Source organism: Triticum urartu, chromosome 5A (genome assembly GCF_056163025.1).
Source record: "Triticum urartu cultivar PI428250 chromosome 5A, HENAU_Tu73, whole genome shotgun sequence".
In the NCBI taxonomy this organism is placed as follows: domain Eukaryota; kingdom Viridiplantae; phylum Streptophyta; class Magnoliopsida; order Poales; family Poaceae; genus Triticum; species Triticum urartu.
This window is the reverse complement of record NC_141877.1, coordinates 98,745,504-98,817,592: the sequence shown is the minus strand read 5'-3', so window position 1 is coordinate 98,817,592 and position 72,089 is coordinate 98,745,504.

Genomic DNA, 72,089 nt, shown 5'->3' with positions numbered 1-72,089 from the left:
GTAAACTCCAAACTTCTCTGTTTTTTTAATTTGAACTTCGTCTTTTTATATTTTGAGTAAAGAATTGTATTCGGTTTTTATACAGAAAAAACCAAAGATGGAAATACAAGGTGAACCTCTCGCAAAATTTTTGAACTTCTCTGGACATAGCACTTGAACTTCTTTCAACAAATCTTTTAAGCTTTTATTTTCTATACTTTTATTCTCCCCTGAAATGCATTCCTTGTAGTACTTGAACTTATCGTTGTTTTCACTATGAACTTCTTTCAACAGGTAATAATTTTTTGAATACATCAAAAAGTGTGTTAAATGGTATACATGAAAATTTTAAACCGTTCATCGAAATGTGGCACATAATATACCCAGTGGAAAGCTTATGAATCGCAACAAGTTTTTCATGTAGACATGTGTTACAAATTCGTTGCCATTTGAGAGCAGTTTTTAAAATGTCAAAACAACGTTGTTTTTTGCTTTTTAAAACAACATGTAAATGAGCGACGGATGTCTCGTAAATATAATTTTTGAACCGTGCAGGGTGGAGCACGTAAACTTCTTGCAACAAACCTTTTAGGCTTTTCATTTTGTATTCTTTTATTCTCTTCTGAAACGAAGTAGTTGAACTTCCCGCTATTTTCACCTTGAACTTTTGCCACGTATTTTTTTTCAACCTATCTCACAATAATTTTTGAACTTTCTCGGGTAGAGCACTTGAACTTCTAGCAAAAAAAATTTAGCATTTTCTTTTTCATTCTTTTTAATACAAAATTCACATAGTGTAGTACGTGAACTTCTGGCTCTTATCAATTTGAACTTCTCTCTGCTTCTCTTTAGTAACGTAAAAAAATATGAGTTTTTATAGACATCGAACAACTCTAACTTTTTTATTCTCATTTGAAACCCATTTCGTGTAATAGTTGAACTTCTCACTGTTTTGGACGTCTCTATGTCTTAGTTTTTGAAGTTGTTCGGGGCTTCACATTTTTTTGTTTTTTTTACATTAAGCCAACATACTAAAAGCACATTTTTTGGTATCAATGCATACTATTGAACTTCAGGAAACACTACAAAAAAAAGAAATTAGACAACCCGATGTACAAATGGGGGCCAAATAAAAAAACGATCTTATTCCCTTTCATACGGCTCACTAAATTTCACATGTCCAAATGGACTTCACTTAGTTGTCTCACCTTCATCATACACCTTGTACATCCAAGTCCAAAATCAAAATCAAAATCGTGCCTCTCCAAACACAACATGTGCCACAAAGAGAGTTATAGTTGTTCCTTCCCAGCTATATGTGAACTTCTACGGTCGATGTATTTTTTCTGTAGTAGATGCATAACAACTACGGGGAGGAGAATCTTTTTGTTAGTAAAGGGAAAAATTTGAGTTTTTGTAATAAATATCAAACCGCTCCACTTTTTGAAATTGAACTTCTTAGTTTATTATTTACTAATGAGGAAAATCTGGGTTTTTCATATACATTAAACTATTCTATTTTAAAATTGAACTTCTTGGTTTTTCAATTTGGACTTGGTGTTATTTCTTATAGTAACGGAAAAAATCCTAGTTTCTTAATAAACATGAACCTATTCCGTATTTTAAAAATAAACTTTTAAGTTTTTTTATTGGAGATAAGCCCTTTTATATGAAATTGTTTGATATGCTTTTTCTAATTTGATCTTCTTACGCTTTCTAATAAACATTGAACTTCTTCGTATTTTAAAATTTGAACCTCTAGGCTTTAAATCCATAAAAATATTCTTGGTTTTAGTTTTTAAACACGAGAAAAATCTTATTGTTATATTAACATTGAACTGCTCGCCTTTTTTAATTTGAGGCTCCTTTTTATATTTAAAAAATGGAACATCCTTCTTTTTGTAAATATGAGTTCTTATCTATTATTTTAATTTAAACTTATTTGAACTTCATGGATTTTTTAGCGCTAACTTTCAAAATAAGGAGGGGGAGTTTTTTCAACAAACTTTTTTTGAAGGTTTCCTTAGTGTTGATGTTTGTTCTAATTTTACCAATTCTGGACTTGTGTGCACTTGTTCTTTCAGACACAAACAATTGTAGTTTAAAAATTTCAACCTCGGGATTTATGTGTACTTTCTCCTGTGAATGAGGTTAAGGAACCTTTTTTGCACAAGTGAACTTCTGACATTTGAAAAGGAAAAATTCCTATGAAGCTTCTACTATGTCGAGAACATACATATGTGAGGAACACCCCCACCCAGATTTGCACTATCTTTCAAACATATAACAAACATTAGACAACATATATTTTACAACCAAAATGAAGCAACATTACATGAACCAAGGAGATGCTGGGAAGAAACAAGCAGCGCAGACGCAGTTATAACAAATAATATGCCACAAGTACCAAAGTTTATGTGTTAATGGCCAAGGGGCATCTAAGAAAATTACAAACCACGCATAGAACAGAAACTATGGCCGCATTATTTGTCATCGTAGTCATGACTTTTCAAAAGAAGATGTAGTCCCAAACTGAAGAGGCCATATGTGTCGACACAAGTTAAACCGAAGAGCCAGACTAGTGAGAGCTTCTCGCAATCTGTAATGCATATCTTCGACTGAAGTTGCACTCTTGAGCTTAGCTTTGTCGACAATGGCCTTTGATCTCGCGAGCTATGGAAGAAGAAGCGAGAATTCCTAAAATATTGTAGAGATGTTGTTAGGAATCCAGAATGGTTCTTACAAATGAAGTCCAAAAGTTGAAAGAATGGCTACTATCTTGGTATTAAGTTCAGTACAAGTTGCAAGAAGATATTGCCATGTCAAAGGTGTTGTCTGTATTTTATTACCTCTCAGGTTACACTCTCAAGGAAACCACCCTTCAATCGACTATCTGTAAGATATAACAAGGTAAAAGATTGTCAAAGAGGTCAAGAAAGATTGTTGCGGCTAAATAACAGGAAAATTTGTTAGCCACATGATTTTTTGTGCCCCTTGCACACACACAACAATCATCAACTTCCATATACCTGGACTTCATCTGACAACATGAACTTTGTTGTTGCCGCTGTACATGAACTTCTCTTGTAACCAACTGTTTGACTGTATAGAGCACCTAGTGCAAGAAAAGAAAAACAACCTCCTTATCTACTAAAAGGTGATGGTTCGTTGGGTCATCTCTACAAAAACTTTATATATCCAGGGCAGAGTGTGCGGAAACACTAGCTTACAGGCTCCGTTGTTAACTTGAGCAACCAGTCATGCCATCATATGGTACACAATTTATTCAAGCTAGCAATTTCACTTTCAGCCACTTGCTTGGTGGTATTGCATGGTAGTACGTCGCTCCCACTTCTCACAACTGTCTAGTTGTAGATCTTTTGTAACAACCTGGATTTTGGCCCTTTTCTTTTTCTTTTGATTTATTTGGGTTTTGCTCTGTTTTCTTTTTGGAGTGGTTCTGTGGCCTTGCCACCTTGGAAATTGTAACGCCCTCGATGCGGCTATATCTCCCACGTGTCGAAGCACGACTTAGAGGCATAACCGCATTGAAAGCAATGTCGCAAGTGAGGTAATCTTCACACAACCCATGTAATACATAAGGGAAAGAGATACATAGTTGGCTTACAAGCGCCACTTCACACAATTACACGAATAAAGCATTACATCATCCAGATACAAGCAAGGTCCGGCTACGGAACCAAAATAGAAGAAGACTACCCCAAATACTACACAGATCCCTGATCGACCGCAACTAGGCTCCACTACTGATCAACTAGAACGAAACAACATAAAGGACAAGATCTTCATCGAGCTCCTCCTTGAGCTTGGTTGAGTCACCTGCACGGTATCATCGGCACCTGCAAACTGGTTTTGGAAGTATCTGTGAGTCACGGGGACTCAGCAATCTCACACCCTCGCGATCAAGACAATTTAAGCTTATAGGTAGGGTAAAAGGTATGAGGTGGAGCTGCAGCAAGCGACTAGCATATTTGGAGGCTAACAACGCAAATGAGAGCGAGAAGAGAAGGCAAAGCACGGTCGAACAACTATGATCAAGAAGTGATCCTAGAACAACCTACGTCAAGCGTAACTCCAACACCGTGTTCACTTCCTGGACCCCGCCGAGAAGAGACCATCACGGTAACACACGCGGGTGATGTATTTTAATTAAGGTCAACTTTAGGTTTTCTACAACCAGACATTAACAAATTCCCATCTGCCCATAACCGTGGGCACGGCTTTCGAAAGTTCAAATCCCTGCAGGGGTGTCCCAACTTAGCCCATCACAAGCTCTCACGGTCAACGAAGGATAGCCCTTCTAGCGGGAAGACCCGATCAGACTCGGAATCCCGGTTACAAGACATCCTCGACAATGGTAAAACAAGTCTAGCAACACCGCCCGAATGTGCCGACAAATCTCGATAGGAGCTGCACATATCTCATTCTCAGGGCACACTCAGATAGGTGAAGCTATGAGTAAAACTAACCCTCAAGTTGCCCCGAGGTGGCCCCGCAGGCTGCCCAGTTCGGACCAACACTCAGAGGAGCACTGGCCCGGGGGGGGGGGGGTTAAAATAAAGATGACCCTTGGGTCCGCGAAACCCAAGGGAAAAAGGCTAGGTGGCGAATGGTAAAACCAATGTTGGGCATTGCTGGAGGAGTTTTATTCAAGGCGAACTGTCAAGGGGTTCCCATTATAACCCAACCGCGTAAGGAACGCAAAATCCAGGAACATAACACTTGGGTCGAGCCAGGCATAAGGCCGAGCCTCCCACCCTTTACCAAGTATATAGATGCATTAATTAAATAAGATATATTGTGATATCCCAACAAGTAAACATGTTCCCCCAAGGAACAACATCTCCATGTTCCAACAAGGAACAAACTTCAATCTTCACCTGCAACTAACAACGTTATAAGAGGGGCTGAGCAAAGCGGTAACATAGCCAAACAACGGTTTGCTTGGACAAGGTTGGTTAGAGGCTTGGTTCAACAATATGGGAGGCATGATAAGCAAGTGGTAGGTATCGCAGCATAGGCATAGCAAAAGAGCGAGCAACTAAGCAAGCAAAGATAGAAGTGATTTCGAGGGTATGGTCATCTTGCCTGAGATCCTGCAAGGAAGAAGAACAAGTCCATGAAGAAGTAAAACGGTCGTAGTCGAACGGTTCCTCACAACGCGACGTTATCGGAACCAACCCGAAGAAACAACACCGGAAAGGAGCAAACAACATAGTAAACAACCAACACATGACCATGGCATGATGCACAACCAAGTATGATGCATGTCCGGTTTAATGAAGCATGGCATGGCAAAGTGCACAAGCAATCCTACAAATTAAGTGAAGCTCAATATGCAACGAGTTGCATATTGACGGAACACCACATCAATTATTTAGTTCACTCTCGGTTAGGTACTCAACAAATTTAAATGTTGTTAAACATGGCAAGAGGTGAGGCAAAAGAAGCCTACACATCTAGTCAAGGTTAAATGAGGCCGGAAGCAACGAACAACAAATCCAGAAACTCCTCACGTGCATATTTTAGGTTTGGTACTGTTCTGCCCTAAACACAATTTTAGGGTTGTCAAACATGCAAAGAAAGTGAACCATGTTAAACTAGGCATTTTCCACCTCATTTACATATAAAGTTTATTAAATTCGGAGCTACGGTTAAATAGTTATGAATTAAAACATTTTAGCAAGTTAAATAAGCAAGTTTAAACAAATAGCATCATAAGCATTTTAAACATGGATGAAAGTTGCATATTAATAAACTAGATGAAATTCTAAGCAAGTTTCATATATAAATTTTTTTAATCCGATGCATGGTTGAGAAGTTATTAAATGCAGAGGGTTTTTCTGCAAAACTGTTTAACTGGATAAAAGAACAAATTAGCAGACACTGAAAAAAAACACGCGGGCCGAAACTTAGGTAGTCCAACAGTGCAGGGGAGCTCGGGGTGGATCTGCTCTCACCATGGGCCAGGCCCAGTTCGGTGGGAAGTGGGAGGCTGACAGAGGGGGGGGGGGGTGCAGCTGGGCCTCGCGCTAGGCCTGGGTGCGGTCTGTCACTGGCGCTCCAGACAAACAGGGAGGCGGGTCAACGCAGGGGCGCTCGTTCGCTGTTCGTTTTCTGCTCGACATAGACAGAGCAGCGGCGACGACAGGGACTTGATGGACGCAGTGACGAGGAGAAGACTCCGGCGAGGTGGGACTTGGCGCGAAGCTGGAGAGGAGGCCGGCTGGATCCGGGGCAGAGGGGCTTGTTCCCGGCGGCGATGAGCTGTGGACTTGGCGTGGCGGGGCACACGACGGCTGGTCCACGCGGAAGCAGGGGAGGTCAACGCGCGCCATGGGAAGGGGGCGACGCGGTGGAACCGCAGGGCCGGCGAGGATGCTGGGGCGAGCTGCGGCAACGGCGAGCGTCTGCTGCACGCTCCATGGCGGAGACGAATCACTCCGGCGAGGTAGGCAGGGGCTCGGTTACCTGCGAGGATGTCCATGGTGGAATTAGAGAGAGAGAGAGGGAGGAGATGGCACCAGGGAGAAGGGAAAAAGGAGAGGGGCACGAGGGAGAAGGCGCGGGGTCGTCCTGGAACTTGCTGTGGCCGGCGAGGATGCTGTTGGTCTCGAGCGCAAGAGGAGGGAGGAGCTCGGGGAGGCTCATCCCCTGATGAAGACGAGGCCATGGCGACGCTCTCGGGGAGGCGACGAGCGAGGAGCTTGGGCAGGGGATCCAGGGGCGCGGTCCCGTTGGAGCTCGAGGGAGGCAGCGGTTCGATGGATTGGCTGCCTGCGGGTTGAATCTGGCGGCGACGAGGGGGGGGGGTTGGTCCGGTTGTAAAAATCGAGGGGGGATTTTTGGACTTGGAGAGATCCCGAGGTGGGAGATAGTGCGGCGGCGGTGGCAGGGACAAATCCCCTAGATTTTAGGGTTGGCTTGATTGGGTAGGTGGTGGACTATATATATAGGAACAATCGGATTAGGTTTGGACCCTCCGATCAAAATCAGACGGTCTCGGATAAATAGGTTAGGGAGCCCAATTAAGAAAACGGAGACGTTTTGTAGATGTTCGGGGATGATCCGGACACAACGGTGGCGACAGTCCGGGTCGGGTTCGGGACAACTTTTCGATGCGCGCGAGGAGGGCTGTGGGCTGACGAGAGAGGTTAGGTTGGGTCTGGCGGATTGTGAAGAGCGGGTTGGTCTGAGAGAAGAGGGGAGAGATGTAGCCCGGCACGGTTTTTGGAGACCAAAAAGGTCTGATATTAGACCGGCTATACTGCCACTATAGTTATCCGTTGGGGCATCAAACGATCTCCGAATGCGATGAAACTTGACAGGCGGTCTACCTACACTATAATAAGACCACACGTCAACTCTTATCCCATTCCAAGAACATTTTCTGGCCACTTATAAAATACTATTTCGGACATGTCGCGGGCGCGTGCAAGTGTGTCTGGGCTTAGAACGGACAACGGATGGACTGGGGGAACCCGAACGAATACAAGTTTTGAAAACATGATGATGTAATGCACATGATGACATGACAAAGATGCAACACACAAGCGAATGACATGGCAAGGACATCGAATAACTGGAAGACACCTGGCACAACAGTCTCGGGGCATCACAGAAATCATCCTCATTTCCCTTCCCAAGTGCCTTATCATTCTCAAAACCTTGCCAAAATGATGTCACTCCACTGCTTGACCAAACCTAAAATCTTTTTCTAGGGAATATTCATTTTCCTATTAAAGGAATAACCCTATCTGCCCTAGGTTGTGAAGCAACCTATATTTTCTGTCCATCCAAAAATCCCCAAATAATTCTTATAAATTGTTTGGGTCATATCTTCCTCAAATATGGCAAAATATTTCATTGACCATATTTTCCATCATGCTCAATAAATTCATTTCCTATTCTGTCCTAAATGGCACATTGTGAAGCAAGTGCTATTTATCTTTGCCCATTTGCCCCCAAACGTTTTGGGCATGACATATCATCCAAATAATTGACCTTTGCCAAAATTCAAATTTATTTGCCTAGCCAAACTTCCTGAGTGATTTTTCAAAGTTCCTGTCTGTGGGAAGCCTTTGTGAAGGAAGTGCTAGCTAGGTTTATCCAAATGAATTGAAATTTTGCATGAATCTTATTGTGCTCATATTATCTCACTCCTACAAATTTCAGCTCCATCCCTTGTTCTCTGTGAGAACAACATCAAATCTTTGATTCTGTCAATATTTTTCACGTTGTGAAGCAAGTATATTTTATATTGCTTCATTTTTCCTGAAAATTTACCAGAGCATTATCCTACCCAAATAACTTCTCTTCACCAAATTTGGCATCAATTCATATGTCAAATATTTCTCTAGAACTTTTGCAAGTTTCTGGACAAAGGGGATAGCTGTGAAGGAAGTGCCATTTTGGTGAATCCATTTGGTGCAAAAAATTTACAGCACATTTATCTGGCCAAATCACTAAGCCCTGCCAAAGTTTATCTCAAGTGGTTACTTTATGTGAGTGAACCATCTTGATCCTGATTCTGGACCCATAATGTGAGTTACAAAGCAACTATATTAGTTTGTGCTCCATTATGCCCCAAAACCTCTAGGATCATAGTCCTTCCTTAGCTAATCATCTCAGACAAATCCATTTGGCCTAAGCACTTCCCTGTTGATCACCAGTGCACGGTCAAATTTACTGCAGTAAACTTCAGGCGACGATTACCATTTAACCAGACCCCTTTTCACTGATCTACCACCTCAGTTGCATCCTCCCCTGGATGAACTACTTACTAGACAGCATGTTCAAGGCCCTCTCCCCCTCAACATGCCAGTGCATGTGGTGACCGCGCAGCTGGCATGCACATTTACGCGCTCTGTGCGTTGTGGCGTGTCCAGAGTGTCGTTTGTGCTTTGGCACCGCTCCCACTCGTCGTCTTCGCGCGCGTGAGCATGTCCAGTGGCTGCATCTCGTCGTCGCCGTTGCCCTGGACCCCTCTCCCCCTTCGTCCATTTCCTCACCGACGCTCACCGACGCTCGCCGCCGAACGCCCACGAGAGCACAATGCACCGACCGTCGTCTTCCTCCTCGGCCGCTTCCTCCCTGTGCTCCGTTGGCCTCCTCTGCCCCGTGAGAGCCTCCACTGTGCCTCCCTCGCCGCCTGCCTCCGAGCTCATGCGTGTGGGCACGCGTCCGCGGCACCGGACATGCGTCCGTGGCGACGATAGCGCAGCACAGCCCTCTCCCGCCTATGTAAGGCCACCCCGACCCCATCTTGCTTCATCACTAGCCTCCTGCACCCCTTCTAGCTTCCCCTGACCATTGCCCCGAGATCGAGCCGCCCTCCATGACCACCATTGCTGCCACAGCCGCCGCTCCCTCCACCCTAAATTCTTCTGAGTCGAGCCCTCCCTCTCCTCATAGCCACTACCAGAGCACCACCTAGTCCCCCGCGGTCCTCTCCATCTACTTAGTTCGTCGCCGGAGCCCTATTCGTTGCGTGCCCCATCTTGGCCAGAGACTACGCCCGCGGGTGCTCTCTGTTGTCACTGCTACAGTGCTCCCCGGCATGCGTGCAGCCCCTGGATGGGTGCGGGCCTTTGTCTCGAGGCCATCAGTGTTTTTCCCTGGCCGGAGATGGCTGGAATCCTACCGGCGCCGTCAATCCACTCCCTGTCCAGCGAGAAGGCATGGGGAAGAAGAAGAAGGAGGCGGGAGGAGGGAGTTAGACCAGCGCGTGGCCCCCGCGGCCCCACCAATCAGCGACCCAAGCCCCGTCCCTGCACCCTCGCTAACGTGGATAAGTGGACGCGGGATTGGTCCGGGTGCGCTTTCCCCTCACGAAAGCGTACTCTACTCTTCTTCGGGCCATACTACGCTTTCACTTCAGAGAAATCGTACTTCCGTAGAAGGCACTTTCTGTTTTTCCAGCTGAGGTCCTGTTTGTGATGATTTCATTAGAGATAGGTCCCTAGCAGAAAAACATTCATATCTTTTTACCCACAACTCCAACTAAGGTGAATCCAAAGCCCACTTCTTCGTTTCGTCGAGCCCGTTCTGATGGAATCATTTTCACCATGTTTTGACATTCTGAAAATGACCATTTTGCCCCTGCCCTTATTCATCCCCCTCCGAGAGAGAAAGATTTCCGGCGATTCTTTTCGCGAGCTTCTCGCACTTTTGTCCCGGTGATTTCTTCCACCCCAGGCAAGCCACACCCTCTATTTGCATGATTGCAATGCAGTGACATGGTTTATTCATTTGAACTTGTTTAAAATATTGCAGTAGCTATGTATGATGTGTTCATGGCATTTATCGGAGTATTGTTTTGATCTTGATATTGCCATGATATTGCTTGGAGTTCTAGGACTTATATTTTGATGATTATGTGGATGACATGTTGCCTTTGGATTCTTAGTGGCTATTATGATTATTTTCATGATGGTATCTAGTATTATTTTGGAGTATTACTTTGGATATCATGTGCCTTTGGATTCTTAGTGGCTATTATGATGGTGGTATCTAGTATTATTTTGGAGTATTTTTTTAACCTTGAAGACTGCAGGGCTTACACCCCACAACATTTTATTAAATTAAAAACAGGAACAAAACAATGCTTCCTTAAGATGAGGAAAGAAAAAAAGAAAAAACTAGAATCTAAAGAAGGCTATACAAGGGAGGGAATTACTCTACCTATTAATTACATTGTTACATAACCAACTCTCCTCAAGGAGGCAGGAAATCAATCCACTTAAGTAAGGCCTCCCTATACTTCCTTTTGATTCTGTGAGAGAGAAGTGTGAGGTCATGAATGAAGCCATTTCTCCACGCCCTAAAGGAGGGTTTGATGTTCCTGGAAGCTCTGTCATTCCTGACCTTCCAAATATTCCACCAGGCAGTGAATACCACCTCCCCAAAGAAAGGTTTGTTGAAATCCTTTCTAGCATGGCATGCAATCTCCACCATGTCATCACTGTCTTTCCATATAATTTGTAGATAAATCCACACCCGAACACTGAAATTGCACTAGAAAAAGAGGTGGTTTTTGTCCTCCAGTTTCCCAGTTGGATAAAGTACACATTCAGGACCATCATTAATCCTCCAATGTCTCCTCTAGATCATGTCCTTAGTGTTAACCCTGTCCATTATAACAAGCCAAGCAAACATCTTTATTGACATGGTACAGCAACTTTTCCAGACCCACCCTAGGATGGGGTTTGCTACCATTGGATGATAGACAAAGTCATAAAACTTTTTGGCAGTATATTCAGACTTCTTGCCATGCCTCCACCCCCAAGAGTTATGGCAGGCACTGTCTATATGGAATGACCCCATTAAGGACGAGAGCTGCTGTAGATCTTGAAAGGCTTGTTCAAAAAGAGGCAAGTAAAATAGGTCTTGGAAGCTACTGGTCTGAAAGACTTCCCTTACTGAGAGGTTTTTGTGGAGACAGAAGGAATAGAGCCTAGGAAATCGATCTTGAAGCGGGACATCATTGTTTCCAATTTGCCAATGACCAGACCAGAACAGCACAGTATCTCCACTATGAACATCAACCGAGGTAACTGCTCTGAAATTATCCATCAACTTGCAGACATCTCTCCACCAGAAAGAGCCACAAAGAATAGTATCATGTGGGATCCTTTGGAAATAGTAAGAATCCCACACTAACTGAACCCAAGGCACATCCATTTTATTATAAAATTTATTCAGATGTTTCATAAGGAGTGCTTCATTTTGCAAACCAAGATTTAAGATTCCAAGTCCCCCCTTCGATTTAGGCCTGCAAACAAGTGGCCAGGCAGCTAGAGAATGGCCCCTCTCCTGACCATATTTCCTCCATAAACACTTCCTATGAATCCTTTCCAGCTGCTTCAGAATACCTTGAGGAATTGACAAGCTGCAAAGGAAGAAGATATGCAAAGAGGAAATGACAGAGTTTACTAGTTGCAATCTGCTCCCTTGAGGCAAAACCCAGGAACTTGCTGTCAATCATCTCTCCATAGAATCCACTAGGGGAAGTAGATCCACAATCTTAGGCCTGGTAGTCCCCACTGGCAGACCTAGATATGTGAAACGCATTTTTCCTAAATTACATCCAAAAAAGGCAGCAAGATCAGTAGCAACATGATCATTCACATTAATAGGATACATGGAGGATTTATGGAAGTTCATCTGCAGCCCAGTTGCCTCTGAGAAAGAATATAACACTGATTTTAGTGCCTCCAATTGACCCTTGTCAGCATTTAAGAAAAGCAGTGTGTCATCAGCATATTGAACAACTGGGAAATCTTGGGTCATGGGTTGGCAGCAGCCTGCTTATTAAACCCTGCTGAAGAAGACTGTTGATCATAGTCTGCAAGAGGTTAGCAGCAATGACAAAGAGCAAAGGAGACATTGGGCCTCCTTGCTTAACTCCACATTTTCATTTGAAATGGTTACCCGGAACTCCATTAAGCAACACAGAAGAAGTGCCCAATGACAACAAGTGCTTAATCCATGTAATCCATCTGTTGTCAAAACCTTTTGCAACAAGAATCCTTATGATAGCCTCATGCTGGATAGAATCAAAAGCCTTTTCAAAGTCTAACTTAAGCAAAAGGATGGGCCATTTAGATTGATTACATTGATGGATATATTCAAAGGTCCAAGCAAGGAAATCCTGGATTGTTCTTGATTTTATGAAACCATACTGATTTTTATGCACACATTTGATGATCTCCTGTTGAAATCTGTTAGCAGCAAGCTTTGTAAGAAATTTCAGACCAACACTAGTGAGTGAAATAGGCCTAAAGTCTCCCACACTCTCTGGTGTCTGTTTCTTTGGGATCAGAGTGATGTATGCATCATTAAGATTTTCTAGCTGCACTGTTCCAGCATGAAACTCATGAACCAGCCGAATAAAATCAGTAGATATGATGTGCCAACCCTTTTTTAGAAAAAGTCCATTGAAGCCATCAGGTCTGGGTGCCTTATCAGTGGGCATTTCTTTAATAACCTGTTCAATTTCCTTTATATCAAAAGGTTTTGTGAGCACCTCCAAGCCCTGAACCCTAGGTATTAAAGACAAGATGCTCTCATCTAAAGTTATTGGACGAACAATCCCCATTCTGTTTTTGAAGGAAGAGAAGAACTCTTTGGCCATTTCCTCATGATCTGACATGACAGAGCCATCAGACAATAACAGGAAAGCAATAGAATTCTTTTTGTATCTCTTAGTTTCCATTGCCTGAAAGAACTTGGAGTTTTCCTCTCCCACTTTGATATACCTGATGGTACATCTCTTCCTCCAGTATAGATATTGCATGTGCAGCAGATGCTAATGGTGTACTTTAGTAACTTTCCTGAAATTGCTCTCAGGTCTAGAAAGAGACCTCATGTCCTCAAGATTATCCAACCAAAGAATTACCCAGTTGCATTTCTCAATTAACCTTTTAATATGTGATAAACCTTTCTGCCATTTTTTCAATGCAAACCGCAAAGTATTTAATTTATCAACAATGATTGCTGAGATATGTGTCTTATGAGAAGTACGAGTCCAAACCTCCTTCACACAATACATAAAACCAGCCTGATGGACCCAAAAAATTTCAAACCTGAAAATATGCGCCTTAGGAATTGATGTACTAGTGGTAACCAGACAAGGCACATGATCAGACGCAGTCTTAGCCAAAGGAGTCACTTGTGTCATGGGGTATAGATTAACCAACTGGCAGAGGTAAAAATCCAGTCTAGTTGTTCCAAAAGTGGCATGTCCTGCATGTTAGACAACAGTCCCAACAGTCCCAAAATGGACAATAATTTCATTAAAAATAAACATGTCATTGATATCACCACCAGGGAGGTTCCTATTTTCAAATGAACGAATAAAGTTGAAATCCCCCATCAACATCCACTTCTGATCCGGATCAATGTCCAAATTATAGATCCAAGACACAAACTCATCACGCAACTCCCCTGACATGGGCCATAAACATTAACCAGAAACTACTGTTCATTATTATGAGCTGAGGTAAACTGCATAACAATAGCGTAGGGTTTAACTTCTAGCAGAGTGCCATGAAACACGTTTGATCGCCACGCAGTTAACAGACCCCCAGACGCACCTCTAGTGGGGGACTCAACAAATTGATCAAAGCCATAGGGACAGATACTTTTCATAGTTGTACGCGTGCATGAGGAGAGTTTAGTTTCTTGAAGACAAACTGCAGAACACTGACTTTCAGTTACTTTCTCCCTGACAGAATGCTGCCTAGTATCAGAATTTAGACCGCGAACATTCCAACATAAAACTTTCCAGCTACGCGTTGAAACACGATTCATTAATCACCGAGGAATGGAAGAACAAATATGGCATGACACACAATGTCATACCATTTGTTGGGGATATGGTTACTGGAGGTAAACCGGCTAGGTGTGGCCAGGTTGGCTCCATGAAGATTGAATCCCATGAAGATGAGAAGATATTGGCGCTTTACGAAGGCCCAAGGCCCAAAGGTGGGTTAAAGCCTGTAGATGTGAACCGACTTTATCATATAAACTTGTATTATAAGTTAGAGGAATAGAGACCGAGCCGGACACCTCTATGATCCGGCCTCGGGACTCTATAAACCGGCGGGTGTCAACCTATGTATATAAAGGGATGACCTGGTCGGGGTTTGGGACAAGAATCAACAACTCGAGAGCCAGGCAAAGCGGATTCGCTCCCTGGTCATCGAAACCCTAGCAATACCAATCACAACTAGACGTAGGCTTTTACCTTCATCGAAGGGGCCGAACTAGTATAAAACCCCTCATGTCCCCTTGTCCGGTTTAACCCCTTTAAGCTAACCCATTGCGATGGTTCCACGACTAAGTCCTTTCACGAGGACATCTGCCGTGACAAACCCACGATAGTTGGCGCCCACCGTGGGGCTATCGCACGATGGTTTCATGTTCTTGAAGGGCAGCTTTGATGGACTCAAGGGATACCCTGTGGGCCGGATGACGAAGAGTCGTCACGGCAAGCTCTACATCGATGACGCAGGATGGGGCCCCGAGGCCGGTTCAATTGAATACGGGTACCGGGCCCCCTTTGGTGGGATTCACATCTTCATCGACAAGATCGGCGAACCGGGCCCTGAGCCGGACACCTGCACTGACATCATCGAGACGGCTCAGCGTGCAAGCCCTTCCCCAGTTCAGCTCATGGCAAGGCATGTTTTCATAGGTGTCATCCATGCATGGAGCAGAATATGAGGACGGACCGGCATCTGATGGAGAAACCGTTGTCTGCTCCGACGACGAGTCTTCTGGAGAAACCGAATCGCTATATCAGTTGCAGGACGGCCGGATTAGCAGAGGTTCCAAGGGCAACAGTATTCCGGACTCCCTTGATCTGCCAAATCAGGTCGCTATCTTCATGGACGGTACACAATCAGCGCCCCACTCATCAACCGCCGCAACAATGCTCTCCGATTCAGCAACAACCACGCCGGCGGGAGCAGGGGGCTCTGCGCCACCTTTGGCTCAAGTTCTGTCTGACTTGTTCGACGCTTTGGCAACATTGATGGCCGCGGAGGTGGACGCAGCAGCCCGAGATCAGCACAATGGGGAGATCGCAAAGGTGAAAGATTAGATAACTCAGGCTAAAGCGGACCTAGCAGCAGAGAACGCTAGGATGGCTACAGCACGGGCCGAGTTGGAAGCTCAGGCCTACCAGCTTAGGCTGGATCAGAATGCCTCAGAGGAAGTCATGAGAAGAAGATACCGGTCGCATCTGCCGCCGAGTTATGAGCCAAGAAATCTCTTCAACACGCCAGGAGTAGGAACTAGTAACCAGACAGTATTAAACCGGACGGAGGCGCCGGGAACAGGAGTGCCGGTTCAGCTGCGCATGATGGACCTGCCTCGTCAGAATAACATTATGCCACAGTATGTTCCAACGCCCCCAGGGCATTACTCCAACCCGTTGGACAACATTGTGGCCGCCGCTTCACGATTGGCAGCCCTCCCAACCGACGGTGAATCACCAATTGCGATTGAAGCACGACGGGCCAGAGAGGTCCTTCAAACAGCTTTCAACCAGCAGCAGGCTTATTCGCATAGTCGTGAGAGGATTCATTCCACCCCCCGTCCGAGACGGAGCTACAGTAGGCACGTTGAGGACGAACCGGCCGTATCAAGCAGTGCACGTCATCGTAACTCGCCACGAGGGCACAACCCAGTAGGGGGAGGTGCTAATGCGCATGATGTGGTGGATCATGGTCGTGCACGTCGAGAGGGCAAGTTAGCAGCTCTGCATGGAGCCCGTCAACCTACTCTGGTTCACCCTGCCGCTTCAGTGGAGCCAGGTGTGGTATTCAGTTCCTTAGGGGTGTCGTGTCTCACCCCCGCTTTGCGTAATGTGCGACCGCCCAAGGATTTCAAAGGCCCTCGTAAGGTACCCAATTACACCGCCGATCTGCAACAGAGGCATGGGTTGAAAGCTACGAGATGGCAATGGAGATGTTAGATGTGGATGAAGCAATATGTGCTAAATACTTCACCATGATGTTGGAAGGGACAACTCGTACTTGGTTGAAGAGCTTACCAAATAACTCTGTCGGATCATGGGCCGAATTGAAGCACCGGTTTATCCAGAACTTTAAGGATACTTGTAAGCAGCCTATGTCAATTGTGGATCTGGCCGCTTGTGTCCAAGAGGATGGGGAGTCTACAACCCATTGGGTGAAAGGGGTCTCAGCTATTCTACATTCATCGGATCGCATCAATGCAGATACCGCAGTGCTAACGTTGGAGGGCAATTGCCGTTTTCTGCCGCTCAAACAAAAGTTAGGAAGGCTCAAACATCACTGCAACGATATGTCAACGCTTATGGCCGCTTTGGTTAAGTATGCCGATTCAGATAACACCAGAGACCGTGACTCAGAGGAGGACAAACCGGGGAAAGGGAAAAAGAACGGCAACACCAAGGGACATCAGCATAATCTGGCAGGCCATGGGAATAATGGTAAGCGCAAGGCCGACAACAGTTTGGACTTTGTGGCTAACACCAATGCTCAGGAGAACGGTCAGCGCCATAAGGGCAAGCAGCCCAAGAGGGGCGGAGGTTTAGGCCCCAATTTGGAGCGCCTGTTAAATCAACCTTGTCCAAAGCATGGATCAAAGGAGAAGCCAGCGTCGCATCTTTGGAAGGACTGTTATATCGTGCGAGAGTTCAAGAACTCCAATATGTTTCAGTATGATAATGGCCCGCCGGCGGTTCGGGAGGTGGTTTTCACGGGCCGGGTTACGGAGGCGGCAGCTCTGGTTTAGGATTTCAGGGCAATCAAACCGGACACAGCAATCAAGGGAACCAGGGCAACTAGGGAGGTTACAACCATCAGGGGAACCAGCAGCAGCAGTCGGGTTATCAGAGCAATCCAAAGTAGTTAAATAGTGGGCAGTATCAAGTCTTCACCACTAGCTTGGGCAAGCGTGATCAGAAGCTTCACAAGAGGGCTGTGAACTCTGTTGAACCGGCAGTGCCTTATTATTTGCGCTAGTCTGAGCAACCCATTTTATGGAGTAGAGAGGATCACCCGCCCTGGGTTGACAATCCGGGTCATTTGGCCTTAGTGGTGACTCATAAAGTTGGGGGGTATAAGTTCACCAAGGTGCTCATGGATGGGGGAAGTAGTATCAACATTCTATATTATGATACCTTCTGTCGTATGGGGTTGACAGCTAAGAATCTTAAACCGACAAACACCGTTTTCCATGGTATGGTGCCCGATAAGTCTGCATATCCAGTGGGCAAGATAGCCTTAGAGGTGGCTTTTGGAGATGATCATGATTCGAGATCAGAAACATTGACTTTTGAGGTGGTAAAAATCAAAAGTCCGTATCATGCTCTGTTTGGGCGACCGGCTTACGCTAAGTTCATGGCGAGGCCGTGTTATGTTTATCTGCAGCTTAAAATGCCAGGTCATAAGGGGACCATCACAGTACATGGGAGCAGGAAGATCACTTTGGAATGTGAGGAAGGTGATGCGGCTTATGCTGAGTCGGTTTGTGCCATGGAGGAGCTGAAGTTTTACAAAGGCAAGGTTGATCCGGCAGATATGACTTCTTTGAAAAAGCCAACTATGGAACACGATCTGGCGTTGAAATTTAAATCGGCCACAGATACTAAGATGGTTGATTTTGTTCCTGGTGATTCATCCAAGCAGTTCAGCATTAGTGCTAACCTGGATCCCAAATAGGAAAGCGTGCTCATCGAGTTCATCCATGAGAATCGGGACATCTTTGCATGGAAGCCTTCTGACATGCCAGGTGTACCGAGGGAACTCGCTGAGCACACACTTAACATTGATCCTAAGTTTAAACCGGTCTGGCAGTTTCTCCACCGCTTCAATGAAGAAAGGCGCAAGGCTATTGGTGAAAAGGTAGCTCGGTTGTTGGCCGCAGGGTTTATCGTGGAGGTCTTTCACCCGGAGTGGTTGGCTAATCAGGTGCTGGTTCTCAAGAAAAACGGCACTTGGCGTATGTGTGTAGATTACACAGACTTGAACAAGGCTTGCCCAGCGGATCCCTTTGCCCTCCCTCGTATTGATCAGATTATTGATGCTACGGCGGGTTGTGACCGTTTGTGTTTTTGGATGCTTATTCTGGTTATCATCATATCAAAATGGCAGTTAAGGACCAGGAGAAGACAGCTTTTATAACTCCCTTTGGAGCCTTCTGCTATGTCTCCATTCCCTTTGGGCTCAAGAGTGCCTAGGCGACTTATCAACGCTGTGTTCATAATTGTCTTCATAAGCAGATTGGGCGCAATGTTCATGCATATGTGGACGATATTGTGATAAAGTCCAGGAAGGAGGAAACATTGATAGATGATATGAGAGAAACCTTTGACAACCTTCGGGTTTACAAGATGATGCTCAATCCGGACAAATGCGTCTTTGGTGTCCCGATAGGCAAACTCTTGGGTTTTCTAGTGTCCAACAGGGGCATTGAGGCTAATCCAGAAAAAAAATTCAGCAATTACATCTTTGGCTAAACCGGCGTGTATCAATGACGTTCAACGTTTGGCCGGTCGGATTGCGGCTTTGAGCCGGTTTATCAGTCGTCTCGGGGAGAAGGCTATCCCTTTATACCAGATGCTAAAGAAAACAGATGATTTTGTCTGGAGTGAGGCGGCTGATAAAGCATTTGAGGATCTGAAGAGGCAGTTAGTTGAACTGCCTGTGCTTGCAGCTCCGATCGATAAAGAGCCTTTATTGTTGTATGTGGCTGCTAATGCCCGAGCTGTTAGCGTGGCTATTGTGGTGGAGCACAAGGAAGCTGGAAAGGAATATTTGGTTCAACGGCCGGTTTATTATATCAGTGAGGTGCTCATTGAATGAAAGCAGAGGTATCCACATTGGCAGAAGCTGGTGTATGGAGTGTTTATGGCAAGCCGGAAGCTCAAACATTATTTTCAGGGTCATCCTATCACAGTGGTCAGTCTGGCCCCTCTGGGAGATATCATTCAAAACAGAGAAGCAACTGGCCGGATTGCCAAGTGGGCTATTGAGCTTGGACCTCACAGGCTCAAATACACACCTCGCACATCAATTAAATCCCATGCACTCATCGACTTCATCAATGATTGGATAGAGTTGCAGGCACCAGAGGAAAAGCTAAATAACACGTATTGGACTATTCACTTTGATGGATCCAAACAGTTGGAGGGCTTGGGGCTGGAGTCATACTAACTTCCCCACGAGGTGACAAGTTTTGTTATGTCCTCCCTTTAATGTTCCCTTGTACTAACAATGCAGCTGAATACGAGGCCTTACTCCACGGTCTTCAGATGGCGAAGGAGATGAACTTAAGCCGGGTTAAGTGCTTTGGTGACTCGGATCTGGTGGCTCAACGGGTGTCTGGCACTTGGGATTCCAAAGACCCACTCATGGCTGCATACCAACGAGAAGTGGACATGGTGGCTGGCCACTTCAAGGGTTATCAAGTTGACCATATAGACCGACGAAGGAATGAAGCGGCGGACGCTTTAAGCCGCCTTGGCTCTCAGCGTAAAGCGGTCCCACCAAATGTCTTCCTTGATGTACTGGATAATCCGTCGGTCAAGGTACCAACAGAGGAGGAGTTGGCTATTCCTGAGCTGGAGGCTCAATTGGTGGCAGCTTTGCATGTCATACCGGATTGGACAATCCCATACCTGGCTTACATGAAGCGGGGCGAGTTACCGGAGGATGAAACCTTGGCCCGGCAGTTAATCCGGCGTTCCAAGTCCATGCCCATAATCAATGGGGAGTTACATCGTTACAGCGTCACAGGGGCAATTCAGCGTTGTGTCTCTCCTCAAGAGGGTTGTGAGATTTTGCGAGAAATCCATGAAGCGGATTTTGGTCACCACGTCGGTTCAAAGTCTTTGGTAGCTAAAGCTTTTCGCCACGGTTTCTATTGGTTAACAGCTCACGCTGATGCAGAAGATTTAGTCAAAAGATGTGATGGTTGTCAAAAATTCGCATGCCGTGCTCATATTCCGGCTCGGGAGTTGAGGATGATTCCAATAACTTGGCCGTTTGCGACTTGGGGGCTCGATATGGTTGGACCCTTTAAGCGATCCAAGGACAAAAAAACCCACTTGTTAGTGGCAGTTGACAAGTTCACCAAATGGGTGGAAGCAGAGCTAGTCAGTAAGTGTGATGCGGCCACGGCGGTTCAGTTCATCAAAAAGGTGATATTCCGGTTTGGCTTTCCACACAGTATTATAACTGATAATGGTACTGATCTATCAAAGAGAGAGATGGAGGAATTTTGCCAACGTGAGCACATCCGGCTTGATATAGCATCGGTGGCTCACCCCCAATCTAATGGTCAAGCGGAGAGGGCAAATCAAGAAATTTTGAGAGGTATTAAACCCCGGCTTATGGTTCCTTTAAAGCAGACACCGGGTTGTTGGGTGGAGGAGTTACCTTCTGTGTTATGGAGCATCAACACCACGCCTAACATATCTACGGGTTACACGCCTTTCTTCATGGTTTATGGAGCAGAGGCGGTTCTTCCTAGTGACATCCGTCACGACTCGCCCCGTGTGGCAGCTTATGTTGAAGCTGATAATGAGAAGGCACGTCGGGATTCACTGGACCTGTTAGATGAGGAGCGTGATCTCACAGCAGCATGTTCGGCGATCAATCAAGAAGATCTCCGACGTTATCACAGCCACCGGGTTAAGACCAGAACTTTTCAAGAGGGCAATCTGGTGCTTTGGCTCATCCAGGATCAGACTGATATGCACAAGTTGTCCCCACCTTGGGAAGGACCTTTTGTGGTCAGCAAGAATCTGCACAATTGGTCATATTACCTCATTGATGTTCGAGAGCACAAAGACTCACGTAAATCGGAGGAGGAGACCAAGCGGCCGTGGAATATAGCTCTTCTTCGGCCTTACTATACTTGAGCCACAGGCTCCTCTTATGTACATATTTATGACAATGTATATATTATATAATAAACCGGAGCCTCGATAGAGCGGGGTCTCTGTTCTTTTTACATCATGTGTGAGCCTACAAGAGCTTCTATTGTCAAAACGGAGTTTTGTTAAACCGGCCTATACGGCCACACGGAGATAAACAAAATCACTAGGGGGCTTGGTCGTATCCGAACCGTAGCTACACCTCTTGATCGGTTTAAAAACCACAAAGGGATATCACTAGGGGGCTTGGTTGTTTTCACACCATAGCTACACCTCTTGATAGGCTTTAAGCCAAAAGGAAATTATATGGAGCCAAAGAGAGTCTGTTGCATTAAGCACAGCTCAAACATAGGTAACCACCGAGCACAGCTCAGATATTACCTGGGGGCTCTTTTGTAACACCCACGTGTCGGAGCACGACTTAGAGGCATAACCGCATAGTAGGCATGTCGCAAGAGGGGTAATCTTTACACATCCCATGTACTGAATAAGATAGAGATACAGAGTTGGCTTACAATCGCCCCTTCATACAATACATAAATATAGCATTACATCAACCAGATACAATCAAGGTCCGACTACGGAACCAAATAAAGAAAGACCACCCCTAATGCAATGGATCCCCGATCGCCCCGACTGGGCTCCACTGCTGATCAACTGGAAACAAAACAACACAACGAACACGATCTTCATCGAGCTCCTCCTTGAGCTCGGTTGCGTCACCTACACTGGTATCATCGGCCCCTGCAACTGTTTGAAGTAATCTATGAGTCACGAGGACTCAGCAATCTCACACCCTCGCAATCAAGACTATTTAAGCTTATGGGTAGGAAAAGGTAGTGAGGTGGAGCTACAGCAAGCACTAGCATATATGGTGGCTAACTTACGCAAATGAGAGCGAGAAGAGAAGCAAAGCACGGTCGTGAACTAGAAGTGATCTTGAAACTACTTACGTCCAAGCATAACACAAGAACCGTGTTCACTTCTCGGACTCCGCCAGAAAGAGACCATCATGGCTACACACGCGGTTGATGCATTTTAGTTAAGTTAAGTATCAAGTTTTCTACAACCGGACATTAACAAATTCCCATCTGCCCATAACCGTGGGCACGGCTTTCAAAAGTTCAAAACCCTGCAGGGGTGTCCCAACTTAGCCCATCACAAGCTCTCATGGTCAACAAAGGATATTCCTTCTCCCAGGAAGACCCAATCAGGCTCGGAATCCCGGTTACAAGACATTTCGACAATGGTAAAACAAGACCAGCAAAGCCGCCCGGATGTGCCGACAAATCCTGATAGGAGCTGCACATATCTCATTCTCAGGGCACACCGGATTGTCTAAACTTTCGGTAGGCTAGCCTAGAGTTGCCCTTGGTGGCCACCACCGGTTGAAAGGTTGGACCAACACTCAGAGGAGCACTGACCCGGGGGTTTAAAATAAAGATGACCCTTGAGTCTGCAGAACCCAAGGGAAAAAGGCTTAGGTGGCAAATGGTAAAACCAAGGTTGGGCCTTGCTGGAGGAGTTTTATTCAAAGAGAACTATCAAGGGGTTCCCATTATAACCCAACCGCGTAAGGAACGCAAAATCAAGGAACATAACACCGGTATGACGGAAACTAGGGCGGCAAGAGTGGAACAAAACACCAGGCATAAGGCCGAGCCTTCCACCCATTACCAAGTGTCTAGATGCATTAATTAAAATAAATTGATATTGTGATATCCCAACAATATCCATGTTCCAACACGGAACAAACTTCATCTTCACCTGCAACTAGCAACGGTATAAGAGGGGCTGAGCAAAGCGGTAACATAGCCAAACAACGGTTTGCTAGGAAAAGTGGGTTAGAGGCTTGACATGGCAATATGGGAGGCCTGATATAGCAAGTGGTAGGTATCGCGGCATAGCAAAAGAGCGAGCAACTAGCAAGCAAAGATAGAAGTGATTTTGAGGGTGTGGTCATCTTGCCTGAGATCCCGCAAGGAAGAAGAACGAGTCCATGAAGAAGAAAAATGGACGTAGTCGAACGGACCCTCACAAATGCGACGTTATCGGAACCAACCTGAAGAAGCAACACCGTAAAGAAGCACACAGCATAGTAAACAACCAACACATGAACATGGCATGATGCACAATCAAGTATGATGCATGTCCGGTTTAATGATACATGGCATGGCAAAGTGCACAAACAAACCTACAAATCTCCACAACGAAGTTATTTAGTTGGATCTCGTTTAAGTACCCAACAATATTAAATGTTGATTAACATGGCAAGAGGTGAAGCAAAAGAAAACTACCTATCTAGGCAAGTTTAAATGAGGCCGGAAACAACGAACAACAATTCCGGTAAATCCCCATATGCATATTTTTGGTTATGGTACTATTCTGCTCTAAAGCATATTTTAGAGTTGTTTAACATGCAAAGCAAGTACACCATGTTAAACTATGCATTATTCTACCCCATTTACATATAAAGTTTATTAGAAACCGAGCTACGGTTATTAAGTTATGAATTAAAGCATTTTAACATGACATAGGAGAAAATTAATGCAAACAGCAGTTTAAACATTCTAAACATGCATGAAAGTTGGTTATTGTGAAACTAGATGAAAAACTAAGCATCTTTCATATATAAATTATTTTAAACTGATGCATGGTTGAGAAGTTATTAAATGCATGAAGAACAGGGGCTTTACTGCAAAACTGTTCTACACTGGATATTAGACAAAATTGTTCAAGAAAAAAAACAGCATGGGCTAAACCTGACTGGTCCCATATCGCACAGGAGAGGGCTGGGACTGCTCACATCGGGCCTTGGCCCAGCTGGAGGAGACGTAGGCCGGCCTTGGTGGTGCTGGGCTTGGAGGCGGTTGAGGCCTGGGTGGATCCACGCGAGGAGAAGTCAACGTGGGCGCTGCTCCATCGTTCTCGCACACAGAAGCAGGGAAGGCCTGCGAGGAACTTGGGCGCGAGGTCTTGGGGCTCCAGCGAGCTGAGAAGTCCGGCAACAACGGAGATGGCCGGGACCCGACGGATCCGGTGCGAAGGAGATCGAGGAGGGCCGAGGCGAAGCGCTGGCGTTCTCCTCTGCTCGATACAGAGCAAGCAGAGGCCGGCGGGACAAGCTTCAGGTGCAGGGGAGGAGCAGGGGACGGGTTTAGCCGGAGAGGGACCGGCGGCGCGACACGAGGGGACGCGAGCTCCATGGCAGAGGGAGCGATGACGTGTCTGCTCCCCTGCTCGAGATCGAGTGAGGACGAGGGAAGCAAAGGAGGCCGCGGCCTGGACTTGCAGAGCAGGAGGGTCCTGCGGGAGGTGGTTGAGGGGGAAGACGGCGCGCGGTCGAGGTGACTGCAGGCTCCAGAGGGACTTGGCGGGGCGGCGGCTTGCTGCGGTGATGTTCATGGAAGCTCCTGAAGAGAGAGAGGGATCAGCGATCGGAAGGAGAAGTGAGCCAGGGAGGAAGGGAAAAAGGGAGCGCGACGGGGATGGCCTGGCAATGGCTCTGCAGCTGCTGCTCGCCGGTGGCTCGGTGTCAAAGCCGACGGGGACGAGGTGCTCGGGGAGCCCCTCGGGCGCGAGAGGAGGCTGGAGTCTCGGGATCGAGCTCCTCTCGAACGGAGTGAGGTTACTGCGATTGATTTGGGAGGGATCGGGAGGAGACTCGCTGGTTGGGTGGAGAGATCGGGAGGGATCCCGAGGGGAACCAGAAAGAGTGGCGGCGGCGATGGGACAAACCTCCTAGATCTTAGGGTTTGATCTGATTTGGGTAGGGGTTCGTCTATATATAGGGACAAAAGCATTAGTTTTGGACCCTCCGATCAAAATCAGATGGTCTCGGATAAATAGGTTAGGGAGCCCAATTAAGAAAACGGAGACGTTTTATAGACGTTTGGGGATGATCCAGACCCATTGGTAACGACAGCCCGATTCGGGTTCGGGGAAGTTTCGGACACGCACGCGAGGGGGTCTGAGAGAGGTCGACAAAGACAATCGGGCCTAGGAGGGGCTAGTGGGCTGTGGAAAGAAGGCCTCGAGCTGAGAGGAGAGAAGAGAGAGAGAGGCCCGGCGACTGTTTCCAGAGACCGAAAATGTCCGACGTTTGACCGACTATAATGCCGCTATAGTTATCCATTGGGGCGTCAAACGGACCCCGAATGCGATGAAACTTGGCAGACGGTCTACCTACAGCACACAAATACCGCATGCCAACTTTCAACCCATTCCGAGAACATTTTCCGGCCACTTATAAAATAATATTTTGGAGGTGCCGCGGGTGCGTGCAAGTGTGTCTGGGCTCAGAACGGACAACGGAAAGAACGAGGAGACGGGGACAGATGCAAGTTTTGAAAACATGATGATGCAATGCACATGATGACATGATGAAATGCAACACGCAAGCAAATGACATGGCAACGCCGGCGAATAACTGGAAGACACCTGGCGCATCGAACTCGAGGCGTCACATCTTTGTTTCTCAAAGAACAATGAGTTTGAACCCTTGTAATAGGCTACCAAGAAAGGCTTGGAAGCCAGGTGTATTCACCTAAAACCCTGGGTTATCCTACCTCTTTAAGTAAGCCACTCCGTCCAGGTAAACCTGGTATGACCCATCGAACGTTTGATAAGTCAATCCCATGGACCCTGAACTTGTAAAAGTTAAATTGGTGATTGGTTAAAGATTGAGGTCCATCTTAAAAGGCTTTCCAAAATGGTTTAACTTAGCGGCCTGGCAGCCCATGAAAAGCCTCGATTTAGGGCCTGGCAGCCCATGAAAAGCCTTGCATATTTCTTTTGTTTTTGCTATTTTTATGATAAGGGATTTATAAATATTCTTGTGACAAACCGGTGTGCATTACAACCCGGCTTGACTTTCAGCGCTTAGTTGTCAGTACATGATCAGATTCTAAACCGGTAGCGAACTGCTTCGGTCTGGTTTTGACTCGGTGTCACCAGCCTTATACGAACAACTCAATGGCTTTTTAGCCTAATATGATTTCTACATGAAACGACATGAGGGCCAGGAGTTATCAATACTCCGGATTGGTGTTTTCACTTCTACCATACAAGCAGTTGGTCAACCAACGAGGTATGCCACATGTATTATTTATTTTATCTGATTAATACAAACTTTGATTATTCATCCAAGTCCTGTATATTTTTGGGCATGATGACCCGTCCAGTGGTAAACCACTAGGACACTTTCAAGTTCTTCTATCCAGGAACACAAATCATCATGGACTATGCATAAATAGATCCCAAAACTGAAACAAGTTTTCCAAATATCAAGCAACATAAACATGCTCGATGGCATGACAGATAATGGTGTTTTTGCTATCCTATTACAAGAAGCTTCAAAATGGCTCCAATTGAACAATTGTTTCAAGCAGTGGCACACAGTAGCTGGTAAACCGGCTGCTGGTTTAGGATGCTTCGTCGGGACGGCTTGACGATTGAGGGTCATTTGGTGCAATCACCTCTTCTTCATCCCTCCCCAGACGCTGGAAATCAACCGTTGACCAATCGATTCCGGTTAAACTTGAAACACGGCTTCTTCATGGATAAGGCGGGAGGGGTTAATGTCAGGAGCGTAAGTATGCTTATGGATTGGAGGCACAAGTTCTTCGACTTCACGGATTTCTGCAGGCTGTCTCTTCCCTTCAGCATCGTAAGCCGGCTGGAAATGAGATAAGTCTGTATCTTCCGCCAATTTGCTGGCTATTGGCTGTATTTCCTTTGTCAGCCTTCGGAGATCATCATTGTTGAAGTTTGAACCGTCCTCCTTCACACCTGGATATCCTTTAATGATGTCATCCGCTTCAAGATCTGGAATCCATGCCTTGGCCCGGATTAGTGCGGTTAGCGCTCCTGATCTTGCGGCTGCCTTCTTCAGTTCAGTAATCTGGGCTGGTAGCATGCCCAGCTTCTCAAGGGTTTCTTTTATCAGTGATGGTGCCGACTTATTGTAGGCTGCGGTGCATATAATAGGCTGGGATCCAGAGTAAAGTTGTTCTATTAAGGTGTAAGCCGCTTTAAGCTTCATCCGCATATCAATGCCCAGATGAGTAATATGAGTGCCTGTCATGGTTTAATATCAGCCAACTGGTAAATAGTAAGATCTCATGAATTGGACAAATAGCATAAGGAGACAGTTACCAAACACAGCAGACGTCATGGCGTCGATCTGCCACTTCAAGCCAGTTAGTTCGTTTGCAACTGGCTTCAGGGCTGCTTCTACATCCTCGGCTCTTTTGGTTAACCGGCCTTTTCGGTTTCCCAGTCAGCGCGCTCATTGTTAAAAGTCTCCTTTAACTTTTCCATAGCTGTCAGGGCATTGGTCAGCTCCTCCTTGGCTTTCGAAGCCTCTGCTTGTTGGGACTTCACGTTCTCTCGAAGATCAGCGGTTCGAGCATCCCTATTACTTAACTCGACCTGCAACAGCGAAGATATGTCAACAACAGGATATGTATTTTCTAAGTACTAAGCGTATAACAAGTTATGCACTTCGTACTTGGGGGCTAATGCCTATTTGCTCTATTATCAACAAATCTTTTTGTCGGAGTAAATAGCCATGGGTAGCCTAGCCGGCTTCCCCTGGCCCTTCTGAAAAAATTACGAGCCCGTACGGCTCTCAAGAATCCAAGACATGGGGCTGCCTTCCCCTTGCTGGCTGTCAAATAGGCCGGCTTTCATAAGGCGGACCGACTTTAGCCCTCATGAAGAAAGCCATGGGAGGACCGACTTCGAGAAGCCGGCCGCGAGGAGGCCGACTCCAAGAAGCCGGCTCCCATAAAGCGGTCGAGACCGTACCCTCAAAGTTTGCATCCACCTAGCGGCGATGAGACGGGGCGAGGCTGCAGTAAAGCCTGCCACCCCCGAATCCCGGAGCACGCCTGGCACAGTGCGCCGTACGGAGTGGGTATGACCCATCCGGCGCGGCACTGTTGCCATGTTGACCCTGATGTCACCCACGACGGGCCGCCAGCGCGGCCCACGGGCGGTGGGCCCCTTCGGGCAGAGAGACGCCCGAAGGCGGCCAGGCCTCCCCCAGTCGGCCCGAGACGGGGCCGGTTCCCCGCAGCCGGCTCGCTTCCCCCCTCGAAGGAGACGCCCCATTAAGGAGACAAGACGCGGTAAGGCTACAGCGATCGCCCGCCGGACGGCGGCACTGTAGCCACGCTTACCTCGACGAAGCCCTCGTCATCAGGTTGAGGCAACAGTAACCAGCCACCGACGAGACCCTTGGCAGTGGGGCCTGCCTGTTGCCAAGGAGTTGGCAGCCGGCGGGACCCACCAGCCGGCGGGCCCCAGCAGTCGACGCAGAAGCCGGCGAGCGTAGTCACAAACGGCTGGGCCCCACGCCCAGTCGGATTACCATTGTACCCCCAGGGGTAGGCCTATATAAACCCCCCGAGACGCCCATGCAAAGGGTTGGAACCCCCAGCTAGTTTTAGACACCACACAAGGAGAAGAAGCAAGCTAGCCGTGCCCTTCTTCCTCCTACCACCGAATAGCTCAAGGAGCATTGTGTAGCTACTTGTCCATCTAGTGATCATGTGGAGACCCCGCAGAGCAGCAGTAGGGGTGTTATCTCCACGGAGAGCCCCGAAGCTGGGTAAGATTCGCCGGCGTACATGTCTTCGCCTCATCCCGTTTCCAGGCACCGGCGACGTCTTACTGGCTTCCACAATGATAAGCCACCCGTTGGCATATGTCGCACGTACCACCCGACATTTGGCGCCCACCGTGGGGCCAGGTGCACCGTCGTTCGGAGACCTGTTCTGGACGGGAACCCTCTTCCTCCCCAGCGAGCGTAGCCAGCCCGGCACACCCGATGGCGCTTGCCACGACGCGCTGCAGGGCGTCACCAGCATCTGCGCGGCGAGCAGCCTCGCCAATCTCCTCGCCGAAACCCTCATCTCTGACGAGCTCGCCTCCGATGCGGGCACCGACCACCTCGCCAACCTCCTCGGCCAGCTCCATGTCTCCAGCGAGCCCGCTGTGGATCTGGAGTCGGTTGGCTCCACCGACCCGATGCCTGTCGACTCCGACACGGCCTCCTTCGACACCTTCCCCACCAACGTCGTGATCTACAACAACCTGCTTCCTCAGACCGACGGCCGCGATACTGTCACCACCGAAGTGATGGTCGTCGGCCACGGCGGCCCAGCCGACGAGAGCGCCCACGACGCCCCGCATGCGGCGGCCCACGACTTGTCCACCCCCCTCCCGGCTGATGCCGATGATGAAGCACTGGAGGCACGCCGCCTTGCCCTCCTCGCAGAGGGCCGGAGGCTGGCTTCCGTGAGACACCTCACTGAGGCCTACCAGCGTGAAGCTGACCGCGCCGCCTTCGGCATGCCGGCCCCGGGCGAGCCAAGCCGGGCCGGCATTGTCAAGCAACGCGGCGCCGTCATCGCCGACATGCTGGGAGTCGACCGCCCGGTCTATGCCACTCCGCTCGAGAACTTGCGTGCCGCCCAGGCGGCCGTGGACGAGTGGGATGGCTTTGAGGCCGAAGAACTCCCCCACATGACCCGGCATATCCAGCAACTGATTGACGCGGCCGCACGGCGGCACGAAGCTGACGCCCGCGCGGGAAGCCCTCCCCCGCGCCGAGATCACGGCGCGACGTCCCGGACACCGACTACGAGCAACGCCCGCGCGCGGCGCGAGAAAGAGTCGGCGGCCAGCCGAAGCCGGACCCGAATCTCCATCGAGCGAGACGCGGACGGCCATCCCCGAGCCATGGAATGGTGGGGCAACCCGCCTCCGCCTCCACCCCGTGGAGAGAGATATCCCACCCCGCCACCAGTGGTGCACCCGACTCTCAGCGGCCGACTAGGTCGCCGCGAAGGAGTCGGCGAGAACGACGGCCACCATAGGATCGACCGCCTGGCGCGATCCCTGGCGCTGGAAGAAGAAGACGATGTCGGCCCGCCTTGTTTCGGCCCCTGCATCCGCGATGAGCCTTTCCCCAAAGGGTTCTCGCTCCCAAGAGACACGCCCAAGTACAACGGCTCCGTGAAGCCGGAAGATTGGTTGATCGACTACTCCACGGCGGTCAGCATAGCCAACGGCAACCGGCGCGTTGCCGTGAAGTACGTGCCCCTCATGCTGCAAGGCACGGCGCGGACCTGGCTCAACAGCCTCAAGCCTCTCAGCATCAACAGCTGGCTAGATTTCACCGAAGCTTTCATCCGCAACTTCACCAACACCTACAAGCGGGCCCCCAAGCCCAGGCAGCTCTCGTGTGCGTACAGGGCCCAGCCGAGTCCACTCGCGACTACCTCACGCGTTGGGCCAAGCTCCGCAATTCTTGCGAGGGGGTGCACGAGGTGCAAGCCATCGAATACTTCACTGCCGGGTGCCGAGAAGGTACCCTCCTCAAGCACAAGCTCCTCTGCGATGAGCCGACTACCCTCGACGAGCTTCTGGATATAGCAGACAAATATGCCACCACTGACTCTTCGATGAAGACCGAGCTCCGGGTAGACGCGTCCGGGAAAGTACTCAACCCGGCACCCAAGACGCCGGCAGGGGATTCCGGCCGACGCCCACACCCGAACGACCACAAGCGCAAGGGCCCTGCGCCGCCTCCCGCCAGTCGGCAGGTGACCACGGTCGAAGATGCGCTGCCTGAAGGGCGACCCGCGCCCAAGAAGCCCAAGGGCGGCTGGCCGGCTTGGCAGCCGGCTTTCTCCTACGAGCAAACTCTCGATGCCCCGTGCAAATTCCATAGCGGCGCGAAGCCGTCCAACCACACAACCCGGAAGTGCCATTGGCTCACCGAATCTCTAAAGGCGAGGGGCTCGCGCCGCCTCCGCCTGCCGGCCCGCCGCCTCTGGCTCCGCCACCTCCGGCCGCTCGGCCCGCAGTCGGAGCCGTGCATGGCGAATTCCCCGACGAGCAAGCAACCTACATCGTCTTTACAAGCTAGCTCGAACACCGGCGCGGCAAACGCCGAGAGCACCAGGAAGTCAGCGTGGTCGCTGCCAACCACGCCGGACACATGCATTGGTCAGAAAAACCCATCAGCTGGAGCCGGGCCGACCATCCAGAGGTGATGCCGTCTCCCGGCTCTTATGCGTTGGTCCTGGAAGCCACCCTCGCGACGGACAGACGCGCTACCCGCTTCTCCCGCGTGCTGATAGACGGTGGGAGCAGCATCAACATCCTGTACCGTGACACCCTGGAGAAGCTAAATGTCAAGATGAAGCAGCTCATGCCTACTCGGACAGTGTTTCATGGCATTGTACCCGGCTTGTCCTGCGCCCCCATTGGCAAGATCAAGATTGATGTACTCTCTGGGGACAAGGAGCATTTCCGCCGGGAAGCAAACTGGTTTGAAGTGGTGGACCTGGAGAGCCCCTACCACGCGTTGCTTGGTCGACCCGCCTTGGCCAGGTTCATGGCAGTTCCCCACTATGCATACCTCAAGATGAAGATACCAAGTTCCAAGGGCGTCCTCACCGTAGCCGGCGATTACAAGAAGTCTTCCGAGTGCGCTGCCGCCAGCAGCCGGCTGGCCGAGTCCCTTGTGATTGCCGAAGAGAAGAAGATGTTGGACCGGGTCGTGGCCATGGCCAGCAAGCAGCCGAACCAGTCCCCCGACCCCAAGGAGTATGATGCCCAAGGATCTTTCCAGCCGGCCAAAGAAACCAAGAAGATACCCCTTGACCCCGAGCACCCCAAGAGGTTTGCCGTCATCGGGGCAAGCCTGAACAGCAAATAGGAAGGCGAGCTCACCGATTTCCTCCGTGAGAATCGGGACATCTTTGCATGGTCCCCCAAGGACATGCCGGGTGTTCCGAAGGGATTCGCCTAGCACAAACTACACGTCCGAAAAGACGTGAAACCAGTCAAGCAGCCCCTCCGCCGACTATCAGAGGAAAAGAGAAGGATTGTAGGGGAGGAGATAGCCCGGCTTCTGGCAGCTGGCTTCATTATGGAAGTCTTCTTTCCAGAGTGGCTTGCCAACCCGGTCCTCGTGTTAAATAAGAACAACAAGTGGCGCATGTGTATAGACTACACAAGCCTCAACAAGGCCTGCCCTAAAGATCCCTTTACCCTGCCGAGGATTGACCAAGTGATAGACTCCATGGCCGGATGCGAGCTGTTGAGTTTCTTGGATGCTTACTCAGGATATCACCAGATAAAGATAGATCCGGACGACCGCCTGAAGACCGCCTTCATCACGCCATTTGGAGCCTTCTGCTACCTAACTATGACATTCGGCTTAAGAAATGCCGGTGCCACTTTTCAGCGTTGCATGCAGAAGTGCCTCCTCAAGCAACTCGGCAGAAATGCTCACGTCTACATGGACGACATCGTGGTGAAGATGGAGAAGCGCGGCACCTTGCTGGAAGACCTCAAAGATACGTTTGAGAACCTACGCCAGTTCCAAATCAAGCTCAACCCCGAGAAATGCGTGTTCGGAGTGCCAGCCGGCCAGCTCCTAGGCTTCCTGGTCTCCGAACGCGGCATCGAATGCAAGCCGGTGAAGATCAAGGCCATCGAGAGAATGGCGATCCCCACCAAGCTTCGAGACATCCAAAAGTTCACCGGATGCTTGGCCTCCTTGAACCGCTTCATCAGCCGGCTCGGAGAGAAAGCTCTCCCCCTCTACCGCCTCATGAACAAGAGCACTCACTTCGAGTGGAACGACCAGGCCGACCAAGCTTTTCACGAGCTGAAGAAGATGCTGGCCACGCCGCCCGTCCTAGCGGCGCCGACTGAGAAAGAGCCCATGCTCCTTTACATTGCCGCAACCAGCCGGGTGGTCAGCACCGTCATCATAGTCCAACGCCCAGAAGAAGGCCGAGCCCAGCCGGTCCAGAGGCCGGTGTATTATTTGAGCGAGGTGCTGTTCGCTTCAAAGCAGAACTACCCGCACTACCAGAAGATGTGTTACGGCGTGTACTTCACCGCCAAGAAGCTGAAGCCCTACTTTCAAGGGCATCCCGTCACGGTCGTATGCACCGCCCCGCTGGCCGAGATCATAGGCAGCCGGGACGCATCCGGCCGGGTGGCGAAATGGTCCATCGAGCTGGCCCCTTACACAATCTTCTACCAGCCCCGCACCGCCATCAAGTCCCAAGCACTGGCCGACTTCCTCGTCGACTGGGCCAAGACCCAATACCTGCCGCCGGCTCCCGACTCCACCCATTGGCGCATGCACTTTGACGGGTCCAAGATGCGCACCGGCTTGGGAGCCGGCGTCGTCCTTACCTCTCCCAAAGGCGACAAGCTCAGATACACGCTGCAGATTCACTTTGCTGCCTCCAACAATGTAGCCAAGTACGAGGCACTCATACACGGGCTCCGGCTTGCCAAGGAACTCGGCATCCGCCGGATCCTATGTTATGGCGACTCAGACTTGGTGGTTCAGCAATCATCCGGCGACTGGGACGCCAAGGATGCAAATATGGCAAGCTACCGCTTCCTGGTTCAACAACTCAGCGGATACTTTAAAGGATGCGAGTTCCTCCACGTACCGCGAGCCGACAACGAGCCAGCCGATGCCCTAGCTCGAATAGGCTCCACTCGGCAAGCAATACCAACCGGCGTCGCTCTACAACGCCTCCTCAAGCCATCCATCAAGCCGTCTCCAGAGTCCGATTCCATCTTCGTACCGCCTGACCCCGACGCGACCGGGTCCGGCTCGAAGAACCAAGCAGGCGACCCCGGGACATCAGTAGTCGGCCCGGGGACTTTGGCAACCGGCTCGTGGACTGCCACACCCGGCTCGGGGACTGCAGTAGCCGGCCTGGGGACTGCACCAACACAACAGCCGACGGCCGACTCCAGCCTTTCACCACCCAGCCCGCCCACCCTGGTGGCAGTAGCCACATTGGCAGTAGGAGAAGTCGCGGCTCCGTCATGGGCTCAGTCCATCCTCAACTTCCTAGTAAACCAAGATCTGCCGGCTGACGAAACAGAGGCAAGACAAGTCCAACGTTGAGCCGTAGCATACACAATCGTCAATAGAGAGCTCGTCAAGCGCAGTGTCACTGGAGTCCTCCAACGGTGCGTCGAGCAAGAGAAGGGCATTGCAATCCTCAGAGACATTCACCAAGGAGAATGCGGCCACCATGCGGCTTCAAGATCACTCATTGCCAAAGCTTTCCTCCATGGTTTCTTCTGGCCGACTGCTTTGGATGACGCCAAAGAATTAGTTAAATATTGCAAAGGGTGCCAACTCTTCAGCTCCAAGCAACACATGCCGGCCTCGGCACTCAAGACCATTCCCCTCACCTGGCCCTTCGCCGTTTGGGGACTGGACATGGTGGGTCCATTCAAGACGGCGCGCGGCGGCATGACGCATTTGCTCGTCGCCGTGGACAAATTCACCAAGTGGATTGAGGCAAAGCCGATCAAGAAGCTGAATGGGCCGACTGCTGTGACATTCATCGCAGACATAACAACTCGGTACGGCGTGCCACACAGCATCATCACCGACAATGGCACGAATTTTGCCAAAGGAGCCTTGGCACGTTTCTGCGCAGCCCAAAGTATCCGGCTGGACTTAGCGTCCGTCGCCCACCCGCAGTAAAACGGCCAGGTCAAGCGAGCCAACGGCCTCATCCTCTCCGACATCAAGCCCCGACTGGTCGTTCCACTAGAGCGTTCAGCCGGCTGTTGGCTCGATGAGCTGCCGGCTGTTCTCTGGAGTCTGCGCACTACCCCAAACAAGTCAACCGGCTTCACTCCTTTCTTCCTCGTGTATGGTGCCGAGGCGATCATCCCAACCGACATCGAGTTTGACTCGCCTCGGGTAACCATGTACACGGAGGCGGAGGCCAAGGAAGAATGAGAAGACGGCGTCGACCTGCTGGAAGAAGGCCGGCCGTTAGCCCTCAGCCGGTCTGCCATCTACCAGCAGGGTTTGCGCCGCTACCACAGTCGGAAGGTCAGGCCAAGATCTTTCCAAGAGGGCGATCTTGTGCTCCGGCTGATCCAGCGAACAGCCGACCAGCACAAGCTCTCGGCCCCTTGGGAGGGCCCCTTCGTCATCAGCAGAGCCTTAGGCAACGACTCCTACTACCTGATCGACGCGCAGAAGCCGAAGGCACGAAAGAGAGACGACTCCGGCAAGGAGTCGGAACGACCATGGAACACCAACCTCCTTCGAAGATTTTACAGTTGAAATGCAGTATGTATCACGCTAACTTTTGTACTAAATACGAGACAATAGGCCCCCTGAGGAGGGCTCGGGGACTGCCATCTTTTATCTATGAATGAAAATTATCATGCTTATGACCTTGTCATTTCATTTACTTGTTCCGTCCGGCACCGGGTTTGACTAGTCGGCTCGGGGACTGGCCGACTGGAGTTATATTAGAAGTCCTACCCGGGGTCAGACAAGTAGTGTGCCGACACCCAGGCTTAGCTCTTGCCAAAGTCACAGTTCGAAGAACCGGCTGTCCGGCTGGCAAGAGTCAAAAGCAGGAAAGGATGCCCACACGAAAAATGGCCAGGGACCAATGGACTAATATAACGAAAATCGGTTTGCCGCCTACCACCGACCGACTACCAGAGTAGCCGGCCGGCCAGTTTTCCATTCACTTCACTTCAATCCAAGAAAGCTTGAGTACTTGCCTCCCCAAAGAGGGAAGGCAGCAAAGGAAAAAGCCTAAGGATAAAAAGCATACGCGAATGGAAACCAAACATGCACATAATAATATTTACATAAAAGACCTCCAAGAGGCCAGCATTCAACATAGTTTGGATACACCCCCAGTGGGTGGAACTGCGAAAGCCTAATAAAGATAGTTCAAAAGGCAACAAGCAGGAAAAATAAGGACGGCAGGTCAAGCTGGCGGAGCGACCGACGAGCCGGGTTGGTCGGCGGAGACGGTTGTGCCGGCTGAAGGAGTGGCCGGCTGGCGAACCTCGGCTTGATCACCGCCTCCCGCAGAGGGCGCGCTTCCATGCGCCTTGTTGCTGGAGGCACGGTCAGCCTGAGGCCGGCCGGCTGTTCCACTAGCCGGCTCGACGTCTTCACCGTCCTCTTCTTCGTCATCCTCGCCCTCGTCGCTGGAGGCGATCTCCTCTGCCGAGTCCTCGCCCACCGCCGGGTTCAGCCCGAACCACTCCTCCGGCTGGGCAACGCCGTCATCATTGATTTCAGGTGCAAAAACGCTGATGTCGGTGCACTCGACGATCGTCGAAGCATGCTGGGTGATAGCCGGCCGCACCTCCTCCAGCTCCGCGTCGGCCTCCAGCCGCCAAGTGCGCAGCTGGTCCAGGTTCAGCCCTGGGTACCAAGCTCGAACGAACTCCAACGCCCGCCCGGCTCCAAGACGGGCCGCCGACACGTTCCAAGCTTCAAAGCGACCGACTGCGACTTCCAGCCAGTCGGCAGTCCGGCTTGGGGTGCGGGGGATCGTCTCGCCGGGCCAGAGGGCGGCCAACACCTGTGCCCCGGCACGTTGGAGCCGGCAAAGCATCCGATGAGCCGGCTGCAGCCGCGCTTGGACAGCCAAGAGCTGCTCCTCAAGCGTCCGATTCGCGTCCGGCGCGATGTTGACCCCCGCCTGACAGCGCGCCTCGCGATGGGCCTCGATGGTTTGGGCGGCAAAGGCGGAGTAGTCGGGAAAATAGTCTGCACAAGAAAATAGGCAGCAACACAAGTCAGGCCAAAAACCAGGCGGCAAGGGGCAGGAGAGGAGCGAGGAAGGCGGCTTACCGTCGATCAAGTCCTCGATGCGGCCGAAGCCTTCATACAGCGCTCGCCGGGTCTCAGCCCAGCTCGCTGCCTCGGTCTCAAACTCTGCCTTCAGGGCGGCCTCGCTATCCTGCGCTTTCTGCAGGGCTGCCTTGTGGCTCTCCTCTTGGTCAGCCAGCTTCTTGGCCACGCGGTCACGCTCCTGGACCAAGGCAGCGTACTCAGCATCCTTGGTATGAAGGGCGGCTTGCGCTTCGCCGAGCTCCCTCCCCAAGTCGGCGTTGGCCCCTGAAAGCACGAAAAAAAGAACCAATAAGGAAAAAGTCGTCAAGGAAGATCCGACCCGACTGCTCAGCAGTCGGCCCGAATCTCGGGGACTACACCCAGTGGGTGCGCTGACGCGCCCCCACAGGAGACAGGCAAGATCAAGCACTTACTTCGGCTGTTGACCAGGTCATCAGTCTTCCGACCCAACTCCTGAGCCTGGGAGTTGAAGGCGGCAGCACGGGAGTTATGACATTCCTGTAAGTTCAGACAGGAAGCAAAAATAAGATAGTCGTCAAGAAAGATCCGACCCGACTGCTCAGCAGTCGGCCCGAATCTCGGGGACTACACCCAGTGGGTGCGCTGACGCGCCCCCACGGAAGGAATCAAGAGACCAAAGCGGCCAAGAATGAAAGACTCACCCGGATGGCGGCCCGCGTTGACAGGAACTCCTGGGTGTACTGCTGCAGCAGGGCGGCCTGAGCTTGAAGCCGGCTCCGGATCTCTTGAGCCGCCACATTCAGCTCGCCAGTCCCCCCGCTGGGAGTCCACTCGGACGTGGCGGTGCTGGCCACCTCCAGAGCCTCCGCCGACTGGCCGGCGCCCGCAACTCGGCACGACACCGGCGGAGCGGCGCCTCCCCCTGCGCACCGACGCGTCACTGGCTGCACCTCGAAGTCGGCTCCGTCCTCCGGCTCACCCCCGGCCGGCTCCTCTGGCGCCGCTGACGATTGGCCGCCTTGGCCCGCTTCAGTTGGCGCTGCCGGCGGCGCTCTCCCCGCGAAGACCACGAGGTCCTCCCTTCTCTCCATCAGCGGCGGATCTTGGACGATTTCCTCCACCAGGGGCAATGGGGTGTCAGGGGCCACGGCTCAGAGGGGAATGGCGAGCAGCGGAGGCTGGTTATGCGAACCCTCTGCCTCCGTTTCCGCGGTCGCCGCCTCCGCCTGGCCTTGGCTGCCACGTCGGCCTGCTCCCGCGCCGCCTGGGCGGCCGCTTTTTCCGCCGCCTCACGCTCCTCCCGCGCCTCACGGGCGTTCCGCTTTGTGGCCTCCCTGAGGTCGGCGCGGGGGTCCACGCGGCGGGAGCCCGAAGACCCTCTAGTTGGCCCAACTACGGAGCCGCCCGGACCCCGCTCAAGGGAAATCGGCGCCCTGTCCAGCGAGCGGGAAAAGGTTAGGAAGAATGTTCGAACAGGAGAGAACGATGAAAAGCATGCGACCAGGCAATCGACGACTTACACTGAGACCGCCTGAGGCTGCTTCACCGCCTTGCAGAAGCGGGCCGCTTTCGCGGCCGCCTCATCTCGTTTGGTCGCCGCGGTGGAGGCTTTGGACTTCTTCGGCCGACTGCCGAAGAGGATTGACGCGGCCCGGCGCTTCTGTGCGCCACCGCCGGCAGCCGGCGCAGTGGACGAGCCCGCGCCCTGATGGTCGGCCGCCGGCTGGTGACGCGGGGCGACTTCGGCTTCGGCATCATCCGGCCAGTCCTCGAAGCTGGCGGTAAGCCCTGTGCCTCCGGGCTCGGCGTCGTCCCCCACGACGGCGTCTTCCATGGCGGCCGCCCCCAAATCCAGGTCGTCGACGTCGTCCACCGTGCGGTCGGGGACGTACTGGCGTTCTATCCCTGCTGCCCCGGTCGTCGGCGGAAGAAGGGGGTTCTGCTAAGAAGAACCGACCGATCAGAAGCCGGCCATCATAAAGCCGGCTACCAACAAAAAGAAGAAAGAGAGGAAAGGTTACCACGGGCGGAGGGTTGGCGCGAGAATACGGCACCTTGCCGTATCGCCAGTCCTCGGCGAGCTTGCAATTGGAGATATGATTTACCATGTACGACACCTCCGCGTGAGGCATCTCCCTGGTGCTCAGCCGTCTTGGGTCGAAGCGGCCGCTCATCTGACACATCATGTGGGCCGGCTTTGGAGAGGAAGTATCCGGCGCTCCATGAAGGCGGCTACCAAGTCGGCCCCGCTCAGGCCTTCTGACTGGATCATCACCCGAAGCCGGGAGACGGCAGTGTTCCCGGCCTGAGACAGTGACCTGGACCGGAAACTCCATGAGGGCTGCCTCCCAGCCGCCGGCTACGTAAGCCGGCAGGTTGACGTGGTCTCCTTGCTGGGCGACATTCTTCACGTAGAAGTATGACTTCTGCCAGATCTTCACCGACTGGATCAGAGGGATGGACGGGAATGGGTTGTTCTCGCCCGACCTCCTCATGGAGATGAAGGCCCCGCAGGGGGCGGGCACGCCTGCGACGACGGTGCCGAGTTTGCTCTGGAAGAATTCCCCCCAGAGCTCCAGCGTGGGGAGCAGCCCCAAGAAACCTTCGCAGAGAGAGATGAAGGCCGACAGCAGCATCACCGCGTTGGGCGTGAGGTGATGCGGCTGAAGATTGTAGAACTCGAGGAAGGAGCGCAGGAATCCGCTCGCGGGAAGGCCGAAGCCGTGCAGGAAGTGCGAGCGGAAGACGACCCGCTCGCCCTCCTCCGGTGCCGGCGAGATCTCCGTCTCTGGCGCTAGGCGGACCTGCACGAGGTTGGCGTCGGGCAGGCGCCGAGTCTGGCGGAGGAACTCAACATGGTCCTCATGGACGTTGGAGCCATCCCATGAGCTTGACAGCGCCATGGGAGCAAGACGATGTGGCGGCGCGGCGGCGCTGAGACGGGAGGCTGCGGCGGCAACGAGAGGAAGAAAGGAGGACGAGAAGGGCCGGAGCGAGAGAGAGCGTGCGAACCTCTGTCTCTCCCCCTCCTCCCCCTACTTATAAGCTCGCATGGCGGAGCCGAGGAGATGCGGCGTGGGGAAACGTGGGGATCGATCGTGCCCACTCCCCCACGTCCCGCGTTTATTGCGCCCTAACGGCGAAATAAAATCGCCACGGGAAGGCGAGCGGTCCACCTGGGCCGCAGAAGATCAGCGTTCGGGCCGAGGCCTAGGACTGGCGGGCCCGGGCCTGCGGCGGAGTCCCGTCGCGCCTGCGCGCTGGCAGGGTCTCACTGCCAAGTGGCCCGCGGGAGGGCCCGCGGTCAGCACGCGGGTCGACCACTTTCCCGCCTGCAAGACGCAGGGCTCCCCGAAATCGGCATACACCAACAAAGCCGGCTCTTAAGGGTAGGAAGCTGACCAAGCTTCTCGTCCCTTTGTCCACCTCGAAGCTCGATCAGCTTCGGGGACTACTGTCAGAGTAAATAGCCATGGGTAGCCTAGCCGGCTTCCCCTGGCCCTTCTGAAAAATTATGAGCCCGTCCGGCTCTCAAGAATCCAAGACATGGGGCCGCCTTCCCCTTGTTGGCTATCACCCAGGCCGGCTTTCGGAAGGTGGCCCGACTTTAGCCTTCATGAAGAAAGCCATGGGAGGACCGACTTCGAGAAGCCGGCCGTGAGGAGGCCGACTCCAAGAAGCCGGCTCCCATAAAGCGGTCGAGACCATACCCTCAAAGTTTGCATCCACCTAGCGGCGATGAGACGGAGCGAGGCTACAGTAAAGCCTGCCACCCTCGAATCCCGGAGTACGCCTGGCACAGTGCGCCGTACGGAGTGGGTATGACCCGTCCGGCGCAGCACTGTTGCCATGTTGACCCTGATGTCACCCACCACGGGCCGCCAGTGCGGCCCATGGGCGGTGGGCCCCTTCGGGCAGAGAGACGCCCGAAGGCGGCCAGGCCTCCCCCAGTCGGCCCGAGACGGGGCCGGCTCCCCGCAGCCGGCTCGCTTCCCCCCTCGAAGGAGACGCCCCATTAAGGAGACAAGACGTGGTAAGGCTACAACGATCGCCCGCCGAACAGCGGCACTGTAGCCACGCTTACCTCGACGAAGCCCTCGTCATCAGGTTGAGGCAACAGTAACCAGCCACCGACAACACCCTTGGTAGTGGGGCCTGCCTGTTGCCAAGGAGTTGGCAGCCGGCGGGACCCACCAGCCGGCGGGCCCCAGCAGTCGGCGCAGAAGCCGGCGAGCGTAGTCACAGACGGCTGGGCCCCGCGCCCAGTCGGATTACCATTGTACCCCCGGGGGGTAGGCCTATATAAACCCCCCGGGATGCCCATGCAAAGGGTTGGAACCCCCAGCTAGTTTTAGACACCACACAAGGAGAAGAAGCAAGCTAGTCGTGCCCTTCTTCCTCCTACCACCGAATAGCTCAAGGAGCATTGTGTAGCTACTTGTCCATGTAGTGATCATGCGGAGACCCCGCAGAGCAGCAGTAGGGGTGTTATCTCCACGGAGAGCCCCGAAGCTGGGTAAGATTCGCCGGTGTGCATGTCTTCGCCTCATCCCGTTTCCAGGCACCGGCGACGTCTTACTGGCTCCCACAATGATAAGCCACCCGTTGGCATATGTCGCACCTACCACCCAACACTTTTACAAGCCTCAAGTACAATGCAAGCATTATCCTTAACATTTGGGGGCTAATGTACATCTGTTCAAAACTGACGCATGGATTCAAGACCCGGATTACATCTCAAAGCTAAACCAGCCCTTGGGGGCTACACTGATGAAAGCTACATAACTACATTGATAAAGTAATAGTTTTGTTTTTGCTAAGGACCTAACATATTGAGGATCAGCATGTAAGGATTAAGGTATTACAAAGTCCCGGTTTAAGATTAACATCATAAAACGGCCCTTGGGGGCTACTTGGGCTGATGTTTCGACTTTGGAATCAAGAAATAAAGGGAGATGAAAATACCTCATAGCGTTCCTTCATTAGGTTCACAAAACTGGCCTCATAATCATGGTTTGAGTGAAGACGGTTTAAAAAACCGGAGTGGAGTTCTTCAGCGCTGAGATGAGCATAACTTGACAAATCAGTGCTCCATTTACCCTTCTCCATGGCAGCACGCTCTTCTTTGGCGCTATGTTTGGCCAAGATTACAGGATGGCCAGGAGAGCTGTGGCCCATGCCACTAATGATAACGTCATCTCCTTGGCCTCCAGTAGTTTTTATGGGTGATGGTGGAGTGCCAGTAACTCTCACCGGACTAGCCCAGATTGGAGCTGCCGGTTCAGTATCAGGAACATCAGTATCAGATTCTGTTTGTTCGTCGATATTCCGGTCTTGAGGTGGTGGCTCATCAAAGGTAGCTTCAGGATGGGGACCCTCTAGTTCATGAGTTTGGTCCAATTCATCTGTTTGCTCCTGTTCAAGAACCACCTAGTCTTCAGACGGGTTGTTCACTCGAGCTTTTTTGCTAGGTCTGGCTTTGGCTCTGCTAACAAAAATAAAAGAGGTGAAAATTTAGCATATTATTCAGAATATGTGAAACATTCGAAGAAAGGGTTTAAGTACTTACCTAGCTACAGTTTTGAGAGGAGGGAGTTGGGTCGCTGTTGACTCGCCAGAGGATGAGGGAGCTGTCACCTGATAATTTGAATCAGACGGATTAAGAGGTTGTCGGAAATAACCTACCTTGGGATAAGAATTGTCAGAAGTGGGGGAGACCTCAGATCGGCGCTTCCGAACCGGGGTGTCAGGTAAACCGGCCGAAGTGACCTGTTGGCCGCTGTGCCAGGTGTTCCGGCGAGCCTCGTGCTGCTGCGTCTTCAAAATAAATGTTGGACCAAGTAAGCAAGAGGATGAGAAAAGCTTACTTTCCGGACTGCTTGACGGGTTTTTTGTGTTGGCATAGAGTCTGAACCGGAGGAAAGGGTAATTACCTCTACGTCATCAGCCTGGCTGCCTTCCACGTCCTCCTGATAAAGATCATTGTTAATGTGGTGCATGAAAAGGGAGCCAAGTGAGTCAAGTTCTACCTCAACTTCCGGTTTATCTGCATCTTCATCAAGTTCCATGTTGATACGTTCAACTGTTTTCCGCTTTGAGGTTCGCTTGACGACTTTTGTTTTGGGATGGGATGGCTTTGCCGCTTTATCTGTGGATTTCCGCTTCCAGAATGGATCGTCACCCTGTTTATAAACAAACAGAAGAAAGTTTACGTGTTGAACAATTTTTTTAAAAAAGATGTCGAAGATAAAAAGGAAGGATAGTACTTATAGCAGGCGGTTTATTTTGTGTGTAGAAGGGTTTCAAGCCGGTTTGGCGACAGTCAGATTCCAATTCATTCAAAATTTTCTTAACACCTTCAGTGACCTCTTCATCGGTTAACTGAATGTTGATGTGGCGTTGGGGGTCTTCTAATTCACCGGTGTACTCACACATTAAACCGGAGCGACGGCTTAGTGGTAACATGCTCCAAGATATCCAGCAATGCACAAAGTCGACGCCCGATAAACCGTTGGCCATAAAGGCCCGGAGCTTGGCGAGTTGAGGGGCATATGCGGGCTGTTCCGCAGAGCATAAACGTTGCGGCAATGGATGCGTGTTGGAAAGCTGGTGGTCACGATAGCCTGGCAGAGGGTTCTCATTTTTAGGAGAGGTATCCTTGCAGTAGAACCAAGTCTGGTTCCAGTCCATAGGGTGACTGTGTAGCTTGGCATGAGGGAACTCAACTTCTTTCCGCTTTTGAATAGAGATGCCACCGAGTTCAGTGTTGGGACCGTTTACAAATTCTGTGCGCCGGTTCAGATGAAAAAAATCCCGGAACAGCTCAGCAGTTGGTTCTTTTTGTAAGTACACTTCACAGAAGACTTGGAAGTTGCATAGATTGGACACCGAGTTGGGTCCAATATCTTGAGGATGGAGTTGGAAACTGGCAAGAACATCTCGGAAAAACTTCGACCTGGGTGGTTTGAAACCACGGCCTATGTGTTCGACAAAGACCACTACCTCACCCTGCCTTGGGGTAGGAGGATTCTCTGTTCCTAGAAATCACCATCGAATCTCAGTTTTCTTGGGCAAAGTGCCGATATTGACCATTCCGTTCAACTGTTCTTCGGTAACCCGGGAAGGAGCCCAGTTGCAAGCGTAAAACTGTTTGGCCATTGCGAACGAAAAGTTGAAAAGGAAATACCGGTTTACAAATCATTCATGGTGGTATGCAAGAGGCGATAGGATAAAGATATACAGCTATGTGAAATTGCGTAAACCGGAGGCTGATACAATAATGAATGACAAGGTCATATCAGAACAAGGGTATACACATGTTTTTAAACCGGACTATCACAACAGATGTAAAAGGGTTTGCCGGTTTACCAGGGGACTAATGGTATGTGATAGATTGTTTTTACAAAGGTAAACCGCCCGTGTGGTAAAAAAGATACAGATCCAAGGTAAAATGACTAAGTAAGGGGAAACAGGTTCCGCAAGGGGACATGGATATTTTGGATCTACTGAAGGACAGGAAAGCAAAAATATTTTGACCTAAAAAGGGTTGGACCCAAAGCAGTTCGTAATGCTTCAGATCGGTTGTTCGCGTACACAAGGTTTGTTGTGGTAGCGGAAAGTAAGCTATTACGGGCAATATATCAATCTTGAAGTTTTTAATCCATAGATAAGGAGGAACAGAGCCGCACTGGAGCCCTGTTGAACTTTGATAAACTGCGAAGAACGAAGGAACCCTTAACAAATCTACAAAAGGGGAAAGGGAAAGACTTACAGAGGATGAAGCAACAAAGGAGCACCGCAGCTTTCTGGTGCAACCAGGTTGATGCAGCGGCCAACAAAGGAACGGTGGCAAAGCTCGGTGGCGGCGGTGGCACTCAGGGATAGAGATGTCGCAAGGAGGAAGAAGAGGGAAACGGAGACGAAGGGGAAAAAGAGAGGGGCCCGTGGTCCTATTTATAAGGTGAGCCGATAAGTGACAGGTGCGTAAATCGAGGAGCTAGAAATGGATAGTTAATAAGGATGATGCCTCGAGGGTTGAACATTCATTAATGAAGGGTATCTTCGCCTTCAACGGGTAGATGATGTCATAACGATTTACTGCGGATTTAAAGGATGATGTCACAGCGATTTACCAGATTTGTACAAAGGTGCCAGAGCAAGATTTTTTCTAAGTCTTGGAGATTGACATGAATAGGTTCAAATCAATTTGGGGCCTAATGTTGGGCATATGGTTACTGGAGGTAAACCGGCTAGGCGTGGTCGGGTTAGCTCCATGAAGATTGAAGCCCATGAAGATGAGAAGATATTGGCGCTTTACAAAGGCCCAAGGCCCAAAGGTGGGTTAAAGCCTGTAGATGTGAACCGACTTTATCATATAAACTTGTATTGTAAGTTAGAGGAATAGAGACCGAGCCGGACACCTCTATGATCCGGCCTCGGGACTCTGTAAACTGGCGGGTGTCAACCTGTGTATATAAAGGGATGACCCGGCCGGCGTTTGAGGACAAGAAACAACAACTCGAGAGCCAGGCAAAGCGGATTCGTTCCCTGGTCATCAAAACCCTAGCAATACCAATCACAACTAGACGTAGGCTTCTACCTTCATCGAAGGGGCCGAACTAGTATAAAACCCCTCGTGTCCCCTTGTCCGGTTTAACCGCTTTAAGCTAACCCGTTGCGATGGCTCCACGACTAAGTCCTTTCACGAGGACATCTGCCATGACAAACCCACGAAACCATCCAAAAGATAACATAGTTCAGTACCACAACATGCCACTGCCGGGACCGGACGCAGTTCAACAATAATAAAAGCAAACATAACAGGCCCTCTAGGCCTTAACATAGTAGCAAACATAACCATTAAGCTGAAGATGAAGAAGAATCCTCCTGTGGATTAGCCATAAGCGTGTCCATCGATAGAAGGGAAGGGTCAATTTCCAGCTCCGCGCACACAGCGTGAAGAACATGGATTGGAGTATGTGGTGGTGCAGCAGGCTGTGCATCTTCAAGGCCATCCGCGGGAGTGGGATGGGCCTTGTCTTCCATGGGCTTTGCGCGAGGGCGCTTCTTTGATGGCTGTAGCGAGAGCTGCTCAAAAATCAAATTTTTGAAGCCATCCAACTTTGCCGCACTCCGAGTGCAACGTCGCAGTGATGTATCAACAACAGGAGTCTTCTTCTTCTGTCGCCGCTTTCTCCCAGCGGTTATTTTGGAGTATTACTTTGGATATCATGTGCCTTTGGATTCTTAGTGGCTATTATGATGATGGTATCTGGTATTATTTTGGAGTATTAGTTTGGATATCATGTTGCCTTTGGATTATTAGTGGCTAGTGTTATTTTCATCATGATGATAGGTGATATTATGTTTTGGAGTATGATGTTGGAGATGATGCTTGCTGTGGATCATAGTTGGATAGTTAGTTCTTGATATTTGAGTAGTAGTCTTATCATTCTTCGATTCATCATAGTAGTGTTATGCTGTCCTCGGAGTATTTTGATATGACGATATTAAGCTTTGGATTATTTGTTGGATATTGCTATGACTTGGATTATAGGTAGATAGATGATATCGGAGTATCATTCATTACTATTATATTTTGGGGATAAATTCCATCATTAAGTTGGTCAGGTGCCACCGAACCGGGATTTTTCTAGTGCAACCACATTTGCCTTTATGGGAAGGCCCTAATGCGGTCTGTTGTCATGCCTCTCGCCGGTGCCTCCAATGAGGGAAGGTTATGGGCGTGCGGTACCCTGGCCCGGTAAGCAGACATAACCTTGTGTGCCCGTTGTTGTTATTGTTGTTGTTGTTGTTGTTATGTGAACGTGTCCCTGTTTGGGACGGTTTATTGTTTTGGCCACGACGGTGGTCGTTTTGTCTTTCGTAGACACGGAGCCACCCAGGACTAGCCCAGTGGGGAGTGAGTCGGAGTGGCCGGGAGAGTGTCATGGCAGTAGATCGGTTTTGTCGGAACACCGTTGGTCCACCCGAATGGGAATGCGAGGCCATGGGTTCTGTGGTGTGGGTAAAGTGCGCCACCTCTGCAGAGTGTATTTAAATCTATCGATAGCCGCGTCCTCGGTCCTGGGAATGGGTTCGTACTAGGTCACACCATTCGATCAACACTCACATGACGGAATGACTTATAGGTGATTTATATGTTGATATGTTGAGCAGTACAGATTGGCAGGATGTTGATGATGATGTTGGAGACCAAGTGTTGGTCATGGTAGTGATCGCCGGAAAGATCACCATTTGAGACCAAGTGTTGGTCATGGTTGTGATCACCGGAAAGATCACCGTTTGAGACCAAGTGTTGGTCGTGGTAGTGATCGCCGGAAAGATCACTGTTTGAGACCAAGTGTTGGTCATGGTTGTGATTGCCGGAAAGATCACCGTTTGGTTTGGATCACGAGGTGATCGAGATTGTATATTGCTTGGCCGGTTAGCCAAGAGAGATATGGTTATGGAGATCTGAGATGGTGATTTATTAGTATGGCATCAATTTCATACCATGCTTAGTAGTTGTTCATCATAATAGTTGTTAATTTAATTAACCTGTTAAATGCTATGTTATTGTCTTGCCTTGATGTTTATGGTTGTTGTGAGCTTGCAAGTACATTCAATGTACTGACCTGGCGTGTCATGGCAGATTGCAGGTGATACCATGGTTGCTTGATTACTTGTCGTGGTTGCCATTCGTGCGAGCTAGATCGTGTCCCAGCCAGAGTCCCTGCGGAGTGGACTTCACCACCTTCGTCGTTGTTCCACTGCTAGAAGTATTCCGCTGCTAGCATAGAGCAAGTGTAGTATTGCAGGTGTTGTGTTGCCGTGCTGGTGTGCCTCTTTGTAACATCAGACCTTTGTATTATTATTCCTGTAATAAGAGATGATTTGTTCTATGTCAAGCAGTGTCGTATTCCAGAGAATTTTCCTCGATCTCTGGGCTGGAATACAGGGCGTTCTGGTTTCTCTGAGCCGGGGTGCTATAGGCTTGGTATTAGAGCAGGTCTGACTGTAGGATGCCCTAGTCAGTGCGAGTGGTAGAAACCGGTAGAAATCGGTAGTATAGAGTTTGGCTTGTTTATTGCATATGGTTGCTGCATTTGTTTGTTGCACAACATGCATATAGCCTTACTTTTTTGCTACTAACGGTTTAATCTGGTGAGTGTATATGGCATCGGTTCGGATCCACTACAGCTTAGCCCCTGCATTTCTCCAGCCTTCCTTTTCTTGCCTGTTCTTCGGTGATTGGCATTATTTCTGTCCCAGTAGAGTGATGCCAAATGATCCCGACACTGTTTGCAAAAATGGTGCTCAGGTATCGCGCCGGATTCCTTCCTTCAGTCCCATTTTGTTTCGGTGGTAGACATGCTTCTACCCCGGATCGTCCTTTTTTCTTGTCGTGTTGGCAACCCTTAATGGTCTTAGTTATCAAGAAAGGGCAATGTCGGCGGACTCAGTTTCCATGCTATCCTTATTTCTTGGACGAGTACGGATATTTTCCGTCCTCTTGATAATAATGTGGTCGCGACATTCTTGTCCTGCTACATGGTTACCAAGTACGTCCTCGCCTCCGAGCTAGTCCAGGTTGCAACTTGGCTAAGCTAGCACTTGGTGTAGCGTTGTTTACACCAATTCTTCCACACATTTATTCGTCCTCGTGCACATCGTCATAGCATGCTAGATCGTAGAACCAGAGATCCCGCGAGATTTGTGTGCTTAAGTAGGCATGCATATTGTGTGACTAGCAGTAATATGTGACACTGATTGTGTGTGAATTGATTGTTGCTGTGTGCTTTTGTTTAGTTGAGTTTTCTTTTGCTTCTTTATTTTTGGGCCCCGGTGTTACATTATTTTTCCCCTATAAAGAGTTGCTAATCAACCAACATCGGATCCGAAGAATCTGCAAGGGGTTCAAATATTTGGAAACTCAGCTAAACATAATGGAATTCTCAGCCAACTGCAGTGAAATCGGGAATATCTTATTTTGAGGCTGATAATCAAATTTTGGATTAGTGTGCACTCCTCACAACAATACTGATAACTCAAGTCTACATCAGTACAAAATACTCACAACAATAATAGTCAAGTCAGCAGCAAGACAAGTCAAGTACAAGATCAACGGTATATTTTCAGTCAAAGGTATGGAGCATATACAAAATTTTGGCTCGGCAATGCATGATGCTTGAAATATGTTATCATCCGATATTAAGTCAGCTTGTGATATGCTCAAGGAAGCCAATCAAACAAACTTTATCATGCAAATAATTAGCCATAGAATATTATGGGTGTCTATGTGTGTGGATTTCAGTCTGCATATTAGTATGAAGCTTTGGATGTAAGAAACTCAGTCTTCTTCCACACGTTATCGGAAGAAATTTATGATGCAAGGCTCTTAAATTTTTCCTCAGCATGATATGTGAAAAATTTCTGGTCTAAGATACCCGGTCTTACACAGAGAGATACCTCAGTAAAAGCTTCTGACAGACGGAAAATGAATCCTTCTCGACAAGCAACCCGAGGAGAAGCTTCTCAAGTACGGAAACCCGACTTCTCCTGCAAAATACTCATGTCAAGCTTCGTGTGTAAGCTATCGAGGCTTCTTCTGCACGCTACCCAGACAAAGGCTTCGAGCAGAAGCTAACGAGCCTTCGTTGGCAAGCTACATGAATGGCTTTTCGCTGAAGTGCAAGGATCTGATTTGCAATAATTTTTTCAGAGATACAATGCATTCAAAACATATGCCTACTGCAAAGATTGAGTGTTCGGTGGCATATTCTTCTTATACATATGATGAGCATGCATCCCCAATCATATCAGTCACTCATACGAGGTACGGATCCAACAGATATACTTAAAGGAAAGTATGGTCCCACAACCTCACGAGTCAGGCAAAGGAAAATGGGCAGAGATACATCTCATGTAATACAATGATCGACAAGATCTAAAGATGACAATGCAGAGTTAACAGTCTTGACAATGGTCATCAAGGCAATTATTCCTGCGCCTGACAAGGTGATATATGAACTCTTGACACCTTCTTGTATGATTGGACTCAGCAATGAGCTCTGTACAGCTACAAGCTCCGAACATATGTCATATGTGTGTGGACCCAGGTCAGAAAATAAGCAAAAGGAATAATGCCAACAATATCGCGCTAGCCACTGTCATGGTCATACGAAAAATCAAGGACAGGTGTGGTCAAGTTATTTCGGTAAGGTATCCTAACAAAGAAAATCATGACCGTTAAAGGGTGAGATTGAGAGCAAAGGGAGGATGATTTTTGCATGACCATCAGGGTTCGGATACCCAAATCAGTTGTGGGCCATAATTCCATATGGATCCACAAAGGCATACTCTTAGCGGCCTACCCTGTTTTACAAGGATTTCATATCCCGCTCACCCGCTGGGAATGGTTAATATGGAAAATCCAAATAGGTATACTGACAAAATGAGAAAGTCAAAAGCCGAACAATCAGCTCAGACCCGGTATACTCACCGAGGAAATAAAGTACACGGTCAGTCTTTCAGGAAAAAGCAATTGTCCGTCAGCCCCTGTCGGGCCAGTCTTAAGATGTAAATATTTGAGGTATGACACAACTATAACTCCATACACCGTTATATTGCTCCTGACAAAAGGCAGTCAGATCTTTGGTACATATCTCATGCTCGAGCCAAAGAAATAAATCAAAATCAGTGCCACCTTTGAGCAATTAGATCTTGTCAGAAGGTGGCCATGATTAATTCTCAGCATTTATTGAAACCAGAAGGCATGCATTTATTTGAAGCAGCCCCATGACAGAAGTATTAAGGTTTTCATGAAAAAAGGAAATTTATGCTCAGATCCATTGGATATCACCGCAGGTATGAAAGAATCAATGTCAGCAAAAGGATTTGGTGTGTGAGCAAAAACCCGTCAGAATTTGGGGAAAAGGTGAAGCAAACCACCCCGAGCAAACATAATCAAATCATCAAAAATTCTTGGGGAACAATAAATAAAGGAAAAAGGATACCCGAGTTGGAAACAGTGTCCTCAAGTCATACTTGTTCCCTGAGTAACTAAATCTCGAGGACGAGATTTCTTTAAGGGGGTAAGAGTTGTAACAGCCTGGATTTTGGCCCTTTTCTTTTTCTTTTGATCTTTTTGGTTTTTGCTCTGTTTTTCTTTTTGGAGTGGTTTTGTGGACTTGCCACCTGGGAAATCATCCTCAGTTCCCCTCCCAAGTGGCTTATCATTCTCAAAACCTTGCCAAAATGATGTCACTCCACTGCTTGACCAAACCCTAAAATATTTTTCTAGGGAATATTCCTTTTCCTATTAAAAGAATAAACCTATCTGCCCTAGGTTGTGAAGCAACCTATATTTTTTCCCCATCCAAAAATCCCCAAATAATTCTTATAAATTGTTTGGGTCATATCTTCCTCAAATATGGCAAAATATTTCATTGGCCATATTTTCCATCATGCTCAATAAATTCAATTCATATTCTGTCCTAAATGGCACATTGTGAAGCAAGTGATATTTATCTTTGGCCATTTGCCCCCAAACTTTTTGGGCATGATATATCATCCAAATAATTGACCTGTGCCAATATTCAACTTTATTTGCCTAGCCAAGCTTCCTGAATGATTTTTCAAATTTCCTGTCTGAGGGAAGCCTTTGTGAAGGAAGTGCTAGCTAGGGTTATCCAAATGAATTGAAATTTTGCATGCCTCTTCTTTTGCTCATATTATCTCACTCCTACAAATTTCAGCTCCATCCCTTGATCTATGTGAGCACAACATCAAATCTTTGATTCTGTACATATTTTCAGGTTGTGAAGCAAGTATATTTTATATTGCTTCATTTTGCCTGAAAACTTACCATTCTCCTACCCAAATAACTTCTCTCCATCAAATTTGGCATCAATTCATCTATAAAATATTTATCTAGAATTTCTGCAAGTTTCTGGACAGAGGGGATAACTGTGAAGGAAGTACCATTTTGGTGAATCCATTTGGTGCAAAAAATTTACAGCACCTTTATCTGGCCAAATCACTAAGCCCTGCCAAAGTTTATCTCAAGTGGTTACTCTATGTGAGTGAACCATCTTGATCTTGATTTTGGACCCATAATGTGAGTTACAAAGAAACTATATTAGTTTGAGCTCCATTACGCCCCAAAACCTCCAGGATCATAGTCCTTCCTTAGCTAATCATCTCAGACAAATCCATTTGGCCTAAGCACTTCCCTGTTGATCACCAGTGCATGGTCAAATTTACTGCAGTAAACTTCAGGCAACGATTACCATTTAACCAGACCACTTTTCACTGATCTACCAGCTCAGTTGCAACCTCCCCTGGATGAACTACGCAATAGACAACATGTTCCATCCCCTCTCCCCCGCTACATGCCAGTGCATGTGGTGACCGTGCAGCTGGCATGCACATTTACTCGCTCTGTGCGCTGTGGCGTGTCCAGAGCACCGTTTGTGCTTTGGCACCGCTCCCTCGTCGTCTTCGCGCGTGTGAGCATGTCCAGTGGCTGAATCTCGTCGTCGTTGTTGCCCTGGACCCCTCTCCCCCTCTGTATGTTTCCTCACTGACGCTCGCCGCCGAACGCCCACGAGTGCACAGCGCTCCATTGGCCTCCTTTGCCTCGTGAGAGCCTCCACTGTGCCTCCCTCGTCGCCTGCCTCTGAGCTCATGCGCGTGGGCACGCGTCCGCGGCAACGACAGTGCGGCACACCCCTCTCCCGCCTATATAAGGCCACCCGACCCCGTCTTGCTTCATCACTAGACTCCCGCACCTCTTCTAGCCTCCCCTGACCATTGCCCTGAGCTCGAGCCACCCTACACGACCACCATTGCCGCCAGGGCCGCTGCTCCCTCCGCCCTAAATTCTTCTGAGCCGATCCCTCCCTCTCCTCATAGCCACTTCTAGAGCACCACCTAGTCCCCGGCGGTCCTCTCCATCTACTTAGTTCGTCGCCGGAGCCCTCATCGCTGCGTGCCCCATCTTGTCCGGAGACCACGCCCGTGGGTGCTCTCTGTTGTTGCCGCTATAGCACTCCCCGGCATGCGTGCAGCCCCTGGATGGGTGCGGGCCTCTGTCCCGAGGCCATCGGTGTCTTCTCCCTGGCCGGAGATGGCCGGAGCTGGCCGGAATCCTGCCGGCGCCGTCGATCCACTCCCTGTCCAGCGATCAGGCGCGGGGAAGAAGAAGAAGGAGGCGGGAGGAGGGAGTTGACCAGTGCGTGGCCCCCGCGGCCCCACCAGTTAGCAACTCAAGCCCCGGCCCCACACCCTTGCTGACGTGGATAAGTGGACGCGGGATTGGTCCGGGTGCGCTTTCCCCTCACGGAAGCGTACTCTCCTCTTCTTCGGGCCATACTATGCTTTCATTTCAGAGAAAGCGTACTTCCGGAGAAGGCGCTTTCTATTTTTCTGGCTGAGAGCTTGTTTGTGATGATTTCATTACAAATAGGTCCCTGGTAGAAAAACATTCATATCTTTTTACCCACAACTCCAAATGAGGTGAATCCAAAACCCACTTCTTCATTTCGTCGAGACCATTCTGATGGAATCATTTCCACCATATTTTGACATTCTGCAAATTACCATTTTGCCCCTGCCCTTATTCAGTCCCCTCCGACAGAGAAATATTTTTGGCGATTCTTTTCGCGAGCTTCTCGCACTTTTGTCCCGGTGATTTCTTCCACCCCAGGCAAACCACACTCTCCATTTGCATGATTGCAATGTGGTGACATGGTTTATTCATTTGAACTTGTTTAAAATATTGCAGTAGCTATGTATGTTGTGTTCATGGCATTTATCGGAGTATTATTTTGATCTTGATATTGCCATGATATTGCATGGAGTTCTAGGACTTATATTTTGATGATTATGTGGATGAAATGTTGCCTTTGGATTATTAGTGGCTATTATGATTATTTTCATGATGGTATCTAGTATTATTTTGGAGTATTACTTTGGATATCATGTGCCTTTGGATTCTTAGTGGCTATTATGATGATGGTATCTAGTATTATTTTGGAGTATTACTTTGGATATCATGTGCCTTTGGATTCTTAGTGGCTATTATGATGATGGTATCTGGTATTATTTTGGAATATTACTTTGGATATCATGTTGCCTTTGGATTATTAGTGGCTAGTGTTATTTTCATCATGATGATAGGTGATATTATGTTTTGGAGTATGATGTTGGAGATGATGCTTGCTGTGGATCATAGTTGGATAGTTAGTTCTTGATATTTGAGTAGTAGTCTTATCATTCTTGGATTCATCGTAGTAGTGTTATGTTGTCCTCGGAGTATTTTGATATGACGATATTAAGCTTTGGATTATTTTTGGATATTGCTATGACTTGGATTATAGGAAGATAGATGATATCGGAGTATCAGTCATTACTATTATATTTTGGGGATAAATTCTATCATTAAGTTGGTCAGGTGCCACCGAACCGGGCTTTTTCCAGTGCAACCACATTTGCCTTTATGGGAAGGCCCTAATGCGGTCTATTGTCATGCCTCTCGCCGGTGCCTCCAACGAGGGAAGGTTATCGGCGTGCGGTACCTTGGCCCGATAAGTAGACATAACCTTGTGTGCCCGCTGTTGTTGTTATGTGCACGTGTCCCTATTTGAGAGGGTTTATTGTTATGGCCACGCGGTGGTCGTTGTGTCTTTGGTAGACACGGGGTCACCCAGGACTAGCCCAGTGGGGAGTGAGTCGGAGTGGCCGGCAGAGTGTCATGGCAGTAGATTGGTTTTGTCGGAACGCCGTTGGTCCACGCGAATGGGAGTGCGAGGCCATGGGTTCCGTGGTGTGGGTAAAGTGCGCTACCTCTATAGAGTGTATTTAAATCTATCGATAGTCGTGTCATCGGTCATGGGCATGGATTCGTACTAGGTCACACCATTCGATCAACACTCACATGATGGAATGACTTATAGGTGATTTATATGTTGATATGTTGAGCAGTACAAATTGGCAGGATGTTGATGATGATGTTGGAGACCAAGTGTTGGTCATGGTAGTGATCGCTGGAAAGATCACTGTTTGAGACCAAGTGTTGGTCATGGTTGTGATCGCCGGAAAGATCACCCTTTGAGTCCAAGTGTTGGTTGTGGTAGTGATCGCCGGAAAGATCATTGTTTGAGACCAAGTGTTGGTCATGGTTGTGATCGCCGGAAAGATCACCGTTTGGTTTGGATCACGAGGTGATCAAGATGGTATATTGCTCGGCCGGTTAGCCAAGAGAGATATGGTTATGGAGATCTGAGGTGGTGATTTAGTAGTATTGTATCAGTTTCATACCATGCTTAGTAGTTGTTTCATCATAATAGTTGTTAATTTAATTAACATGTTAAATGCTATGTTATTGTCTTGCCTTGATGTTTATGGTTGTTGTGAGCTTGCAAGTACATTCAATGTACTGACCTGGCGTGTCATGCCAGATTGCAGGTGATGCCGTGGTTGCTTGATTGCTTGTTGTGGTTGCCATTCGTGCGAGCTAGATCGTGTCCCAGCCAGAGTCCCCGCGGAGTGAAGTTCACCACCTTCATCATTGTTCTGCTGCTAGAAGTATTCTGCTTCTACGAGTTTTTTTGCTGCTAGCATAGAGCAAGTGTAGTATCGCAGGCGTAGTGTCGCCGTGCTGATGTGCCTCTTTGTAACATCAGACCTTTGTACTGTTATTCTTGTAATAAGAGTTGATTTGTTCTATGTCAAGAAGTGTCGTATTCCAGAGACTTTTCCTCGATTTCTGGGCTGGATATGGGGCGTTCCGGTTTCTCTGAGCCAGGGTGCCACATCTTTACATGCCTCTCAAATGAATGGCAGTTCTACACACAAAATATGAAATTAGTAAAATTCTAGACAACACGCCTGACATTATTGGCACAAGTTGCAACAATGTGCAGTAAGTACCTAGTTAGCATTATGTGCCTTTCTTGGCGTTGTGTCCGGGTGCTCCAGGCCAAGATACTGCTCCCAAGCTCCATACATGTTTCTCTAAACAAGTTTATACAATTGAAATCAAATTAAGCGCTACAAAAGCTGCTTCATGAAGTAGATAACTAGCATCGTAGTACCTGAAATCTCGTAGCTAAAGTGTCAGAATCTTCAAAATAGTCTGGGCAACCAAGGGATATGTACGCAAATTTCCACTATTCAAATAGAACATTTGTTAGCATCGGACAAGTACATTTTAACCAATGTTTGCACTAGGTGTCATCTCCACATACGAAATGCAAGATAAACACACCTCGGAGAAATAAAAAGATAGTATGTATCATGTTTAAAGCAGCCCAACAGCTTCAAATGGACAAAGCCTAATTTTCTAGAGATTACTTCCAAGCTTAGCCAATGCAGTCGATTAATTATATGCATTGTGGATGATGTGTCATGCAGATAAGCAACTCATGTCCTAGCCCACAGGGAGTTGTCGCCAGTTGGGATGGACCCCTGCTATCTTCCAATAAGTATTAATACTTCCTCCATCCCGAAATAAGTGTCTCAATTTTGTACTAACTTTAGTACAAAGTTGTACTAAGGTTAAGACACTTATTTTGGGACGGAAGGAGTACCTTTCCAATTAGGTTAACATCAATTTAGAGAAGCATAATTTAGTTATTTATTTTAGATTGTTAAGCTTCAAAACACAGAGGACCACTTTGATGAAAGTAAGAACCTCCACTATATCCCCCATCACCTAAGCATTCATGAACCAAGGTTCGTGATAGTATGTGTCGGAATATTTAAAGTTCCACATCGAAATATATAGGCGATAAGCCGCTAATGAAAAACCTACCAGAAAAAAGAAAAAGCTTACGCTTTTCATAATCATTTTATGAGCGCCAACCAAAATTTGATAGCTAACTGTGTTTCTTAAGCCCCGAGTGAGACCTTGGGCTATAAATGCCAACTCAGATATTTGATGTTTGACGGGTGTTAAATATTGTAACTAGTAAGCATACACATATCTCAATAACATCACATCTAACGAAGATTGGGCGGCGGACACAGATGCACTATGCCTCTATAGCAAAAAAATAAAACCACATATTTATATACATCGCAATATATGCTGCAGAAACCATGGAAAAATCCTCATTACCTTGGAGAAATCCTCATCTGAGACCTTAAGCTTTTTCTGTAAACGTTCTTTAACAAAAGATAAGGTCTCATCCTCACGAATAACCATAAAGAAAGGTTCTCCAAAATTCTAAACTTGCTGTGGAAATCAGGATAAATATCAAGCATGTGGTTAACTAGAGATGCAAATATGCTATCAGAAGCAGACGAAGGAAATCTTGCTTAGAAATAATTGCCTTGCCCCCAATTCCATCTTTTATGCTAGATGGTGGGCAGAACACAACAATGTCAAATATTGGAGTATTAGAGACACAACTAAGAATTTCTTTCAGTGATTGACAAAGTAACTTAAAACCAAATGTGGTACAATGACTAAAAGTTCGTCCAACTACATTTGAGGAACTACTCACAACCAGGTTGTATTTTTGTGTTTTACAGAACACAACCAATAGCATAATTGGTTTGATGCCAAAAGTTGGCATGCCTAATTTTGGCAATAATATTGGCTAGAGATTGGTTGCTTGCCAATTTTTAGAGATGATTTTTTGTTCAAGGCATATACACAAACAACTTCTGTGCACTGCTAGTAGAAGAGAGGGCAGCTCGACGCGGACACCCTGGGGCATGGGGGCAGAGTCGAAGGTGGCAGTAGCATGGAGGAAGAGGGCGGCGGCAGCATGGAGGAAGAGAGACGGTAGTGATGACTAGGTGGGTGCGCGGCGGCTCTGTTCCGCACAGCGGAGCCGGGAGGCCGGGCGGGAGGAGAAAGGTGGTAGTGTAGGGTGGCGTGTGCGACTCTCACGCCGGAGGCGGAGGTAAGAAAGTGAGTGCAGGGGAGGGCCACTGGAGGGAAGAAGGCCGTGATGGGAGAGGAGGAAGGTCGCAGCGGCTGAGGAAGAAGGTCGCGGCGGCCGAGGAGGATGGATGCGTCCGCCGTCGGTGGTCGAGGAGCGGCGGCGTGGGCGTCATCGGAAGCTGCGACGGGTGGACTGGGAACCTTGGCGGCGACCCGGGATGATGCGGGGGCGGCGGAGGAGGAGGCGGCGGAGCTCGCAAGTGGGGGCGGTGGCTCTGGTGGCCAGCAGCGGGTGGGCGTTGGGGTCGGGTGGCCGGCGGCAGGAGGTGCGTCGGGGTCGGGGGTGGCGGTGGGAGGTGGTCGAGGCATCCGACAATGCGGGAGGTGGGGTGGGGGTCGGGCATGGGCCGATCGGTTTTTGTGTGTGTTTTCAGGAGTTCAGAAACGTCCCATCGGCCCTATACAGGGCCTGACGTGATCCAAATAACTATTCTAATCCTGGGATAAGAATAGTGATGTCCTATATATGTATATATATATATATCAGTGTAAGACCAACTCAACATTGCGAAGATAAACCTTGAAGATAAATCAATGTTGAAGACAAACCAAATGCAAAGATAATTCAATTTTGACGCCTAAAGAAAATCTTCGAGAAAGTTTGGTGGTGGCGTTACCCACTATATAGGAAGTATTAGACCCAGACACGGCGCACAATTATTGTGGCTCTCCAAAGTCAAATTCCGCGTTAATGTATTCACACTTAGAGTGTATGTCTTCATTGACTGAACATATATGTTTCTTCATGTGTTGCACATCTAAGTCATCAACTTGCATAAGCGTTAGGATGTGTGTCCAATTACAGGACATTTGAGGATTCTAAGATATTTAGCTCACACTGCAACTTGCAAAACCTTTTCTCATCCAAGCGCTTTGTGAAGATATCTGCCAGTTGCTCTTTAGTGTTGACGTGAATGATATCAATATCTTCCTTCATGACATGATCTCTGAGAAAGTGATGACGGATCTGAATGTGCTTTGTCTTCGAGTGCTGAACTGGGTTGTTGGCAATCTTGATGGCGCTTTCATTGTCGTAGTAGAGTGGCACATGCTTCAGGTAGATGCCATAGTCCTTGAGAGTTTGCTTCATCCATAGAAGCTGAGCGCAACAAGATCCAGCAGCAATGTATTCGGATTCAGCCGTGGAGAGTGATACACAGTTCTGCTTCTTTGAAGACCAACAGACAAGAGATCATCCTAGAAAGTGACATGTGCCTGATGTGGACTTGCGATCAACCTTGTCACTAGCATAATCAGCATCTGAGAATCCAACTAGATCAAATTATGAGCCCTTTGGATACCATTATCCTAAAGTTGGGGTGTAAGCCAAATATTGAAGAATTCGCTTCACAGCTAAGTGATGTGATTCCTTTGGTTCCGCTTGAAATCGGGCACACATGCAAATGCTAAGCATTATATCTGGCCTAGATGCACATAAATAGAGTAAAGAACCAATCATGGATAGGTATACCTTTTGATCGAACTCTTTACCATTTTCGTCGGGGCCCAGATGACTTTTGGTTGGCATTGGTGTCGTGTACCCTTTGCAGTCTTGCATTCCAAACTTCTTCGGGCAATCTTTGAGGTATTTCTCTTGTGATATGAAGATGTCATTGCTCTGCTGACGGATTTGAAGATCGAGGAAGAATTTCAGCTCACCCATCATGGACATCTGATATTGCTCTTGCATCATATGTCCAAACTCATCACTGTATCTCTTGTTAGTGCATCCGAAGATAATGTCATCCACATAGATTTGGCACAGAAACAGTTCACCATCATATGTCTTTGTGAAGAGTGTGGGATCCAGGGAACCAGGTTTGAAGCCTTTGCTCTTCAGGAAGTCTTTGAGTGTGTCATACCAAGCACGAGGAGCTTGTTTGAGGCCATACAGTGCCTTGTTGAGCTTGTATACCATGTCAGGATGCTTTGGGTCTTCAAAGCTAGGTGGTTGTGCAACATACACTTCTTCTTCAATCTTGCCATTGAGAAAGGCACTCTTTACATCCATTTGATACAGAAGGATGTTGTGATGGTTGGCATATGCTAGCAGTATGTGAATGGCTTCAAGCCTAGCAACCGGAGCAAATGTTTCATTGAAGTCAATCCCTTCTACTTGAGTGTAACCTTGAGCAACGAGACGAGCCTTGTTTCTGACGACTTGACCATGCTCATCTTGTTTGTTGTGATAGATCCATTTGGGGCCTATGATATTGTGCTTGTGAGGATCAAGACGCTTTACTAGTTCCCAAACATTGTTCAACTCGAATTGTTGAAGCTGTTCTTGCATAGCTTGAATCCATTCAGGTTCCATGAAGGCTTCAACAAATTTCTTGGGTTTAGATATAGAGAGAAATGCAAAGTGCCCACAGAACATTGCTAGTTGTGTTGCTCTTGAACGAGTGAGTGGACCAGGTGCATTCATGCTATCGATTATCTTCTCAATCTGTACTTCGTTTGCAACACGAGGATGAACTGGACGAAGATTTTGCTCTTGCTGATCATTGTCTTCAACTTCAGCATTAACTTCAAGATGAGCAGTGTCTTCGGGTTGATTAGGTGCAGAAATGATGATTTCTTCTTCAGCATGTGCCTCTGAAGGTATGATTTCTCCAGTACCCATAAGCTTGATAGATTCAGTTGGTGAGGCTTCATCTAGCACATCTGGTAGGTCCTTTCTTTGCGAGCCATTAGTCTCATCGAACCGCACATCCACAGTTTCAACCACTCATCGAACTCGGTAGGAGTGTGAATCCTTTCCGTAGCCAAGCATAAAATCTTCATGTGCTTTTGGTGCAAATTTTGAATTGTGATGTGGATCCTTGATCCAGCACCTATGTAACACCCCGGATGTAATTTACCTTATATGTACTCCAACTCTCGCCGTTTCCGGCGCTAAGTTATTTTATTTTCCTCAGGTTCGGGTTTTTGTCTCCATGTGTTGTTGCCTTTGTCATGCATCTCATATCATGTCATCATGTGCATTGCATTTGCATGCGTGTTCGTCTCATGCATCCGAGCATTTTCCCCATTGTCCGTTTTGCATTCCGGCGCTCCTATCTCCTCCGGTGCCCCTTTCTACCTATTCTCGTGTGGGGGGGGGGGGTTAAACACTTCCGGATTGGACCGAGACTTGCCAAGCGGCCTTGGTTTACTACCGGTAGACCGCCTGTCAAGTTTCGTGTCATTTGGACTTCGTTTGATACTCAAACGGTTAACCGAGGGACCGAGAAGGCCTCGTGTGTGTTGCAGCCCAACACCCTTCCAATTTGGCCCAAAACCCACCAGAACCCTCTCCATCATCTAGACCGTTCGATCACGATCGCGTGGCCGAAAACCGCACCTCATTTGGAGCTTCCTAGCTCCCTCTATGCCTATATATAGATCCTCTCCCGAAATTCCCGGATCTCTTCCAACCCCAAACCCTAAAATTCTAACCGCCGCCACCGGACATGTCCGTCTCCTAGAAGATGAAATCCCGCCGCCGTCCCGGCCTGTCAGGGAGCGCCATGTGTCCCGCTGGCGCTCCCGCCGCACCGGCCCGCCCGGCCCAGGGAGGGCCCCCGAGAGCTCGCGCCTGCCGCCGCCCTCCTTCCTCGCCGTGTCGCCCGGGGCTTCTTCTTCCTCGCCGCGCCGGCCACTGCCACCATCGCCGTCGACCATCGCTAGACGGTCACACCTCGCTGCCGCCACCTCGTCCTCGCCGCCCGTCGCCTTCCTCGTCGCCGCGCGCCGCCGTAGGAGGCCGGCCCGCCCCGGCCACAGCTCAAGTCCGGCCGCCGTCGCCCTACTTCGGCGAGAAGCCCCGTCGGTTCTCGGTTCGCATGCCCGCGGATCTAGATCCGGTGCTACAGTAACCCTAGGGGTTGACCTCGTTTTTTCTTAAGTCTGCATATTTTTTTAGCATTGTTCATCACGTCGTAACTCCGCATCTGTAGCTCCGATTTGCGCGTGTAGCATATCAAAATGTTCGTCTCAGAGAGTACATCATTTCATCTCATTGATTCATTTTAATTTGAGCTAATCTTGATGCCCGAAATGCTGTTGGAAGAGGGCTATGTGGTATAATTGTCAGATCTGCTGCATCAAATAGCTATTTGTCATTTTTGTCATGATTAATGTGTGCATGATATGCTCCTGAGCTCTACATGTGTTTTGTTATATGCCATGCCATCTTTACAGAGGTGCTTACCATGTATTTTTGTGATATGTGTGGTGACTAGCACACGCTTGCAAAGTAGTGCATTCGTTAATGCTGATTTCAGGGACTTAGAATTTCTCTAAGTCCTTGTCCTGTTTTTGTCAATATGCCATATGTTCATGTTGTTTTCCTAGTGATCCGTGCCTCTTTTGAGGATGCTCAGTAAGGATGATTTGTTAACATTGTGGTTCTCTATCCATCCATGTCTTTGTTTGCATTTATGGAGTACCCTAGCTTGAGTCAATCGAGCTCTACTTTTGCTATTTCGTGAATCCTGGCAGATTGTTGACTTGTTAGCGATTTTGCCGAGGATGTTGCTACGATCCGTGCATGCTATGTTGTTGTTCTTGCCATTTCTAGCTTCTATGCCATGTATTCTCGCTGGGTGTATGCTTAGTTGGTCATGCCATGCTCCGTAGTGAGTGCATCGAGCTCGTGAACATGCCTACTCGTTAACAGATTTGCATGCTCCAGTTTTTCACTAAGTCTGTAATCTTATTATGTTTTTGCCATGTTCACATGCTTGCAATTGTATTTTCTAATCCCTTTTGGCTCAAGGTCACTAAGGGACTTTTGTTTAGTGCTTTCAGTAGCTTCATGCCATGCCTTGCTTTGCCATGTTAAGTTCCTGTAGCTTGTAGTTTTCATGCTCCAAAGTGTGCTACCTGATGTTAAATTCCAGACTTGTATTAATTTCACCAAGTCTGAAACCTGTTATCGTTTGTATTTTTGCCATGCTTGTTTGAACCTGTTAATGGATGAATTAGCCGTAGCTCAGTGTTCATCTTTTGTTAAGTATCATGAGTGCATCCCTGCCATGTATTTTTTTGTCATGTTTGAGTGTTGCAGCATATTTATCTTGGTGCATTTAGATGGCTACTTGTTGTTTATCGCAGACCGGTGCCATATTTGTTTTGCTTGCCATTTCCAAACCGTGCGTCCGTTTCCGGTGATCTTTATATCGATTACAACTGAAATCACCTCACCTTTACAGTGGCACTCTTGGATTTCCAAGTTGAGTCCAGGTTCAATCATTCCTTGTCAAATCTCGCATATGCATCACATATCGCATCCCGCATAGCATACCATGTTTGCATCATGTTGTTGGAGCATTGCACGTGGTTGATTGTGTTCCTTTTGCTTGTTTGTCTTGTTTGGGTAGAGCCGGGAGACGAGTTCGCTAACGAGGAGCCCGTTGAGTTTGCTTACGAGGATCAAGCCAACTCTGACAACTTTGCAGGCAAGATGATCATACCCTCGAAATCACTTCTATCTTTGCTTGCTAGATGCTCGCTCTTTTGCTATGCCTATGCTACGATGCCTACCACTTGCTTATGATGCCTCCCAAATTACCATGTCAAACCTCTAACCCACCATGTCCTAGCAAAGTGTTGATTGGCTATGTTACCGCTTTGCTCAGCCCCTCTTATAGCGTTGCTAGTTGCAGGTGAAGATTGGAGATCATTCCTTGTTGGAACATTGTTTATTGTTGGGATATCACTATATTATCTTATTTATCTGCATGCACCTATATACTTGGTAAAGGGTGGAAGGTTCGGCCTTTTGCCTAGTGTTTTGTTCCACTCTTGCCGCCCTAGTTTCCGTCATATCGGTGTTATGTTCCCGGATTTTGCGTTCCTTACGCGGTTGGGTTATTATGGGAACCCCTTGACAGTTCGCCTTGAATAAAACTCTTCCAGTAATGCCCAACATTGGTTTTACCATTTTCCACCTAGGCCTTTTCCCTTGGGTTCGCGGACTCAAGGGTCATCTTTATTTTAACCCCCCCGGTCCAGTGCTTCTCTAAGTGTTGGTCCAACTAAGCGATGTCCGGGGCTACCAGGGGCAACTCTGGGCTGGCCTACCCGACGTCTAGCTCATCCGGTGTGCCCTGAGAACGAGATATGTGCAGCTCCTAGCAGGATTTGTCGGCACATCTGGGTGGTGTTGCTGGTTTAGTTTTACCCTTGTCGAGGATGTCTTGTAGAACCGGGATGCCGAGTCTGATCGGAATGTCTCGGGAGAAGGAATATCCTTCGTTGACCGTGAGAGCTTGTGATGGGCTAAGTTATGAACTTTCGAAAGCCGTGCCCGCGGTTATGGGCAGATGGGAATTTGTTAATGTCCGGTTGTAGATAACTGAAACTTGACTTAATTAAAATGAATCAACCGCGTGTGTTACCGTGGTGGTCTCTTCTCGGCGGAGTATGGGAAGTGAACACGGTGTTGGAGTAATGTTTGACGTAGGTTGTTCTATAGTTCTTCGTTCATGCTTTGCCTTCTCTTCTCGCTCTCTTTGCGAACAGGTTAGCCACCATATATGCTAGTCGCTTGCTGCAGCTCCACATATTATCTTGCCTTACCTATAAGCTTAAATAGTCTTGATCACGAGGGTGCGAGATTACTGAGTCCCCGTGACTCACAGATGACTTCCAAACCAGATGCAGGGACCGATGATACCGTTCCAGATGATGCGCTTGAGCTCAAGTGGGAGTTCGATGAAGCCTCTCGCCGTTACTATGTGTCTTTCCTAGATGATCAGTAGAGGTGCCCAGTTTGGGGCGATCGGGGACCATGTCGCTTGTTGGGGTTGATCTTTTATTTTGGTACCATAGTCGGACCATGAGTGTATTGGATGATTATAATGTTATTCATGTATTTGTGTGACATGGCGAGTGTAAGCCAACTATGTACCTTTTCCCCTATTATCTATTTACATGGGTTGTTGTGAAGATTACCTTACTTGCGACATTGATTTCAATGCGGTTATGCCTCTAAGTCGTGCTTCGACATGTAGGAGATATAGCCGCATCGAGGGCGTTACAAGTTGGTAATCAGAGCCTTCCCCGACCTTAGGAGCCCCCCCTGCTTGATTGAATTAGCTGGCGTTGTTGAGTCTAGAAAAATGTTTTGAGTCATTTAGGAATTATATATCGGAGAGTTTAGGAATTCTTTTTACTCCCCAGTCCCTTCATCGCTCTGGTAAGGCATCTTGACGTAGAGTTTTGACTCTTCTCTTCTCAAATTTCACTAAAAAAATTTTAGGATCACGCGGGTATCTTGGAATCGTTACGATCGATTTGTGACGAGAACATTGTTCTTGGTGCCTCCTGTCATTCAGGGGTTGTGGCAGTGTCCCAGGGAGTTGAGCTCCGAGGTGTTGTCGTCACAATTTTATCGTTGCAGTTCTGGAATACCTGAGTTTAGTTTCGCCGACATTGAAAATCTCTTATGCTGTTGTTGGTGAGATAATCTCGACGCCACCCAGTACTGGGGTGGGAGTTCGGGAGTATTGCCATAACTTGTATAAAGGATGCTTTTCAAAGGTTGAGGTAGACGATTTCTGAAGTTTTTCTCGGTTATGTGTTGAAGGATGGATACAGCTGGTTGTAGGATTTGCTAGATTTGGGTGAGATATTATGCTTCCCATGTATCCCCAACACCTGATTGCATAACCGGAAAGGTTCGGGAGTTTCATAGGTGGGAATTCTTGTAGCTCTAGTTCTTCTTACACAGATATTTGGTTTGAGATTGGGCGATCCTTACCAAGTATTCGTTCTTGTTCCGTACCTTGTTGTTGTTTTTCTTTTACCTCAATTCTAAGTGGCTTCTCAATTTATGGATATGTGACCATTTCTATTGGAATGCATTCGTTCATTTTGTTCGGATGTGAAGACTATATGTTGCAATTTCAACCCATTTGATTCAGCTTCAATATTTGTCTATCAGTGTGCTAATGGATGTCAACTTCTTCAGGATGGCTCCTCTAACGCGCACGACTCCGAATCCTGATCCGCCACCACCACCACCACCTCCACCTCCGGAGGCATGGCAAGCTGTGATGGCCGCTACCAATGCAAACATGCAGCTGATCATGCAACTTCTTCAACAGCGCAACCAAGGGAACCAGGGCAACAATCAGAATCACTTTGCTACACTCAACCAGTTCCTTGCTAACCAGCCAAAGACCTTCAGCAATTGTGTTGAGGCAAAAGACGCTGATGATTGGCTCGTGGACATAGGCAAGCATTTCGAGTGCAGTAACGTCAGGCCTGAGGACTTTGTCAAGTTCGCTTCCTTCCAACTCAAAGACCAAGCTGAAGAATGGTTTCAACAGTACAAAGATTCCAGAGGAGGCCGTGTGATTACCTGGGATGAATTCTGTCAAGACTTCAAAGCTCATCATATTCCTCAGAGCGTGGTTGAAACCAAGCGTGAGGAATTCCGCAACCTGAAGCAAGGCTCTATGTCTGTCTACGAGTACAACAAGATGTTTCAGAAGCTCGCCCGTTTTTCTAAGCAGGACGTCCCTGACGAGAAGAGCATGATATACCAGTTCAGGGCTGGTCTTAGAGAAGAAATCCAGCTAGCTCTTGTCCTCTTTGAGCCCAGGAGGTACGATGAGTTTTACAACATGGCATTGAAGCAAGAGACTGCTCAACTAAAGTGCGATGCTTCCAAGAAGCGAGTCAGAGATGCTACTCCTTCTTCCTCAACTCAAGTGGCTAAGTAGCAGAAGTATTGGCTTCCTCCTCTTCCGTTCCGTCAGCCTTATCAGCAGAAGAGCAAAGGTGGCAGTGGATCTTCCCACCCACCCAACCCTGGCTTTCAGAACAAGACTTCGTCTCCAGGTCCAAGATCGAGTGCTCCGTATCACCGTCCGCTTTCAGAGGTCACGTGCAACAAGTGCCAACAGAAAGGTCACTATGCCAACAAATGCTTCAATCAGAGGCGTCTCCCTCCTCCTCCTCCTGTGAGATCGGCAAGTACAGCTATGGTCAAGCATAACCCCAAGTCTGCTAAGGTCAACTTGTTGAACGCAGCTCAGGCAGAGGACTCGCTAGATGTGATTATGGGTAACCTTCCTGTTAATGACATTCCCGCAAGAGTTCTTTTTGATACTGGTGCATCTTTGTCATTTTTATCGAAGCCTTTTGCATCCATGCATGATGTGCATACTATTGATTTGCCTAAGCCGATAGCAGTTTCTTCTCCGGGTTTGTTCATGAACACCAAAATGATGGCTTCGGATGTTACTATCATGTTGGGCGATTACAAGTTTCTTTCTTCTCCAATGGTCCTTGGTATCTTGGATATTGATCTTATTCTCGGAATGGATTGGCTTTCTAAGCACAAGGATCATCTTGATTGTGCTGCCAGGCAGATTCAATTGACTCATTCGTCTGAGGATGTAATTGTCTTTGCCGCTCGTGACGATACCATCCGTCTGTTTTCTCTCAATGAGAAGGGTGAACTGGATGCCATCTCTCAAATTCCAGTCGTTTGCGAATATCAAGACGTCTTTCCAGAAGAGCTTCCAGGAATGCCTCCGCACCGGCCAGTTGAATTCGTCATCGATCTTGAGCCTGGCACGGAACCGGTTTGCAAACGTCCTTACAAGCTTGGACCTGAAGAGTTGAAGGAGCTGAAGAAGCAACTCGATATTCAAGAGCATATGGGTCTCATCCGACCAAGTTCCTCTCCGTGGGGTTGTGGAGTTCTTTTTGTGAAGAAGAAGGATGGAACGGACCGACTTTGTGTTGACTACCGTCCATTGAACAAGAAGCCTATAAAGAACAAGTACCCACTTCCCAACATCAATGAGCTGTTCGAACAACTCAAAGGTGCTCAAGTATTCTGCAAGCTTGATCTCCGTATGGGCTATCACCAGATTCGAATCCGTGAGCAAGATATTCCCAAGACGGCTTTCAGAACAAGCTATGGTTCATACGAATACACTGTCATGTCTTTTGGCCTCGTCAACGCTCCTCCGACTTTCTCTCACATGATGAACTTCATCTTCAACGCCTACACAAATGACTTCGTCTTGGTCTATCTCGATGACATTCTGGTCTTTTCGAAGAACAAGGAAGATCATGCCAAGCACTTGCGTTTGGTGCTCGATAAGCTCAGGGAACATCAGTTCTATGCCAAGTTCTCAAAGTGCGAGTTTTGGCTCGATGAGGTTCTCTATCTTGGGCATATCATCTCTGCCAAGGGCATAGCGGTGAATCCTGAGAAGGTGTCTGCAATTATGAATTGGGAACCACCTCAGAACGTGAAGCAACTCCGCAGCTTCCTTGGTCTCGCAAGCTATTGTCGAAGGTTCGTTGAGAACTTTTCAAAGATCGCGAAGGCTCTTTCAAACCTTCTCCAGAAGCACGTCAAGTACGTTTGGTCTCCGGAATGTGACATCGCTTTCAACACTTTGAAAGAGAAATTGGTCACTACTCCAGTTCTGACTCCTCCTAATGAATCCAAACCGTTCAAGGTCTTCTGCGATGCCTCTCTTCAAGGTCTTGGTGCAGTGTTGATGCAAGAGAAGAAAGTTGTGGCTTATACCTCTCATGACCTCGAGTTGGCGGCAGTTGTGCATGCTCTTTTAACTTGGAGACATCTCTTATTGGGAAGAAAAGTGGACATCTTCACTGACCACAAGAGTCTCAAGTACATCTTCACTCAGCCTAATCTCAACCTCAGGCAGACTCGTTGGGTCGAAATGATTCAAGAGTATAATCCAAGCATCGAGTATACTCCAGGCAAGGCCAATGTGATTGCTGACGCTTTGAGCAGGAAGGCTTACTGCAACAGTTCGATTCTCAAGCCTTACCAACCCGAGCTTTGTGAAGCTTTCCGCAAACTCAATTTGCAAGTCATTCCTCAAGGTTTCCTCGCCAACCTTCAAGTCTCTCCTACTTTGGAAGATCAGATTCGCGAGGCTCAACTTCTTGATGCTATGGTGAAGAAGGTGAAGATTGGGATTGCCAAGAGTCAACCCAAGTACAAGTGCTATCGCCTTGATGACAAGGATACTCTCTTCTTCGAGGATCACATTGTTGTGCCTAAAGGTGACCTTCGTAAAGTTATTATGAATCAGGCTCACAATTCACTCCTCTCCATCTACCCTGGGAGTACGAAGATGTATCAGGATCTCAAGCAGGCTTATTGGTGGACTCGAATGAAGCGCGAGATTGCTCAGTTCATGAATGAATGTGATGTCTGCAGAAGAGTGAAGGTAGAACACCAACGACCAGCTGGTCTCCTCCAACCTCTTGCCATTCCAGAATGGAAGTTTGACCACATTGAGATGGACTTCGTGACAGGGTTTCCAAAGTCCAAGCGTGGCAATGATGCTATATTCGTTGTCATCGACAAACTCACTAAAGTGGCTCACTTTCTGCCTATCAAAGAGTCTGTCACTGCAGCTCAATTGGCGGAGCTGTATACCTCTCGGATCATCTCTCTACACGGCATTCCACAGTTGATATCTTCAGACCGTGGCAGCATCTTTACCTCCAAGTTTTAGGATTCTTTTCAGAAGGCCATGGGCACCAACATCCGCTTCAGCACAGCTTTCCATCCTCAAACTAGCGGTCAAGTCGAGCGTGTCAATCAGATTCTTGAAGATATGCTCAGAGCTTGCGTTATCTCCTTCGGTATGAAGTGGGAAGATTGTCTTCCATATGCCAAATTCTCCTACAACAACAGTTTTCAAGCAAGTTCGGGCAAGGCCCCATTTGAAATTCTCTATGGCAGGAAGTGTCGTACTCCTATTAACTGGTCAGAGACCGGTGAACATCAACTTCTTGGAAATGACTTGATCACAGAGGCAAAGGAGATGTGCAAGGTCATTCGTGATAACCTCAAAGCAGCGCAATCACGCCAGAAGAGCTACTATGATAGTAAGCATCGTGATTTGGCTTTCGAGATCGGAGACCATGTTTACCTCTACATCTCTCCAATGAAAGGTACTCGTCGCTTCGGTATCAAAGGGAAGCTTGCCCCTAGATACGTGGGTCCTTTCAAGATCGTCAGGAAGAGAGGCGATCTCGCCTATCAACTCGAGCTTCCTTCAAACTTTGCAAATGTGCACGACGTGTTCCATGTCTCTCAGCTCCGCAAGTGATTCAAGACTCCTGAACGCACCATCAACTTCAAAGACATTGATCTCCAAGAAGACCTTTCTTATCGTGAGCACCCCGTTGCTATTCTTGAAGAGACTGAACGCAAGACTCGCAATAAGTCAATCAAATTCCTCAAAGTCAAGTGGTCACACCATTCCGACTGTGAAGCTACCTGGGAACGCGAGGATCACCTCCGTTCTGAGTATCCCGCGTTTTTCCAGTCCTAGATCTCGGGATGTGATCCTTTCGTAGTGGTGGAGTGTTGTAACACCCTGGATGTAATTTACCTTATATGTACTCCAACTCTTGCCATTTCCGGCACTAAGTTATTTTATTTTCCTCGGGTTCGGGTTTTTGTCTCCGTGTGTTGTTGCCTTTGTCATGCATCTCATATCATGTCATCATGTGCATTGCATTTGCATGCGTGTTCGTCTCATGCATCCGAGCATTTTCCCCGTTGTCCGTTTTGCATTCCGGCGCTCCTATCTCCTCCGGTGCCCCTTTCTACCTATTTTCGTGTGGGGGGGTTAAACACTTCCGGATTGGACTGAGACTTGCCAAGCGGCCTTGGTTTACTACCGGTAGACCGCCTGTCAAGTTTCGTGTCATTTGGACTTTGTTTGATACTCCAACGGTTAACCGAGGGACCAAGAAGGCCTCGTGTGTGTTGCAGCCCAACACCCTTCCAAATTGGCCCAAAACCCACCAGAACCCTCTCCATCATCTAGAGCATTCGATCACGATCGCGTGGCCGAAAACCGCACCTCATTTGGAGCTTCCTAGCTCCCTCTATGCCTATATATAGATCCTCTCCCGAAATTCCCGGATCTCTTCCAACCTGTCGGATTTCCGGTTCCAGCAGACCCTTGAGGTTCGAACACTAGGGTGCACACGGAGATTTCGCCTCCTACCTACCTGCACCCCTCCGCCTTGCTAGGATCTAAACTATGGAAAGAACAACACAACAGACACAGGGTTTATACTGGTTCGGGCCACCGTTGTGGTGTAATACCCTACTCCAGTGTGTGGTATGGTGGATTGCCTCTTGGGCTGATGATGATGAACAATACAAGGAAGAACAGCCTTGCGAGGGTCTGTTCTTGGCTGGGGCGATGAACTGCTGGGAGGAGCTCAGTCACCTTTCTCTCTCTCTCTTTCTGATCTTCTCTATCCTTCCAACCCCCGGCTAGCTCTCTTCTCTTTTCCGTCTCTCTCTCTCTCGTTCTCCCTTTGCTCTGTAGGTGGCTGGTCCTATTTATAGAGGCCCTGGTCCTCTTCCCAAATATTGAGCGGGAAGGGAGCCAACAATGGCGGGCTAATTTGAAGGGGGGCAGCTAGTACTAGCTACCCTGACAAAAGTAGTCTTCGCCTGCGCAAAGCTCTGGTGATGACGCCGTCTTGGGCTCCACGGTGACCTCCGTCTCGTAGTCCTCCTGGTCTTGGTCTCGTTGCACCGAAATGGCAACCTTTGCCTGATGCCTCGGTACTCCGCGGCTGCGCTTGCCCCCTTTGCACCAAAGAGGAAGGGAGGACACTGCGCGGGCTGGCACCCTCCTGGCGCCCCCGGTCGTCATGGCTTGCGTCACGGGCACCTCGTGAGGTACCCCGCCTTGATCTCTCCGCCTCCTCGTGAGCGAGCCTGACGAGGCCGCGCTTGAGGAAGCTCCGCGTCGTCCGCCCTGCGAGGCTTGGCCCCTCGCAAGGGTCTTGGGTTTGTTTTGGTGAAGATGGGCCGCGCTGGGCCCCCTTTTGAGCCACGCCGCGGGCCGCAGGCAGGCAAGTCTGGGGACCCCCATTCCCAGAACGCCGACAGTAGCCCCCGGGCCCAAGGCGCGCCCGGACTTGGCAGTGCAGGGAGGCGGAAGGGCAAGGGCGAAGCGCCGCGGGCCCTAACAGCCTGCGGCCTTGGGCGCCACGTGGCGGTTGATTGGACGTGG